We start from the raw sequence: 70,368 nt of genomic DNA, 5'->3' as shown, positions 1-70,368 counted from the left end.
TGCTCAAAGGTCTTTTTTGGTTTTGCTTACTTCCTGGATTTCAGCTATGTTCCAGGGAGACAGGTGAGGCCTGAAGACAGCAGCCAAAGGTGTGGTGTTCCTTGACAGGTGAAAATATTTAGAAATCAGTCACGTAAATGGAATCTCTGCCACCCAGGTCCTTTGGGACCCCATCTTTTACTGTCTCTGCAAAAATTAAGCTCTTTAATTCATCAAACGTTATTATACTAAGGCCATGGCATCAAAAATATGTTTAAGGAAGACGCTGTAATTTTAAGAAATCATTTAAAATTCGCCATTCTTAAGCTTTTAGGGTCAATGAAATGCAAAACCCCGCAACTACTAGCCGGTAAAGATTTGTCTCACTGCCTCCCAGCAGTGTGAGCATGAAATGTGTACTCCAGAGGAGCGAGCCGCCAACTCACGGGTGACGTGGAGTGACGAATTACAGGAGACCACACGAGACCTCGGCGGTACCCGGCGCCGCGCCGCAGGTTGAAGAGAACCCATTATTAGATGAAGGCACTCGGAGTGTGACAAACTAGATCGTCCCTCAAAGCAGCATTAACTGCCCCAAGAAATTCGCTTAGAGACCTCCCCATACCCCCTCCCGTGGCAGGCGTGATCCTGGACCCGAGAGCTGGCGTGTTAGAGCAGGACTCTAAGGACAGGCCTGCCCGGACACCCTAACGTAAAGGCCAGTCCTCGAAGGGGCAGGGTGGGGAGCAGGGTGACCTCTCCCCACACCAGCCCCACCTACCGGGCTGGGTAGTCTGCCACGTCAGGCCGAGCCGCCGCCGTCCTGCCCATCCTCCTCCCGCGCGTCCCATTGATTCGCGGGCTCTCCGCACCTCGGGACCCCCAGAACAGGCGCTCGGAGAAGCGCCCACTAAAGCCGCGGGCGGAGGCCGCGCCTGCCGGACCCCCGCCCCCCCATCCAAACTTTTCAGAGATAACAAGGCCCCGCGCTGTCCAGTTGGCGCCTCCCCCGCTCCGACGGCTCAAGTTCGCGAGCCGACCAAGTGCAGAGCTGGGCCCAGCACCGCGACACCTCACCCCGGCCTGAGCTTCCACCCCGAGGGGCCGCAGGCTCCCCCCGGGCCCCGCCGCCCGCCAGGCCGGCCGAGGGGGTGTGTCGGGCCGGCGCAGGCCCGCGGGCCGTGGGGCAGCCGAGGTCGCCTGGTCCTCCCAGAGACCCGGCCCTATGCCCAAGCCTCTCCTGGGCCTCGTCCGCCGCTTACCGGCGCAGGAGCGCGTCTTCCAGATCTTCAGCAGCAGGATGACGATGGCCGCCAGGTGGGACAGGTCCCCGGTCAGCCGGAAGATGTTCATGGCGGCGGTGGTCTGCGCGGCGGCCCCAGGCTCCGCGGCTCAGGCAGCGGCGGCGGCGGCCACAGACAGGAAGCTGCGAAGATGGCGAAAGCGAGCGCGACGTGGCCAGGGACGTGGCCGAACTGCCGGCGCACGCGCGGGGCAGCTTGGGAGAGCGGACGGCCGCCAGGCCCCGCCCCTTCCCCGCCCCTTAAAGGGGACGCTTCGGGAGCAGACCGGGAGGGCGGGCAGGCTCCGGGGCCCCCTACCCAGGACCCCGACTGCTTGCGAACTTCCCCCTGCCGGGTTTCCGGCTTCCCCTCGGGTGCCCACGATTTCCTTTAATTTTTGAAATGACATTCTCTTGTGGGGGATTTTTTTTCCCCTCCCACTGATCTTAAGAGCTCTATAGGCTTACTGTATGAAAAAGTATGAGGGGGGAAAAATTAATGTGATTGCATCACTCAAGATAAGGTGGATATTGGGGTTTCGGGGAGGGTGCGGCTTATGCCGGGATCTGAAGATTTTACCATTCTGGGGACTCTCTTTGACAAAGAGTGTGCAAAATTAGGTAGAAAACGAACATTTCTGTAGGATGTGAAAATAAATCACAAGAAATTACTAACGGAACGAAGCGGACGAACAGGATACGCTGCATAATTTGCGGGGCCCAGTGCAAAATGAAAACGGGGGTTCCCTGATTGTTTAAATGCAGGAAAAAAAAAACCTGCTGCTAAAGGTTCTAAAATGTAAACCTTTTCCCTTTATTTTGCAGTCTCTCTCGACTTCATGTCATTCTAAGTAAAGAAAAAAGAAAATGTTAAACTATGATCATGAATTTTACCGTTTGTCTTTATATAGAGCCATGTCAGTTTTGAGTGCAAATATCAGAGCATTTAACACGGGTGCGGAATCGCGGAAAGTGTAATTTGTATTTTATGGCTTGTGCATGGAGGGCGCCTGGAGTTGGCCAGAAGAGATGAACACAGGCCAGAGCCAGGAAGGTTGGAAGGAGGAAAAAGGGGTCCCCAGGGACAGTGGAGGCCAAAGGAGCACATCTTTGGGCGTGGGATAATGGATGGGCCAGTGCCACTGCTCCAGTGAGCCAGGGTCTTGCCCTGGACTTGGCTGGAGGACCAACATGGGCCTGATGGCTGCTGGTTCCCTCTCCCTCCAGCTGAGCTTGCTGGGGCAGCGAGGTGAAACCAGGCACCTCCCCTTACCATCCTCTACCACCTCAACGCATGGCAGAGGGCAACATCAAGCGTATTGCAACCTCGGTGCCAGGATACATGAGGTACCTGGATCAGGGGTGGGCACGAGGCTTGCGCCTGCCAGGTTGGCCGCTAAAAGGTGGGACAGCCATCACCATGTCCCGCTCAGAGAAGCCGCAGGGCACACGAGCTCAACCCCACCCACTCTGACCCACATTGCGCCTGCACCCTGGCCCCCACGTAAGCAGAAGATGCAGCGGTCACTGGGCAGGAGAGAGAGGAGGAGGCCGGGCTCCCAGGGCACAGGGGAGCAGGCACGCTGAGGGACAAACGACCAGGAGCCAAGACTCCAAGTCTCCGTTGCATGTGCCATTGTCTCATGGGACCTCACTTGCAAAACATAAATCCAAAGGTAAAATTATTAAGACTTTGAAGAAGATGAGGGTAGAGCATTATGCCTTGATTATGGGACCTTCTGTCCCTGTGAAAATGCATGAAGTCAGCCCTTCCAACAGATACCACAAACAACACTAAATCCTGAAAATGAAACATGTTTTTATTAATTAACTCACTGGCGCACTTCTGTAATGCTCATTTTTCCTACATTTTTTTCATTGTACACTCTTCAGCCACCTCTTCATAGGACGATGATTTTTTTGTATGTCTGTGTGTTGGGATTAACAACCTTAATAATGCAGAACATTGCCATTTTTTTCTATTTTTTATTGAGATATAATTGACATAAAACATTCGTTTCAGGTGTACGATGTAATGATTCAATATTTGTATATATTGCAAACGATCACCGCAATAAATCTAGTTAACATCCATCACCATGCATAGTTACACAATTTTTTTCTTGTGATGAGAACTTTTAAGATCTACTCTCTCAGCAACTTTCAAATATACGACTCTATTATTATAAACGATAGTCACCATGATGTACATTACATCTTCAGGACTTATTTTATAACTGGAAATTTGACCTTTTGACCACCTTTATCCATTTTGCCTAGTCTCACCCCAACAATGATTTGGAAAATTTTTCTATAGAGAGAATAGAAAAATTATGTTTTCTCCATCATGGTTAATTGAAAAATGCTTTTGATAGTTTGGAAACATTTCTTTCATCTTCTCAACTTGTTATTGGTAATATCATGGACATTATTAGGACAGTTGTCACATTCAGAAAACCTCAATCAAGTTATTTCATATAAAAGCTGCAAGTTTGGGACTTCCCTGGTGGCTCAGTGGTTAAGAATCCACCTGCCAATGCAGGGAACACGGGTTCGAGCCCTGGTCCCAGAAGATCCCACATACACAGGAGCAACTAAGCTCATGCGCCCCAACTACTGAGCCTGAGCTCTAGAGCCCGTGAGCCACAACTACTGATGCCCACGAACCAAGAGCCCGTGCTCCACAACAAGAGAAGCCACCGCAATGAGAAGCCCGTGCGCCACAACGAAGAGTAACCCCTGCTCGCCGCTCGCCGCAACTAGAGAAACCCCACGCGCAGCAAGGAAGACCCAATGCAGCCAAAAATAAATAAATAAATTTATTAAAAAAGAAAAAAGCTCCAAGTTTTCAGGGCGTTTTCTTGTGCAAGGACTAATGTAATACTTTTTGGATTGATGACACTAATTAACTAGCTTGTTGGCACTTCTTGTTGTATTTCATGGTTTTCATACACAAATTCATTGACACTTCCCTTAAGAGGGAAGCTTAATCCCTTCCCCCAACCTTGAATGTGAGCTGGATTTAGAGACTCACTTCTAACAAATAGAATACGACAGAGGTGATGTCATAGCACTTCCGAAAGTAGGTCATAAAAGTTGTTCTTGCTTCCTCCTTTCTCTCTCATCAGTCACTCTGAGAGAAGCCAGCTATAGGCCAGGAGGACACACAAGCAACCGTGCGGAGAGGATCACATGGTAAGAAACTGAGTCTTCTTGTAAACAGCCAGCAAGGAACTGGGGCACGTTGCCAAAAGCCATGTGAGTGAACTATCCTGGAAGCAGTATCCCAGCCCCAGTCAAGCCTTTGGATGAATGCAACCTCGACTGATGTCTTAAATGCAACTATTGGGGAAATGTAATTAAAAATATAATCTCCGGCCAACCCAGTAAAACCTCTGCTCAAAATATAGCAAAGAATACAATAGTTTTGCTATTGAATAAGGATCAAACCAAACTGTGATGTGCATCACAGACAATCCACTAAAGAGATTTCGGACAGAAAGAAATCTCACCCTTTTATTAATATATAGCCAGGCAGACACAACTCGTTACATATATATGAATTGTCTTTGTCCAAAAGAAAAGAGAAAACTTATCTTTTCAACAAGCAAGAAGTTATGACTGTGAGCCAGGCACAGTGGCTAAACTCCCACACAGACAGGAAGCCTTGGTGTTTGCATTTCAAAGAGACAGCTCCAATACCCCCCAAGGACAGTCCTAGGATGCAAAACTGGCAAGAGGCTTATTTAGTTTTTAAAAAGATTTACGTGCCTGAAAGAGACAGAGAAAGGAGTTAAGATGACAAGTTTTCTAAAGGAAATGCTGAAAGAAAAGGTGTGTTGGGGGGGAGGGTGTTTTTCCCTTTTGGCACCAGGAAAATTGTAAACTTTTTAGATTTTTATTTACCTAATCTCATGATATTTCCTGGGCCTGAGGCACCCAGCTGAGCCGCTCCCAAATTCCTGGCCTTCCAAAATACATATTCATTCCAAAATGAATATTTGCTGTTTTAAGATGCTAAGTTTTGGGGTAATTTGTTACCCAGTCACAGAAAACCAGTGCTGGAGTGATACGTAAGGCCTGCAACTTCATCCAAAGACCCACGCGATGTTTGAGCTCCACCAGGGTTTGTGCTTCACACAGAGGTACAGAGGCACTGTGATCATTCTACTTCACTGGAGTTCCATGAACGCAAAAATGAATCCTGTGTCCATAACTGTGTACACTGGGTTTTTGAATCTATTGACACAGGAGAGATTTTCCATTTTTATGGAGCATCACTGAGAACCCAATCGTCCACCTACCATTTTACCCTCTTACTGGTTGGAAGAACTTTTTGCACACTAGCTTCTGGCCCTCTGTACTGCACACACTGTCTGTGCCCCACTAGACACAGAGATGCATCCCCAGCTGCAGAAGTGTGGTCAGGATCCAGCTGGCAGCTACAGAGATACTCCTCATCCAACGTCACACCTCACCCAAGCCCATACCTGCTGCCGGAGAGTGAGATGGGGTGTCAAGGCCTGGCCATGTCACCTTGAAGAGGGACATGCTAGTGGACCACACTCAGTCTCAAACTCCGCATCATGTGGCCGTGACTTTCTTGGGCCTGTGTAACCACTGACTTCTCCATCTTCCCAATCCTGCTTCCTCTTCTGCCCTCCACAGGTTCAGATTCCTAATAAACATCTCATACCCCAAACCATCTTGGTAGCATCTGCTTCTGGAGAACCCATCCCGTGACAGTTGGAGGTGGGGGTCCAAGAAAGCAGGTGATTAGATCCTGATTGGAAAACTAAGATCCCACAAGCTGCGCAGCACGGCACAGCCAAAAAAAAAAAACAAAACACACATACACACACAAACCCCCCCCCAAAAAAAACAAAAACCAAAACAAATGTGGTGTTCCAAGGGGCCAAAGGATTGGGCCTCTAACAAGTTGCCAATCAGCTTACACCTGCCTTTCCTGCATGCAGAGCTCTGTTGACACCACACGCTGAGAGCTTACTGAGTGCTTGGTCTACCAGCACGGGATCCCCCATAATACTACAACCCACCGGAGGATCCACTCCTCAGCAAAGGAAGTAGGAAGCGGGCCCATGACCCCTGGAACCGCTGGCGATGTCACACGCCACACCACCCAGAAGCTGCCATCTAGGGGTGACGTGAGGGCACCGCCTGTGGATGGTGCAGCTGAAATGCCAGCTCAAAGGCAGTGCTCGGCAAGATGGGGTACCATCCCCCAGGATGGTGTGTGCCCTAAACCTCTGCCTGGCACTGTGTCCTCACAAGGAAGAATGCATGGACCTGGACACCAAGGGGTGGAAGCAGGAGTGGTCCCATGTATCATATCTGTTGCTGGGTAACGCATCACCCCCAAACTTAGCAGCCGAAAACAATGCACATTCATTACCTCGCTGTTTCCGTGGGTCAGGGATCTGGTTGCAGCTTGCCTGGGGGCCTCTGATTCAGGAGCTCTGAAATCAAGGCATTGACCATCTGTGGTCATCTCAAGGCTTGAGTGGAGGATGATTGGGGCCGATCGGCTTTCAGGCTCACTGGTATGGCTGTTGGTAGGCCTTGGGCCTTCTCTGGCTGCTGGCACGAGACATCTGTCCTTTGCCACGTGGGCCTCACCCTACTGCAGCTATACCATGGCAGCTGGCTTCCCTTAGAGCAAGTGGGCAAGAAAGCAAGAGAAGATGCTCAAGGCGGAAGCCACAGTCTTTTTATAACCTGATCTTGGAAGGGATATCCCATCACTTCTGCTGCCGCAACTCTGGGCTCTGCGGGGCTAGAGTCCTGGTCCCCAAAGGGGGACTCTTCCACCAAAGGACACAAAAGAGTCCGATGGGATGGTAAGCCACAGATGCTGCCTGGGCACTTTGGGCTTCTTATGGGCAGACACCAACTGGCAAGAAAAGCCCCCACTTTGACAGGGAAATTGACCCTAATACCAAGAGGAGGTAGCGCTGCTGCTACTCCATAAAATTCGGGTGATCTGCTCAGAGCCCCCTGGTAGCCCCTTGCACAATTATGACCATAAATGAATGGGTACAGCAACCCCAGCCTGAGAAGGGCATGTCCCTGGGAGATGAAGGTCTGGGTCATGCCCCCAGGTAAGCCATCAAAGCCAGCAGAGGTAGTAACTAAAGGTGAGGGGAGTCTAGAATGGAGGAGGGAGAGGATGGGTATCCCTTGCAGCTTTGAGGCTGCCTACAGTGACAATGGCTACAGTTCATCCTACTAACTTCCCTCTTCTAAGGAAAGCAAGAAGAAAGGCCGACTGAAATCCTGCAGGATCAGAACCCTCAAAATATGAGAGAGAGGGAGAGAGGTGTGTGCGTACGAAGAGCATGGGCTATGAAACCCAACCATGCACCACCAGGATCCCCTTGGAGGAGGAACTTCCCGTGTAGCTGTGGAGACCTTGGTCAGCCGAGCAGAGGGAGGTCAGGGTACAGCATCTGTAACTTCAGTCTGTCCATGCACTGGGAGCTGCTTCTTCCCAGGTCATGCCCTTCCCAGGGCAGCCATACCCAGCCACTGAGCATAAAGGCCCTGCCCCTCAGCTCACAGGACACCCCCGTGGACAAACCTCGCTCCAGAGCTTCCACCTGGTCGGCTAAGGCTGTGTCAGCCCTGTGTTGCAGTTCACGTTCTCACTCCTTCCCCTCCCAGGCTTCGATCCTCAGTAAACTTCTTGCACCACGGGCTCTATCTCAATATCTGCCTCCAAAGAGCCCAACCTTTGACACGTGCTACGGGACGTGTCTGTATGATGATCTGACCTCCGGCCTTACAACTGCCCCAGGTGAATTGGCACAGGTATTCCCGGAAGCCATTCAGACACCGGGACAGCTAGCAGTCACATAACTGGATGTGTACAGGATTGTGGGTCCTCTAGATGTGTCCCACTAAACCTAAACTGAATATGTCCCCTATGCAACTTCCCCTTCGCCAGACCACAAAAATGCCTGGGGTCTCTCCATGAACCCTTAGAAGGTGCGGGGGCGGGTAGAGTGGAGTCAGTGATCTTAACCAATTGTTCAAATATCTCACTTTTGACCCTGGGAATGCATAGTTAGAGCCCCTCCCAGGGTCTTCAAAGTAGCCTGTGCAAGTGAGGGGCCCTGGAGCTTAAGCTTCATTCACTTCATGGTAAGTAGCCTGTCAACGTGTATTTTGTCCTGTCACTTAAAAAATATGTACTAGGGGCTGCCCTGGTGGCGCAGTGGTTAAGAATCTGCCTGCCAATGCAGGGGACACAGGTTTGAGCTCTGGTCCGGGAAGATCCCATGTGCCGCGGAGCAACTGGGCATGTGCGCCACAACTACTGAGCCTGTGCTCTAGAGCCCGCAAGCCGCAACTACTGAAGCCCACGGGCCTAGAGCTCGTGCTCCGCAACAAGAGAAGCCAGCGCAATGAGAAGTCCACCGCAATGAAGAGCAGCCCCACTTGACGCAACTAGAGAAAGCCCGCGTGCAGCAACAAAGACCCAACACAGCCAAAAATAAATAAATAAATTTATTTTTTAAAATGTACTATATATATGTATATATAGTAAAATGTAAAATTGCACCTTGTTTTTGAATAATTAAAAACTATAACCATTCTTCCACATCATTAACTCTTCCTGAACATCATCTTTCCATGGTACTTCTTAAACTTGTTTTCTTTTATTTTATTTGGCCGTGTCACAAGGCTTGTGGGATCCTAGTTCCCTGACCAGGGACCAAACCCGTGCCCTCGGCAGTCCCAACCAGTGGACCCCCAGGGAATTCTCTTCTTAAATGTTTTTTAATATCCTTTTTGTAGTAAAAAGGAGTCCATGCTCATTATAGGAAATTTGAAAATATAAAAAGATAAAAATAAGGGGGGGAAGTCACCTATAAGTCCAAACTCTACAGCTGAAGCTCAGAGCAGATGTGGTATCGAGTAGGGGGGCCTCCCCACAATGATTCCCCAATTCCCAGGGGAGATTTGGAGTTGCAGAGTCTTGCTGATTATGGGGCAAGATGCGGGAGGATTTGAACAATGTCTGAATTGCGGTGTCAGTAAATATAGACTTGTCTGGGAAGTCTGGAGGGGAAGCAATGGAAGTCCAGCTCCAGACAATCCTGTGAGCCCATGAGGGGACTCCCTGTATGTGAAGAGTGAGTGGGACTTGACTGGTACTGGAACAGCCTTGTCATCATGTTGGAAGGTCTAGGTTGAGGGCCTGGGACAGCTGGACCACTGGAGTCTGTAATTGGGGTTCTAGACATTTTGCTCTGAGGTTGCATTGAAGGAGCAAAATCTGGGGAAGGGGTAGAGAAAGAGGCTCTCCACCTCTTTGCTTCACAATAGCCTGCCAAGGATGGTGTCCATGTGTGGTAACCCCCATGAGCCATGCCACCTGGTATGCATGCGCATGTGTAGTCTCTCCCACCCAGAGTCTGGGCTGGGGCTGTGACTCACCTTAACCCATAGAATGAAGCAGAGTGATGCTGTGCTGGCTTCACACTATACTATAAAGCTACAGTAATCAAAACAGTATGGTAGTGGCACAAAAATAGAAAAATAGATCAACGGAACAGGATGGAGAGCCCAGAAATAAACCCACCACATATGGCCAATTAATCTATGACAAAGGAGGCAAGAATATACAATGGAGAAAAGACAGTCTCTTCAGTAAGTAGTGCTGGGAAAATCGGACAGCTACATGTGAAAGAAGTAAATTAGAATATTCTCTAACACCATATACAAAACTAAACTCAAAATGTATTAAAGACCTAAATGTAAGACTGGATAGTATAAAACTCCTAGAGGAAAATATAGGCAGAACATTCTTCAACACAAATCACAGCAATATTTTTCCAGATCCATCTCCAAAAGAAAAGGAAATAAAATAAAAAATAAGCAAGTGGGACCTAATTAAACTTAAAATCTTTTCCACAGCAAATGAAACCATTGACAAAACAAAAAAAACAACCTACTGAATGGGAGAAAATATTTGCAAATGATATGACTGATAAGGGATTAATATCCAACATACATAAACAGCTCATACAACTCAACATCAAAAAAACAAGCAACCAGGAACTTCCCTGGTGGTCCAGTGGTTAAGACGTTGCCTTCTAACGCAGGGAGTGTGGGTTTGATTCCTGGTCGGGGAGCTAAGATCCCACATGTCTCATGGCCAGAAAACCCAAAAAATGTGAAATAGAAGCAATACTGTAACAAGTTCAATAAAGACTTTAAAAATGGTCCACATCAAAAAAATCTTAAAAACAAACAAACAAAACAAGCAACCCAATTTAAAAATAGGCAGAAGAACTGAACAGACATTTTCCCAAAGAGGAAATGCAGATGGCCAACAGTCACATGAAAAGATGTTCAACATTGTTAATCATCAGGGAAATACAAATCAAAACCACAGTTAGATATCACCTCACACATATCAGAATGGCTATCATCAAACAAAACACAAATAACAAATGTTGGAGAGGAAGGGGAGAAATGGGAACCCCCTAACACTGTGAGTATGTAAATTGCTGCAGCCACTGTGGAAAACAATATGGAGGTTTCTCAAAAAACTAAAAATAGAACTACCATATGACCCAGCAATTCCACTCCTGGGCATATATCAGAAAAAAAAAACCACTAATTCAAAAAGACACATGCACCCCAGTGTTCACAGAAGCATTATTTACAATTGCCAAGATATGGAAGCAACCTAAGTGTCCATCAACAGATGAATGAACAAAGAAGATATGTCATATATACACAATGGAATACTACTCATCCATGAAAAAAGAATGAAATTTTGCCATTTGCAGCAACATGGATGGACTTGGAGGACATTATGCTAAGTGAAATAAGTCAGACAGGGAATTCCCTGGTGGTCCAGTGGTTAGGACTCAGCACTTTCACTGCCAGCGTCCAGGTTCAATCCCTGGTCGAGGAACTAAGACCCCACAAACTGTGTGGCATGGCAAAAAAAAAAAAAAAAAAAAAAAAGCCAGACAGGTAAAGACAAATACTGTATGATATCACTTATATAAGGAATCTAAAAACCCCAGCAAACTAGTGAATATAACAAAAAAAGAAGCAGACTCACAGATATAGAGAACAAACTAGTGGTTACCAGTGGGGAGAGGAGGTGAGGGACAATATAGAGGTAGGGGAGTGGGAGGTGCAAACTATTGGGTGTAAGATAGGCTCAGGGATCTATTGAACAACATGGGGAATATAGCCAATATTTTGTAATAACTGTAAATGGAAAGTAAACTTTAAACACTGTATAAAAATGTTTAGATTAAAAACAAATAAATAAAAGAGAATGAAATATCTTTCTAGACACAGAAGAATGTCAAGAGCAATGAGAAAGCTTTGAAATCAAGCACAGAGCCTTTTCTGTGTATCTGATATATTTATGGTGGAGACATAACCTACTGTACTGGGTCAAATAATGCTCCCTCCCCTACTGCAAATTCTTGTCCACCTGGAACCACAGAGTGTGACATTATTTGGAAATAAGATCTTTGCAGATGTAATTAGTTAAGGTGAGGTCCTGTTGGATTAGGGTGGGTCCTAATGCAATGACTGGTGTTCTTATAAGAGAACACAGAGATGCAGACACACACACACACACACACACACACACACACATACCCTATCATGTGAAGACACTGACAGGCAGGGAAAACACCACATGATGGTGGAGGATAGAGTGGGGCATCTATAAGCCAGGGAATGCCAAGGATTGCTGGTAACCTAATGACCACCAGAGGCTAGAAGGGAGGCAATGCTGCTGACGTGAGTTTGGACCTCTGGTCTTCCAAACTGTGAGAGAGTACACTTCTGTTATTTTAAGGCACCCAGTTTGTGGTAGTTTGTTACAGCAGTCCTAGTAAATGAATACACCTACCTTTTACAACAGAATGCTTATTAGACTTACTGCTGACTTCTCAATATAAAAAATGGAAGTCAGAAACCAGTGGAATTCAAATTGATGAGAAAATATAACTGTCAACCCGGAACTGTATATCCACTAAAACTGTCTTTCAAGAACGTGAGTAGTTACAAAGATATTTTCAGATGCAAAAACTGAAAGAATTTACTACCAACAGACCCTCACTACAAACAAAATTCTAAAGTAAAAAATGTACTTGAGGAAGAATGAAAATGATCCCAGAAAAAAAGCGCAAGAAGCAAGACAGGATCACAATTCAGGATGTGAAGATAAGAATTCTGCAGGGGTGGAAACTTTGGGAGCCCCAGGGAAACACAAGAACTCAGCTGCCAGCCTTTCTGTAGGCAGAAGCTCTACAGCTAGAGGACAATGGGCCTGATTATTTCCCAGGATGGAGTTTTCCACCAAGCAGGAAAAGAAGCTGACAAAAAAATGTCTCCTATACCGGCGATCCCTTCCGACTCAGTAATTCAGCTCCTGAACCAGCGTTATGAGTGTCCATTTACACAGCATTTTCCAGAAATATCATTTGGTGCTTAGTGTAAGGAAAGGCTAATCAAGATTTTGTGATGAATTTCTTTTTTTTTGCGATGAATTTCTTGAGCAAATGAGAAACGGCTCTATATTCTTGATACAGGTGTAAATCTTCTAATTTATTTTTGGGGTTCTTAGATGGTTTGGGGTAACTAATATGTAACTTATGAAAACTGCAAGTATTTTGTATTTCAAATACTTCTACCTACTGATGAGTGTAAAAATATCAGACTACTTAATATCTGGGACCACTTATTGGCAACCGTCGCAAAACAAATTGATTTGTGTAGTGAGATGTTGCCAAATTGTGTAAATGTTTACATACAGCATATACCCGTGTATTTTAGCAATGACTGGGGTCCTGTCACTTCCTTTTTTTCTTTCATAAGTGAAAAAGGTTCAGAGCACACAACCACTTTTCATTCTTAGAAACAAATGCATAAAACGATCTTTTATCAGAGCAGTAGAAAGTTAAACACTGGAAGTACCCAAATACTTTGAAAAAGCTGTCTTCTTTTCATCTCTCCCTCCATTTTGGATATAGTATGTGTGTATCTTTATTGGTACACACAGACTAGGCTTTGTGAACTACTTTTTTTGGCTAAAAAATCATGGCTTGTTGGCTCATAATGACAGAGTCATACCTAAGAGATTTGTAATTTATTTTCACTCTTTTCTTGAGCTTATGAGATAGAGTTTCAGTTCTAAGCAAGCGTCATCCAAACTTTCTGTACACATTTCAGTTTGCTGTGTAACATAATGACATGAAATCGTATTCCTTTTTCTCTTCTTGTTTCTTTTAGCATGTAAGTTTGTTGTGAAAATGTAAATCTCTGAATGGGTATGAGGTTAGATCTGAGATTTATTTCTGCGCATTATGTCTGAGTCTATGATTTCTCAGAAGGACTATGCGTGTATAGACACACACATGCACATAAACGCTTATGAATAATATGAAATTATTTGAAGAGAAAAACTTTCTGCAGGTGCCTTCACCAATCAGGATTAATGATTGCTTAAAGACCCTGACGACCTGAGGATAACTTTCTCAGGAAGTAGATTCAATGGCTGATAACAGACGCTTAGAAAGGGCAAAACAGATGAAATGGCTCAAACCAGCAGGAAGTCTGGTCTTTCTCCTGGGGTTCCCCTCCTCAAGGAGCTTCTGGGGGAATCCCTGAAGGATCTGTTCTGGAAATCTGTTCTGGTAGCGGCCTGACACCTCGGCCCAGCTTTTGCACTCAGAGCTACTACTTCTGCCCAAGCTATTTGTGTTTCCTGAATCAATTCCCTCCTAACACATACAAGTCCTGCTAACACAAATAAGGTCACATGACGGTGTCTGCCTAAAGCTCAGAGGGGGAGGGCAGTGCTTCCAGGTTGATGCTCTAATCCCGCATCAGGACCTCTCCCCCCAGGGCCCAGCTTACCTCCCGCTAGTGCGGGAGCTCCCAGCTCCTCCCTCGAGGACTCTCCTCTTCCGCAACCTCCAGTCCTTCCAGCTCCTAGATGTTGGACATTGGGGTCATCCATTTCCTTCTGCGGAAACCCCCCACTGACCCCACATGGTCCAAGAACACACCATCAGTGCTTTTATTCAGTGCCGGGGACATCAGGAATCCAGTGAACATCTCTTTAGAGAATATTTTCCCTCCCTTTTAGGGCACTATCAAGAGAAAGATTTTGCTAATTTGCACAGCCAACAGACCCTTAAGCCAGTGGTCTATGCCTAGCACTCGGTTTCCTGGTGACGTCATGGTTTCCCCGCAGAACCCTGCGTGGGTCCTGCCTGCCTGCGACTCACCATCGTCTGGGTGAATTTCCTAAAACAAAGAGCATCTTCAAAATAAGGTAATCAGCATCTTTCCATCCAGAAACCAGAACGGCCAACTAGCTTCAAACACAGCTCCCTTGCTAACATCTAAAAGTGAACCGAATCCCTTTTTAGGGGGTACACCACTATACCCCCAGGATAGCCCGAATGAGTCAACTGGCAGACATGCTTCATTTCAGGGGCTGCAAACTCACAGCTGGGCTCCATCTGGCTCACAGAAACGTTTTCTTTGGCTCATAATTGATCATCTTCCTTAAAGTTTTGAATTCGTTGCCAACATTTCGTTAGGACATTTGAAATAGAAATCTGGATTTCTAGCTTCCTTTGCGAAAGCCTGAGGTCAGGCATCCCAGGGTGTGCCTTCTCACATGGAGGCCCACTGACCTGAGGGTGCAGCGGGGCCCCCGCAGACGGGGCATCCGCTCTCCAGCCCTCCCTACTGTCTCTCCCTGTCCCTCCGTGTCAGTTACCTGTCATCCTTGGTCCTGTGTAGCTGTCTTCTTACACCACCCTCTTCACAAGCCTGCATTCCTCGTCCAGCCTCCGTGGGCATTCCGTCTGCAACCCTTGCATTAGGGCTTTGGATACATGTGGCCAAACTGTTTCATAGAAAGGAGCCATTCATTTTCTTGAGCAGCTTGGTCACCTTCACCTTTGTGTTGTTTGATTTAATAGGCAATTACGGAACCTTGCTGTATGCAAAGGCTAGAAGCAGATGGGCCAATGGGAAATCAGGCTGATGAATGGGTTATCAGTGAGTAGACATCTACTAGCTGAAGCCTGGGTGTGTGAGAATTTGCGGAGGGATGGCAAACGGTGCCCAGCGCTGCTTAAATAAAGGTCAATGAAGATAAGGACAACTAGAGCTTCCTGTGGTTTCCTGTCGGGACGACAGCAGGTTCAGGGGAGTGACAGGAGAGGAAGCCAGGCTGCTGTGTGCTGAGAGGTGAGTGGATGGTGAGGAGGCAGAGGCAGCGAGTGTAGACAACAGCTCTGAAAAATTTGGTCTAAGGGAGGGAGGGAGAGGGCATGAGCCACTGGGGTCTAGACTGTTCTTTGAGGGTTGCAGGAAGAGGGATGTTTATTGGTGAAGGGGAAAGAGCTAGTGGAAAATGACTTGTGGTCACAGGTGCGTTGGGACCCCTGGGAGCTTGGGGAGGCGGAGACATGGGACAAAGAATTAGCTCCGAATTGGAGTTGAGAGCAATGCCTGAACATCATGGGATGAAGATGAGGGCAAGTACATAGAAGTTTGCAGATGGTGGGGGGAGAAGGGGAGTAAATCCCGCTTGATTGAAGCCTTTCTCTTTGGAACATCAGCTGAATCCAGAGATCTCTGAGGCCTCTTTGGAACTAGCACTATTATATCCTTGGCACCTGGTAAGAAGGTGGTATGAGCTGAATTGTGTCCCCCTCCCCAAATTCATATGCACAAATCCTAGCCCCCAGTACCTCAGAAGGTGACTGCATTTGGAGATGGGGTCTTTGAGGAGGTATTTAAGGTTAAATGATATCATAAGGATGGGGCTCTAAGCCAATAGGACTGGTGTCATTACGAGAAGAGACGCCAGTGATGCACAGAGAAAAGGCCACGTGAGGACACAGCAAGAAGCGGCCGTCTGTAAGCCAAGGAGAGCAGCCTCAGGAGGAACCCAACCTGCTGACACATGGATCTTGGACTTCCAGCCTCCAGGGCTGTGAGGGAATAAATTCCTGTTGTTTAAGCCACTTAGTCTATGGTATTTTGTTATGGTAGCCTAAGCAGATTAACACAGGGCGGAATAGAAGGGGGTGAGAAAAGAGGTAAAGGCTTTCTTTATGTCGAAGTCACCAGAATCTGTGGCCCCTGGAATGCTGATAGATGTTTTTAAAAGTCATGTTAAGCAAAACAAAGAAGATATTTCCACTAAGAGGATGGGCTTTGGATTTAGACAGACTTGATTTTCCATCAAGCAAGTCACATAACCCTCCGAGTTTTAGACTTTTTATTTGTAAAAAGGAGATAACAAAACCCACCTGAGAGGGTTACTGTGAAAGTAAAATGAAATATGTAAAAACGTGGAGCACACTACCTAGTAAACATTAACGGATTGTTAGGAAAGGCGGTGTGTAATTGGGCTAGGCTATTTTATTAGTATCATTGAGAGAGAAATACATTCCTGCTTGTCACACCCTGTCATTTGGTGAGGAATGGGGCGGAGGGCATGGCGCACATATTGGCTCACATATAGGGTTTCGAACTGACTTGGGTGTAGATCACCATGAAATAGAACCCTGGGAAACGCAACTCAGAGAGGCTGATCCATAAGGTTATCTGCACCCAGCATTGTGGCTGGCACATGGTAGGCAGTCAAATAGTATTGGCGATTGCATTTATGAATGAAGAGAATGCACTGAGAATGTTAAAAGACTGAACGTCTATAACGATCTGTTGATGAGTATGTTAGTCAACCCCCTTAACATTGCAAGTGACAGAAACCCATTCAAACCAGCCTAAGCCAAAAAATTAAAAGAAATTAAAAAAATTCACACGTGGTGGCAGAATTTGTTGGCTTGGAAACTGAAAAGTTGGGATGTCTGCTTCAGGCACAGCTGGATCCAGGGACAAGAGATGGATGGAGTGGTCTTCTCTCCTTTTCTTCTGTATTGGTTTTACGCCCAGGCAGGTGCCCTCCACGTGGTAGTCCTGGCAGCTCCTTCCAGGATTCCACCCTCGTTACACCCAACAATTCATCCAGAAGTAAGGAGCCTCCTTTTCCAAACACTTCAAACTTGAGTCTTGAATTGACTCTGAGCCACCCAACCAGAGTCACAAGATCATCCTTAATCCAATCAGCAACACTCCAAGGCCTGGGAGCAGAGGAGGGATAATTTCCCAAAGGAAAAACAGGGAGCTTTCCCCAGCAGAAGGGAGACTGGTTGCTAGGCAGGTGCAGGCACAGACACAGACCACTGTGCCCCTGGACTTAGTGTATCTGGAGAGAACTCAGGTAACTCATGGGTGCCTAAGTAAGAGAGAATGAAAAGCATGGCACCTGCAGGACACATGAAGATGAGTAATCAGCGCGGTGCTGGGTCCAGCGAGGACCGGGGCCACTGAGGATTTGAAGGAGGTTGGGATGTGCACCAGGGTGCCTGGCCATGGAGGTACGTGGTACACTGATGGCAACGATGGCCCTGACTCTACCTGACCCTGAATCCACACCCTCTGCCATGTAGTTCTGCAGCATCTCTCATCAAGAGGGGAGCCTAGTTCCCCTCTCCTAGAATCTGGGCTGGACTTGTCACTTGCTTTGACAATATACTGTGGCGGAAGGGATGGTGTGACAGTTCTGAGGTTAGGCTTCCAGGGGTCTTCTGTGTCTCTGCTTGTTCTCTTAGGCCCCTGACCTTACCACGTGAACTGTCCTGGCTATTTGGCTGGAGGATGAGAGACCACATGAAGCCATCTCAACTGTCCCAACCAAGGCCCCAGACATGGCAAGAGCCCTGCATGACTAGCAAAGCTGCCCAGCTGACCCACAGAAGACTATAGACACCCAGGTGAGTCCACTGAGCCCAGTTCGGATCAGAACTGCCCAGCAGGACCCATGGACTCAAGAGCAGTAGTGGCTGCCGTTCTAAGTCACTGAGTTTTGGGACAGTTTGTTACACAGCATTGTGTGGGAAATAGGTAACAGTTACAAGGCGTTATAGGGAGGAAACCCAGCTAGCGATTGGCTTGCCAACCTGAGTCCCCTGGCGCGGGGCTGGAGCTACCTGAAGAGGGTGTGTGTTTCTAATTTGCAGGAAAATGCCATACAGGACACCTGGGCCTGGAGGGTCATGCCTATTCATGGCCTGGTGGAGCCTACAGTCTCTACGGATCTCATACTAGGATTTTAATGGACCTTTTGACATGTTTCTCAGAGACGAAGGCTTTGGGAAGTTATGGAAATTATCCGGCTTGAGCTGCTGGGGAGAAATGCCCTCCACTAGCCAAATCTGGGTTCATTTCCCCCACCTGAATTACACAATTTGGTTTAGATATTTTTATATGGTGGCTGTGAGCGGGGAACAAAGGAAGAACATACATGGCCTCCACAAGGGGCCTGTGGGAGACCGGGTAGAACTGGATGGGTCCCGAATACTGTCCAGGGGCAACCCCAGCTATTCAATCATAGTGGAGGGGAAAAAAAGCCAGAAGATGGTTTCTAAAGTCCATTTCAGACTTCTGTGGAAGAAAGTTAAGGGAAGAGGTAACAGGAAGCTGCCTGATCCAGGATTTGTCGATTGGAGAATGGAAAGGATGAAACAAAGAAAGGAAAGGATGCCCCCAGCATCCCTCTGCTCCCAGCGTCCAGGTATCTCCCTCCTCTCTCCCCAATCCTCACCAGGGGCTCCAGACACACATGTAAAACAGACTCTGAGATCCCAAATATGTCCCAGGTGGTGTTACTGCCTCTAAGCCTGCTCTGCTCACATGGCCTGTTCCAGGGAACATCATCATCGCCACCCACCCAGGCGAGAAACCTGGCAGCCGGCCACCAAGTCCTGCTCACCCGTCACCTGAGCATCTCTCTGCTCTCTCTGCCCTACCGCGACACCCCCCTCCCACTCCCAGACTCCCCACTTCCAAGGGACCACTTCTAAACTGGATTTCAGTTTGTCTGCTGGGTGAAAACTTCAATTCTGCAGTCTGATATAGTCTTCCTAATGCTTTCCTGTTTCTCTGCCCAGCTTCTCTCCTGCCTTCTCCAATCCAGCCTTCTCTCCTCTGCAGCCAGCTGAGGTTTCTTCTGGCTTCCGAGACCCAGGCTAAGTGCGCACCCACCCCCTCCCCCAGGTCCCTGTACTTGGGGCTCTCCTTCCATCCTGCCTGCCTTCGTCCAAGCAGCCCAGGAGGCCCTGGGCTGGGTGAGAGACCTCCAGGCCTTATCGTGCGCACTGGTGTGGCATGTTCAAGGGCGTCTGCCTCCTTCTCCACAGTCTAAGGTCTGCGGGGTCCGTGCTCCGCGAGGGCGTCCCCTGGGCACACTCGGAGCAGGCTCAGGAGAGGTTCAGACGGCCTTCCTTGGGGCCGGGCACCCTCTGGCCAAGACGCCGCCCTAGTGCCGCAGCCATCTCGGAATCCACCGGCTGGTGGCAGCGGCCCCTCCCCGGGACCCCCGAGGTCCTGAGGGCGTGCACAGCCAGCCCTTGCTGGAAGGCCCGGGAGCGGGGAGGGGGCGGGGGTGGGGCGGAGAAGGGGGAATGGACAAGGCGCGGGAAGCCGGCGGGACCTGGCGGCGGGTGGTTCACGCGTCCCGGGGAGTCGGCGTGCCGGCTCCATCCCCGCGCTCCCAACCCTCGGAGCCCCGGGATCGGCCCCAAGAAGGGGTCTCCGCACCTTCGAGGGCGGCCGGAGCTCGACGGCTGAGCTAGCTGGAGATGCGCGCGTGGCTGGGCCCCACTCCCGCACCCGGGACGCTCCGAGCCACGCGGGCGGCGTCCGCTCCGCGCTCGGGCCGCCGAGGACGCGAGGCCGCCGCCGTCACCAGGAGAGGGGCGAAATCATCCCAGAGCTGCGTGTGCCCTCCCCAGCCTGCAGGTCGCCGAGCGCTCGCTGGGGAGGGAGGAGCACGTGGGGACGGGGGTTGGTCAGTGGTCCCGGGACCGCCCCCTCCCTGCGTCGTCTCCCCCCACCCCCTCCCTCGCCGGGGCAGAGACCTACTGGCTCCGCCCCACTGGGGGAGCGTGTCACTCACTAGGGGCCCTTTCCCACCCAGGGCTTCACAGAGGAACCCCCTCGTTGGACTATGGCCCTTCTCTCTCCTCAGGGCCTCCCACCGTGGCTCACCTCGAACTTGCTCATGAACTCCGCAAAGATGCCGAAAAAGGCCTCGGAAGTGGTGGCTTTGGAATCCTCGCCGAAGAAAGCCAGCGCCTTGCCCAGCTGCTCCATGGCCTCCCGCTGCAGCCCGTCCAGCGCCCGCAGCATCGGCTGGGCTGTCTCCAGGAAGGACTGATGGGCCTCTGTTAAGGAAACTGCCCCAGCTCCCTGGGGCAGGTCCCCGGGCAGTGACCCAAACAGCGACCACTCCAGTCTACCCCAGGCCCTTTGCTCACCTGGGCACCATGCCCTGGTCAGAGGCTCCAGTCCCTTTGCCCACTGCCCCCCAACCTCGTCCTGACACCTGCCACGTCCAGTCCAGCCTTAGGCCTTTCACTTGCTCCTCTCTCTGTGGGGCAGCTCTCTCTTCCCTCCTGGCTCTGCTCAGATGCTACCACCTCTCTTCCCCAACCATCCACTTAGAGTGGCCCCCTCTCTGTCTCTCTCTCTTTCTATAGCATTTGTCACTGTCTGTGCTCAGTCGGAATAGTCCCCTCTCCTGACTGCCTTTGGCTGGCCAGGCCTGCCAAGTCTGACAAGCCTCTCCCTGTATCTTGTGACTTAAGCCTGGACTCTGCCACCCCCGAGGACAGAGGGGGCGATGCAGCCAATCAGAAGAGCTCCTTGGGCTTCCCTGGTGGCGCAGTGGTTGAGAGTCCGCCTGCCGATGCAGGGCACGCGGGTTCGGGCCCCGGTCCGGCAAGATCCCACCTGCCGCAGAGCGGCTGGGCCCGTGGGCCATGGCCGCTGAGCCTGCGCGTCCGGAGCCTGTGCTCCGCGACGGGAGAGGCCACAACAGGGAGAGGCCCGCGTACCGCAAAAAAAAAAAAGAGCTCCTTCTCAGTTACACACAGACTTGACATAAGCACTTAGATTCTAAATGACCTAAGGCGGACCCCCTTCCAGAGCCCCTGGACCCAGAGCAGCCTCTGCCCAGAATCTCTGCTGGCCACTGGAGCTACAGCCAGCTCTACCTGGCCCCCCCCCCCCCCGCCTAGGGTCCACTGCGGCACTGGGACAGGATACCGCCATGACCACGGCAAACTTGTCCTCGCTGGTGGGGGACATGCTCTGGCAGGCGGCCTGTATCTCACTGATGGTGCCGTGGAGGTCAGCCAGGTCACTGGTCAGGGCCCGTTGGTTCACTGTAGGGTAGGCAACAGAGCCTCGTGGGGCTGCCCTCTCAGCCCAGGACAGCGGTGCCTCTGCCTCCCTACCCATCCACCCAGCCTACCTTTGGCAGCCAGGGGCACGGTGGGCAGGTCCTGAGCAAAGCCCAGGAGTTCCGGGAAGTGCTGGCTCAGCGATTTGGCAAGGATATGCAGGAAGGTGGACTTCCCATCCACCGTCTTGGTGGAGTTCAGCTGCAAGTGACCCCAACATATATCTTCCTCAAGGACCCCATCAGATTCCTGATCACACGGGCTCAAGTGCTCTCCTCCCTGCTTCCCCTGGGCTGTGGCGTCAGTTCCTGGACCCCGACACTCTCAAACTCCAAAGCTCATAAGCTGATGGCTAGTAATACTTAACTCTGAAGCTCTCATCTGCTGGGATGCCACAGGCCTGTTTCCTGGCCCAGATCTTTGAGACCCTCAGGAACCAGGCCCCCAGCCCCCAGCTAGGGAAGGACCCTAGGTTTTTCTGTCCTTGTGAGTTTGCCCTTGTCAAAAGATAGAGCCCAAGATTCTCTAACCCCAGGGAAAGCGGGGAGCATCACTCACAGTTCTTCCCTTTTGTGGTTTTCTGAACCATCTGTGGCCCATCTGAGCCTCAGACACCCTAAACCATTCATATCTATAAAGGGAGTTTTTCTTTCTCTTTTTGAAAACAACCAAAGGCGTCATGGGGGAAAGTCCCAGAAACACAGGGGAAAGGTTGGATATTTGAGCTGTCCCTTCTCTGATCCTAGATCTTTCTGGGGTAGGACTGGCCTGATGGTGGTGGTGGTGTTGAGGGCACAGAATCCACCAGGTGGGACTCGCCCCTTCCTCCTGGAGCCTTCCCTCCCTGCCCTTCTCTTCTCCCACCACTCCATTTTTCCAGATCTTGAGGATTGGCTTGGAGACACCACCTTGTTCCCCCAACCCCTCAACCCCCAAACTTTGCTTCTGTTACATCCTGGCCTGCGGGCAGCCAGCTCTTCCTCCGGGGGGGATGGGGGTGGGGAAGGGCCTCAATGGTAGAGCAAACAAATCAGTGACTGTCTGACAGGCCCCCTCACCTCCGTCAGGAAGTTGATCTTGAAGCCCGTGGTCTTGTTGGTTTGGGGCTGTCCGTCGTTGAGATAGTTGCCCATAGCCAACACAAACTGTGGAGAGAAAGGTGGGCAGGTCCTGCCCCACGCCCTGGCCCCTCTCTGGATGAACCTCCAGGCTGGAAGCCCCAGGGGACAGAGGGGCAGGTAGAGTGATCTGAGAAGGGGCGGTTCTGACCTCCAGGATCTTGGCGAGCTTCCGGCTGTTCTTGAGCTCGAGGGAGGCCTGGCGCAAGCACTCCAGGCTGCCCCGGATCTCTTCTGTCTTCTCCTGTAGGGTGGCCTGGAAGTGGAGGCTACGCAGGCGGGTCTTGTACTCGGGAACCGACAGCATCTGACGGGAAGGCAGGGCCAGGATTCATCCATCCCGCCGGGAGACCCGCTGCCCCGGGGCAGCCGGGCGTGGGGGTCAGCGGGCTGCCCGGTATTCCCTTAGGAAAACAAGCACAACCTCTAGGGGGCACCCTCATCCCATCTACCTTGGACCCTGAGTGAGAACTGGCTGTTACAGGTGTAAAACCGGGACTCAGGCGTGAACGCGGTGGCGGGAGGGGAGCGAGACCCACGCACAAAGGCACAAAGCGAAAGCCGCGACAGAGGAGGCCGAGGCCGCTGGGCAGCCGCCCCTGATCCCGGGCGGGGGTCACGGCCGCAGCACCTGCAGGACGAACTGGTCGGGCTCGCTGAGGCGGCCGGGCGCCTCGCGGAAGGCCTGGTAGCGCTGCTCCTCGTCGGCGTCTGGCGCGAAGAGCAGCAGTTGCGCCAGGTGCGCGGGCTCCAGGCGCCGGGGCTCCATGCTCATTAGCACCTGCCGCAGCTCGGCCGGGCTCAGCTTCAGGTGCGCCAGCAGGATGGCTGCGGGCGGGGCCGCGAGGGTGAGCCGGGGCAGGGCCCGGGCGGGGAGTGGGCGGGGCTTCAAGATCCACCCTGGCTCCTGGGTGTGTCGGGGGACGGGGGGCCAGGAACCGGGGCGGAGCAGGAGCCTGCCCAGGGGAGGGGAGGGTCCTTCCCGCGACCTATTGAGGGGCGAGGGCGGGGTTCTCAAAGAGACAGACGTGGAATTGAGCGGGGCCTGCGGAGTTGGGGCCAGGGAACTAGGGAGTGTCCTGAGACGGGAAGAGTAGGGTATGCGGTTGGAGGCGGGGCCGGAACTGGGGAGCCGATTACAGGATGAGGGCGGGGCCTATGGGGGTGGAGCCAAGGCCGGCACCTGCGCCCGGTGGGATCGGGCTGGCCGTGGGACCTGGGAGAGGGTCTTCACCGCGCGGGAGGCAGGTGTTGGGGCCCCCACGGCCTAATCTCGATCATCCACCGGGGTGGATCAAAGGCTCGGTGGCCCGGTGGGGGGTCGCGTCGTGCCCCCCACACCACCCGGCACCCCCAGCCCCTCACAGGTGTTGTAGGCCTTCTTGTGGGACAGGATCTCCACCACCTCCTTCTTCCTGAAGGGCTCAGGCCCGGGCACCGGCTCTGGAAGGGAAACTGATGGTTTAATGAGGGGACGCCAGGCTGAGGCTGCTGTGCGAGGGCCCATGAGGGGTGTGGCCACACCCCACAGCCCAGACGCCCCCGACCATGGACTTGACTGAATCAGCTCCATGTGTCCACACTCCCCTCACTCGTGGACTCTGGGGTCCAGTCTAACACAGTGTGCGTGATGTGGCGTGTGTCCGCTCCCCGCCCCCCATCCTCTCTCTCCTGGGCCCTTGGGACTGAGCTGGCCCCATAAGGAGAACCAATCACCTCTCGACCTCGCGGATGCTTCCTGGACGGACAACGGCCTTTCTCTTCAATCCCGGGACCACTTTCCACACACAGTATCCCTGGCTGCCTGGAGCCCCACCCAACAACTACAGGGAGATACCCTGAGAGGGGTAATGGGAGAGAGAGCCTTGGAAGGGATATCTGTCTACCTTATTGTGGCTGTGTGACTTGGAGCAAATTACCTAGCCCCTTTGTGCTTCCTCATCAGGAGGTTGGGGGGATCACAGTCCCTACCTCACAGAATTGTCACAGGATTAATTTAGAAACAAGGGTGTCTGACATTTGGTAAGCATGCAACACATGTCAGCTCTTATTATCTCCATTTTGAGGTAGGAAACCTGAGGCTCTGAGAAGTTCAATAACTCAGGGACACAGTAAATAAATGGCGGTCCGTGCAGACCGTGGGGACTCTAAGCCCTGGGACGCCACAGAAGGTAGTGGGTGGGCTGCCACAGAGGACCTGGTATCTGGGTTCCCCTAGCACCCTCAGGCCACTCACTAGCAGGTTTCTGGGTGCCAAAGTGGAGCTCCAGGTCGAGGTACTTCACCATGTCGCTCAGCTTATCATAGTCAGAGTCCTCCCCGAGCTGCGAGGGAGGGGGAGGTTCAGAGCGAGGAAGAACTGCCGCCCTCCACCGCCCCCACCCTCTAAGGGCTGCCTTGTGAGCTCCAGGAGGGAGAGCCTTCATCACGCCCTGGGATAAACCCGGCGGCAGGAGGAGGCTGCAGGAGAAGCTAAATCATCCAAGTTATCAGGCGGTGAGCCGGCCCCTCCTGTGGTCAACAACACTCACACCTGCAGCACTCTCCACGCAGAAGCCAGCAAGTTGCGCTGGAGCAGGGGGTAGAGGGGCTCTAAAGGGGCTGGAGCCGACCAAGGAGGCTTAAGGGGTCTGGGTCTGTTTTGAGTGAGTTCACCAGAGCTGCTGTGGGTTCCCGATTCTGGGGAAACTAAAGCAGGGAAATGCCAGGAGCTAGGAACTGGACACGTGGTTTTAACAAATGACCTGGGTGAGAGGTGACAGTCTAGAAGGGCCATGGCTGCAGGCCAGGGACACCTGGCGTGGATTTGGACTTGGCCATGTGCATGACCTCTGTCCCTGTGTCCACCTTCAGAATCCAGTGGAAAGACCACTCTTCAGAGCAAGGCTTCAAGGACCATCTGAGGCTGGTAGGAGTGAGGTCTCCAGGGGACCCAGTAGGTCCCAGTTTGTGACTTTGTCCTGCCGAGCATCCTTACCAGCAACATGGAAAGCTTCCCTTGGAGGTGTGGGCTGAGGCCAACTTGGCTGGGAAGGCAGGAGACAGAACTGGGACCCAGGACGTGGCAATGGGAAAAAATGACAAGCATGCCCCAGCGGAGGGTGGCTGCATGTAAGGACATGCTGTTGGTCCCAAGAAGAGGAAGGGACTAGGCTTGAGGATGACGGAGGGAATGAGCACTGCGATGGGGCAGCCCCAGAAGCTGGAGGGTTCCCAGGCCATGTTAAAAGGAGTATGATGTCCAGGTCAAAGGAGATGAGAGCACTGTTTTCTCCTCTGAACTGGTGAAGCCCCATTAGGAGTTCCATTTGGGACCTGCCCTTTGACAGACTATGGGGCTAGAAACCACATTCTAGGGGAATGACCTAAAGAACAGGGATGGGGTGAACCTTGCTCATGGGACAGGCTGGTTGGTCTGTGGATAAGGAAATATACTTGATCTGCCTGATTTCAAAGGGCAGGACAGAAAGCAGGACATGGGAATCTTGGTGAGACAAAATTTCAGAGCAATACAAGGATGGATGGTGAAAACTGTCCAGTGAGGAAAGGGATGCCTTGACGGGTAGTGAGCTCCCCATCACTAAAGGGGTTCAAGTATATATTGGCAGTGTTGTTTGGGAGGAAGTTCAAGCATCAGAGTGAAAGGGTGGAGGCTGGTGTGCAGGGGTTCGGAACAGCTGCCCTTTTAAGAATCCTTCAGTCTTGGCTCCTGTGAATAAACTACTGATCGTAGACTGGCGGACAGTTCGAAGGTCTGTGACTCTCTAACCAGATGTCCTTCTCTTGGCTCTAAGAGCCTAAGGGAACTGTCCAAATCTCAAGTGATAGGTTTCAAAGGTGAGTGTGGTGCTGTTTCTGGATGTCCCCAGTGTGTCATTGGCTTAGGGACACAGATTGAGCTTCGGTGCCTGTGTCAGCCACCAAGGGTGGGCGTGTTCATGGGCTGGGCCTTCATTCATCCTCTGCTCAGCATGGGGACGACCAGAGGATGTTCAGCTGACGCTGGAAGAGGCCTGGAGAAGGGTCTTGCCTTCACTGCTGCTGTCCAGACCACCTCCCCCGGCGCAGAGCACTCCTGGCCCCCGGGTCACCTACCTGTCCCCAGATGGTGCCTTCCGAGTTCTCCACCTGCTCCCACCGCAGGCGCTTGACGCTCATGTGGCTGGTCTCACTGCGGCGGTGGCCCAGGCCCCGGGACAGCATGGGGGGCGCACAGGGGACAGGTGGGGGCAGGGGTGGCGGGGGTGGTGGAGGGACTGGGTGGCTGAGTTGGGTGAGGGGCTTGGCCAGCGTCGGAGCGGGGCCCCAGGGGCCATCAGGGGTGCGGGAACTGGGCTTGGGGTCATGGAAGGGCAGGGGTGGCGGTGGCGGGGGGCTGAGTGGGGGCGGGGGGATGTGGTCGGAGATGGAGGAGTAGGTCAGGGAGCTGCCCTCCTCACTGCTGCTGATGCACTCACTGGCACTGCTCCTCTCATTGGTGACAAAGCTGCCCTGGTCGTCGTGGAAGCTCATCTGGGGGGACAGAGCAAGGCAAGGGGAGGGTCAGGCTGGGCCCAGGGAGACTGGAGCCTGGGCCAAGGTGAGGGAGAGTGGAGTAGTCTGGGGCAGGGGGTGGCATGGCCCGGGGATGGGACAGGAGAGGCTGGGGGCTTAGCCTGAGGCTGTGGTGGGACAGCCCGACAAGAGTGTAGGGAACCTGAGACAGGGCATATGGGGCGGCCTTGGACAAACAGGGTCCTAGCTTGAGCCCAGGGTGGGATAGCTCCAGCCAGGGAGCGGGGTGTCCTGGGACAGATTCTAGGATGGACTGGGGCAGGGAGAGGGGGAGCCTGGGGCACATCCCCAGGGCAGCAGGCCTCCTGCAGGAGCCTGTGGACACTGTCCCCATATAGGCCCCCGTACCCTGCACGTCTGCCCGCGTGCTCACCTCTTCGTAGTCATTCTCAGGGCTCAGGAAATCATCCACGATGGTGACCCGGGGCCCCAGCTGCTCACTCAGCGCATCCAGGAAGCGGTCAGTATCCCGGCTTGGCACAGGGTGGGCGAAGGTGAACAGCTTCCTGCGGCTGGGCGGGCGGCCGGGGTCCGGGCTGGGGGTGCTGCTGGAGCGGAGGGGCCCAGGGCCCAGCTGTGGGGAGGGCGCCCTGCTACTGTCCAAGCTGGCGTAGGGGTGGGACTCGCAGCTGCTGGGGGAGGCCAGGCCCTCTGAGCACAGCGGGTAGTAGCAGGGGGAGGGCAGGAGCCGCTCGCTGGTCCACGAGACGCTGGACAGGGTCCTGGGTCCTAGGGTGGGGGATGGAACGTGAGGACCCCTCTTGGGTCAGTACCTGGGTTCCAGGTGCGGGCTGGAGGGGAGGGGCCCCAGGGCAGGTTGGCTCTGTGTCCCTGGACACCTTCCTTTCCTCCTCTGGACACAGTGCAGGAAGACCCTGGATGGCGTTGCATCCCCAGGCTTCCCTTAGGGTGATCAAAGGCCGGAGTGGGCAGGGGGAGTACTGCTTGGCCCCAGGACAGGCAGACCCCAGCTCATCTTGCACAGGATCCCACGGTCCCACCTGGAACCCACTGAACACAAGTCAAGGGTGAGGGGGTCTCCAGACCAAAGGTCGTGGGGCACCTCCCACACCCAGCAAGCCCTTGGCTCACAGAAACATCACCCCGGGGTCCTGCCTTCTGAACTGCCGAGAAACCATCATGTGTGTCTGTGAACAACCATCTTCCCAGCCGTGCCACTCACAGAGCAAAATGCATGCACTTCCTAGTCTATCGGACAGTCACATGTGAACCTGGGGACTCCTGTGGGGGCGGCCCTGTGCTTTTCTAGATCCGTAGCAGAGGTGAGGATCAGAGGGGACATGGGAGGGGCCAGGACAACCCGGACCTTGATGGCCCCTAGCTATGGGGGTTGCCAGGGCTCCCCAGCATTCAGTCCCATAGCCACGGAGCGAAGAGGGAGGTCCAGGGATATGCCTGGAGGTGGTGGTCACACCCAGCCAGCCAGCCGGGAGGCCGGAGGCCAGAGCTGCCCTCGGGAGCCGGGGCTGGCGAGCCCCTACCTTCCGTGCCTGCCATGCTGGGCACTGGTGGGGAGGCACGGGATCTGGAGGTGGTCCCCATCTTCCCTTTGAAGCTGCTGCTCAACCGGGACTCAAGCTCTGCGTAGACAGCCGACATCTTTGGGGAGAGGAGGTGGGGATGGGTCCAGCCTGCCCTTACCTCCCCCACGTGGCCCTCACATGGCCTCAGAGGCCAGGCCTGGGTGGCCTGGGAGGCCAGGGTCTGCCCCAGCTCCCTGGGCCACCCATTCCCAGCTCCCCACTGACACCAAAAGCAGGGCAGAGAGAAGGTCTCACCATCTTGGGGTTGGGGGTCTCGGGGAGGGATGTACCATCGCCCGCCTGGCGCTCGCCTGGGATCAGAGGACGAGGCATCTCCACGCAGTCGCTGGGCCCTGCCGGGGAATGAGGAGGGCCAAGTCCACAACACGGGGGTCTAGTGACCACCCCTGAGCTCTAAGACTCAGGCCCCAGCCCAGACCCAGCAAGGGCCTCTGGAGAAAGAACCGCCAAGCCCTGTGGGCCCAGAGGGGCCACTGCTCAGCCCATTCCCAGGGATGTCTCATCTCGCCAAGCCCATTTCGCAGGTGGGAAAACCGAGCCCTGTGGCGCCCTCTCACCCACTCCAGCCTTTTGGTCCGGGGCCTCACCACAGCTGAGGCTGGCCTCCAGGCCCTGGGACCGGAGGCTGCGGCGGCACATGGACGAGGCCCTCAGGGAGCTTCGTGGTTGGGGCTCGGGCTCTGGCTCCGGCTCCGGCTCCGGCTCCGGCTCGGGTTCCAGGTCCAGTGTGGGCTCTGGCTCTGCTGTGGGACCAAAGGGGAGACAGGCCCCTTGTCCTCTCAGCCTGACAAGGAGCCTCCAAACACAGGGAGGAGCCTGCTCGGCTCCAGGACAGCTGGGAACCCTAGGGTGAGAGGCGGGGCGCTGGGGTGCCAGCCTGAGGACAGACGCTGGGCGGAGGTGGCCACAACCCACCCTCAGGGGCCCTTCTCGTGCCGAGAGCCTAGGACCCCCTGATTCCCAGGTCTCAACACGCAGGCGCTGCTGCCCCTAGGGGCCTGCAGAGTGAAATGGAAGGTTCCAGGTCAGGGCAGATGTGTGGGACATCTGCTGCCCAGCCTGCACCTGAGCTCAAACCCTCAACCCCCCAACAAACTCTGGGTCCCGAGGACTAGGGTTGGTGGGCGCACAAGGGCCAGCACAGAGGAGACGGGCAGGCGAACGGCAGGTGCCCAGGGTTTAGCCCACTTTCGATGCTCACAGCCGAGTGATGAAGCGCGTGCGTGGTGTGGGCACGGGGGCACCCAGTGACGGGCAGCCGCGGGGAGCTGAGGCTGCACGGGGCCCCGTAGGCCCTTGTGTGAGTCTGTGGGCTCCAGAGCCCACTAGGCAGGTGTGACCTGGCCGTGCGCTCACAATCCAGGTCTGTAAACAGTGTCCACGTGAACTTCTTGATCTGTGCCAACTTCCCAGGGTGCAAAGCACAGCCACTGTGGTCACCCTCATTTTGTGGGTGAGAAACCTGAGACCCTGGGCGTTCGGTGGGGTGTCTAAAGTCTAAGGTTATGCTGCCTTAAGGGTCAAGTTGGCAAAGCACATCCGTGGGGCAAAGCGTGGGACCAGCCCCGGTGTGCTGGGTGTGCATCTCCAGGACAAGTGGGTGCATCTGTGTGTGGGAGGAGCCTGGGTTGGCTGTAATACCTCACAGGTGAGAACAGCAGGTATCTGGCCTTTACCTGGCGGGCTGGGCAGGGGGAGGGGCTGCTTACCTGTCATGGCTGTGTAGCCCAGGAAGCATGCGATTTTCTCCTGGCAGAGTTCCTGCTCCTCGTAAGTCAGCAGCTGGTAGATGAATTGCCAGAGAACCTGCTTGGCGGGCGTGTCCAGCACCGGGTAGACATCGACGATCAGGGTGTCGATGTTCCTGGGGGTGGCGTGCAGGAGCAAGGGGTTCATGACTCAGGGGCTCAACAGAGGGGGCAGGGTGGTGGACAAGGGGGCACTTCCAGGCCACAGAATTCAGCCTCATGACCTTCCCTTCCTCCCCAAGACAGAGAAGTGGGCAGGAAGGTAGGCTCTGCGGACAGGCTGCCCAGATTCAAATCCCAGCTCTGCCACTTACTAGCCAAGTGACCTTTCTTGCTACTAATTTCTCTGTCTCAGTTTCCTCCTCTGTAAAATGGGAGATAAAAATAGCATCTACTGGGGAGTTCCCTGGTGGCCTAATGGTTAGGATTCTGGACTCACTGCTGTGGCCTGAGTTCAGTCCCTGGTCGGGGAATGGAGATCCCACAAGTTGTGCTGCACGGCCAAAAAAAAAAAAAAAAAATGAAAGCATCTACCACACAGAGCTGTTGTGAAGATTAAAACGTATAGAAAGTATTAGGAAAGCTGACTCACTATATCAGGGACTGGCAAACGATGGCCCAAGGCCCAAAATTTGGCCTGCCACCTGTTTTTGTAAAGCAAGTTTTATCGGAACATGGTTTACATAAGCCTATGGTTTATATTTTGTCTATGGCTGTTCTCAAGTTACAACAGAAGAGATGAATGGTTTCAATGGAGACTATATGGCCTGCAAAGCCTAAAATATTTGCTATCTGGACCTTTCTAGAAATAGTTTGCTGATCGCTGCATTGTATGGAAGAAATAAAACTGATCCTCATGTAACACCACACATAAAGGTGAACTCCGGGTGGATAAAAGACCAAAGTGTGGAAGGTATAATTATAAAATTAATAGGAGATATCTTTTGACCAAGGGGCAGGGAAGGACTTCTTAAACAAAAATTCAAAAGCCAAAGCCATAGGCCCCAAATGTATTGAATGTGATGATACAAAATCAAGAATACTTGTTCAAAGAAGCACAACTTGGAGCTGTTAATATTAGATATAATGGGGCTTCCCTGGTGGCGCAGTGGTTGAGAGTCCGCCTGCTGATGCAGGGGACACGGGTTCGTGCCCCGGTCCGGGAAGATCCCACATGCCGCGGAGCGGCTGGGCCTGTGAGCCATGGCCGCTGGGCCTGCGTGTCCGGAGCCTGTGCTCCACAACAGAAGAGGCCACAACAGTGAGAGGCCCACGTACCGCAAACACACACACACACACACACACGCCCACGTACCACAAACACACGCACACACACACACACACAAAATATTAGATATAATGGAAGTAACAATAGAGTAACAAATGGGAGAAGATATTTACAATGTCTAAAATCAACAAGGAATTGGAACCTAAGCCTCACAGAGAGGAACTTCCCTGGTGGCTCAGTGGTTAAGAATCCGCCTGCCAATGCAAGGGACACGGGTTCGAGCCCTGGTCCAGGAAGATCCCATATGCCGCGGAGCAACTAAGCCCGTGCGCCACAACTACTGAACCTGCGCTCTGGAGCCCGTGAGCTGCAACTACTGAGCCCATGCGCCACAACTACTGAGCCCGTGTGCCACAACTACTGAGCCCGTATGCCACAACTACTGTAGCCCGCGTGCCTAGAGCCTGTGCTCGGCAACAAGAGAAGCCACCGCAATGAGAAGCCCGCGCACCGCAATGAAAAGTAGCCTTCGCTTGCCACAACTAGAGAAAGCCCACGTGCAGCAACGAAGACCCAATGCAGCCAAAAATAAATAAGTAAAATAAATAAATTTATAAAAAAATAAATAAAACATAAAACAAACAGGGAACTCTGGCAAATTTAAGTTTTGCCGTTTGGAACTTTCTGGAATTTTTTCCAAATATATTTGTTCAGTGGTTGGTTGAATCTATGGATGCAGAACCCATGGATATAAGGACCGACTGGGGGTGTTAGAACTTGGATGAATGCTGAAAACATGCTAAATGAAAGAAGCCAGACATGAAAGTCCACATATTGTATGATTCCATCATATGAAATGTCCAGAACAGGGAAGTCTACAGAGACAGAAAGTAGATTAGTGGTTATTTAAGGTGAAGGAAGAGCGGCAGGGGGCGAGAGCAATAGTGAAAGGGTTGGGCTTTCTTTTTGATGAAAGTGTTCTAAAATTGAGTATGATGATGGTTACACATATTTGTGAATATACTAAGAACCAGTGCATTGTACATTCAAATGGGTGAATTGCATGATATGTGGATTATATTTCAACAAATATACATTTTTGTTTAAACAAAAAAAGGGAATGAACAAGTGATGGGCTTTGCAGGGACGTGTGATAAACACTCCTGCTGCTGCTGAGGTGCAAAAAGAAAGGCGCTAACCCAAGCCTCACAGGGCGGGGCTGGTGGCAAGTGCCCGCGGTGGGGGTGTTGTGAGGGTCCCGCCAACAACCCTGCAGGGGGCGCTGCCTGCCTCCCTTTACGGAGAAGGCTGTGACTCGCCCAGGGCACTTGGCTAGGAGGTTTCAGAGTCAGGGTTTGTTCTAGGGCAGCCCCGATGGTCCCCACCCCAACTCAGGTCCTCTGAGCTTCCCTCAGGAGAAGGGGGCTTAGGAAGCTCAGGCAGGGAGACCCCGATGGTGAGACCGGGCAGGAATCGGGGTCTACCCCGGGCAGGTCCCCACCACCACCCTGGCCCAGCCACCTGTGCTGGAAGAAGCTCTCGAGGGCCCGGCAGACCCCGTAGCGCTCGGGGGGCGTGAGCAGGTGCTCCAGCTGCTGGCTGAAGGTCCTGCCCTGCACCCGGATGCTGGACGGCAGGATCTCCGCCACCCACTGCAGGGAGGTGAGCGCCGACGACGGGTTGGGAGAATCCATCGAGTCGGAGTCTGCAGGGGCCACGGGAAGGAGAGGCCCGGGTGACCCAGCGTCCCCAGGCCAGGCGCGGTTTTCCTGGCAGCTGGGGCCAGGGGACCTCCCGAACTTGGGTGAGCGCCATGCACTGGGAGGCACACCTGGGGATGTGCCCCATTAGGGGAGGGAGGCCACCCCACTGGGTTTTGCAGCACCACCTGGAGAGGGAAGCTGCAGAGATGGGGGACAAGCAGAGTCCTCTGTAGAATCATAAATCCCACCCATGGTGACCCCAGCAGGGTATGTGGGCCAAGGCGGCCAAGGGCCAGTGGGGGTCTCACCGCTGGCGAATGGGACGAGCCCCTCCTCCACCACCAGCGTGGGCATTGCACCACTGCCCTGCAGCATGGACACCACCTTGTCGTGGGAGCAGTTCCTGCCGAGCAGAGATGGCCCAGGAGGGCCTGCCCAGGATGAGCCCTGCCCAAAGCCACCCGCCAGACCTCCCTGTCCTGCCGGTGGAGGCCACACAGCAAGCCCACGGCTGGGCCAGGACCAGAAGCCAGGGCCCTGCCTCTCCTGCTTGTTAATCTCCTCTGCAGGAGAAGCTCCAGGCCCAGGGCCAGCTGGACACTTCTGGGTACAGAAGGGGTCATGACCACGCCACCCCTGGGCAGGGTCCCCTCTTAAGGGTAAGACACACACGATCCATTCAACTCTGTGCCCCCTGCATGGAGCTGGGGTGTTTCCTGGTTGGAAGGACGATATGACATCCTGGAGAGGGTGGGAGGGTGGATTCAAGACTTCCTGTGAGAAGAGGGACACACTGGGGACCAACTGGTCAGAGGCCCATGGCCGGGGTATCCCAAGAGTCAGGAGTCCTGGGGACTGTTTGCCACCAAGCTCCAGTGACCCCAATAGCCTCTGACCTCATGTCTAGTCCATTGAGGAAGAGGATCCGGTCACCCGATTTGAGGGAAGCATTGTCAGCCGGGCTCCCTGGAAGCAAGGAGACAGGGTGCGGTCAGCTGAGCGGTGACCCACTCAGGGATCCCTGTGTCGTCCTCCTGTTTTACAGGCGAGAAGTGGGATGGGTGGCAGAGGAGAGCCAAATTCAGGCCAGCAGTCCCACATTAGAGCCAGCGCCCCTCTGCTCCCAGCTGCTCGAAGCAGGGAGCTGCTCGAAGCCTGGCGAGGGTGGGAGTGCTCGGGACCCGGCGTGGACCACCGGTCAGCCCTGAGCTGGGGGAGGAGAGCAGAAAAGGAAGGTGTGCACACCGCAGAGGACCCTACTCTACACTCTATTCTCGACCCCTCGTACGAAGGTCCACATCATAAATTCCTCTGTGTCTTTGTCACTAGGAGAAAATGTGTCTAGAGGGAAGCTCCTCCCTCAGGCTGGGAAACATGAAGAGTTAATCATGTTTCGACATCTTGGGACCTTGCTGACGCTGGAGGGACTGTCCCTCTAGAGGGCTAGCCAATCCCTAGAGATGGTACGTGACTGGTCTGCAAGTGCACCTTTCCCGTGCCAGCCAACCAATCCCAAGCCCATCCCGCTGCCCTTCGTCTATGGGGCTCGCACAGTCCAGGTAAACCCGCTTAGCTGGCTTACCCTGCCTCACCCATTTCTTCACAAAAAAAAAAAAAAAAAGGACTCTTGCGCACGTTTTCTCTTGCTCCCTCTGCCTCGTGACCAATCCTGGTGCTTCCCTGTGTGGCCCTTTGTGGCATGGTGCGCCGTGCCCCTTCCTCTTGGGAGCTGTAACACACCATCCTTTTAATGGCAGTCATCTCCTGACCTGTTGGCCTCACCATGTCTGAATAATAAAACCTACATTTTCAGCACATGGGAGCAGCTAATTCTCACTCTGCCTTAATGGCCCTGCAGGTCAGCCCTAACCCAGTACCTGATACCTGGAGAAGGGGGAGCTGCTAAGTTTGCTCCTGTGGATACAGACTTTTTTTTCTTTCTGCCTCTTTCATTATTCATCACTCTAAATATGATTTGGAAGCAAGTGGGGGGAAATGATAGATGCCTAAATATACTCTCAGACTGTGAGCAATTGGTTTTCTCTTGAGGTGGGATTCGTCAGGAGAGGAAGGGGAATGATCAGGGAAGACTTCCTGACAGAGGGGGCCAGGGGTTTCTTTTTTCCTGGGACTGAAAAAGGGGCGAGGGCGATGGTGACAAATCCAACATGGCCTGCCTGGAAGCGTGGGCCAGGCTGGGGTGGAAAGGCCAGAGAGGTAGTAGCAAGGGATGAAAGAGCACTGGATCAGGAGTCAGGAGACCCCGGGTTCTAGTCTTTGATTTGCCAGAGTCCCTCAAGCCTGTATCCCCATCTGTAAAAGCTGCCATCGAAGCACCCGTTTGGCTTCCTGTGACGAGGAAGGCATGGCGTTACCAGCCTGGAGGTTGGGTTGGGGAGAACAGCACCCCTGGATTTTAACATGGCCCCAGGCCAAGTATCTCTGGCTACACATGTGGGAGAGGCAGGGAGGTGGGGGTGGGGGTGATGGCAAAGTTGGAAGAGACATATCCAAAGAGGAGAAATTAATCATGTCTAGAGGAAGCTCCCCAGAGAGCAGCCTTGGGCCTTTTCTCTACAACAGTGTGTCAATGACTTAGTGATGTACAAATCCAAGATGGACTGGGTCTCAGAATGATCCGAAGGCCGGAACAGTGATGCAAAGGCACTGAGGCACCTTCCCAGCGATCAGAAGAGCCCTTCTCACAAATCCATGCACTGGAGATGTGAGATGCAGAAGGGTAGAAAGAACTCAGCATCAGCAGGGGCACCGATGGGGCTGGTTCACTAGCACATCATGTTCAGGTGCTGGGAGGGGATGGGGACAGGACAGAGCAGGTGACCCAGCCCTGTGGGCTGCTTACAGGGAGGGAGAGATCAATTCGGTACCAGGAGACATGTCTGTCCACGGAGACCTTCCACAAGGGAATGGGCTGCCTCCACAATAAATGGGTTTTTTTCCCTCCCTCCCCTCAACGCTCCACTGGAAGGGTAGGAAGAAGGAATTCCTTCACTGAGGAGACTGCCTTTTTCAAGATGCACCATTCCAGGAGCAAGAAGGGGCTGGCCAGGTGGGAGGAGGAGGGGAGTCCAGATTTGGGGGGCTGGGGGGCTGGATAGTGGGAAGAGGCCCTGAAGCCCTGCTGCCCGCCCAGCCAGTGCGCAGTTCCCAGGGAATGGGAATGTTGTCTGGGGCTCAGCCTGGGCGGGCATCAGCTCTGTCCCGGCTGACCCCGTGTCTCAGGCAGTGCCCCTTGCCCTCCCTGTGGACATAGGAAAGATCTGGACGGAGAACTTGGCTCACGTGGCGCAGGGGTGACCCTGAACTTGGAGGGGGTTCGCCCTGACTGGGGAAGGTGGATGATTTGGATCTGCTGCTCTGGGACACTCAGAGGACACAGGCTACTTGAGGTTGGTACCTGAAAGGGGGAGGGGCTGCTGAGCATCGGCCTAACAGACTCCCTCACCCCATCCTGAACAACCCACCCACACCTCACCAGGCACGACAGACTCGATCCAGACAGGTCCGTGGCCGCGAAGCGTGAAGCCGAAGCTCTTGTTGCCCTTGTAGACTCGGACCGTCCTGGGGAGAAAGAAGGGGCGGGTGGGGGGCGGGCAGCACGCCTTCCCCTGGGGAGAGGAGCCTGGGGGGTGCAGGAGATGGCGACGTCCAGCGTCCCGCTCTCCTTCACCTCTCCTGGACCCCAACCCCCAGCTGTCCTCGCTTCGCCCCCGCGCCCTCCGCCCGGGTCTCCGTGCCGAGCCCACCGACCGAGAGGCGTCCGCAGCCCGCGCCCACGCGTCTCGGGTACCTGCGCGCGCCCCCGGGGCCGGCGCGGCTGCCGAGCAGAGAGGCGGCCTTGCGCTGGGGAGGCTCGTCGGGGCGGCGCGGGGCGGCGCTGGCGCGCGTGGACACCAGGAGGCGCTCCGGCCGTTCCTCGCTGCGGCTCCGGCGCAGCCGCTGCGCGCCCTGCGCCCGCCGGGCGCGGCATAGCTTGCCCAGCAGACCCTGAGACACCACCTCGTCGAAGCGCGCCCGGTGCTTCTTGGGGATGAAGATCCTGCGGGCGAGGACAGCAGAGTCGGGGCGCGCCCCCTGATCGCGCCCTGAACTCGGCAAACCTCGGCCCAAAAACTTCTCTTCGTGGGCGCTGCCCTCGGCTCTCCCCTCCACCCAAAGGTGGCGGGGGAATCAGCAGCCCACACCCCAAGTGTCCCCCTCAGTGCCCGGACTTGCGCCCCAACGGGCCCGGCCACACGAAGGCCACGGCGCCCTACCTGCTGCACTTCGGGGAAAGTCTCGTTCCCACTGTCCCCATTACTCTGGCCTCGGGGCCTTCAGTGCCCTCAAAGCCCATCCGTGGACCCGTTCCTCCTCTTGCCTCTGTCTTCCCACTTCTGGCCTCTCCCAGACTCCCTCATCTCATGCCCTCGCACCAGGCCAAACAGCAGATAGGGGTCCCCACCACCCACCGTCTCCCTGCCTGATTCCAGGCAGCTCTGCTGGAGAAAACTGAAGCCACAATCCGCTCCGGAGTCAGACTTCGCCCAGACACTCATCAGACTCCCCAGCTCCCAGCTTGCTTCTCCCAGCAGCCCTCTCTACCGCTGCCGCCTCAGAAAGCGCCAGGACCACCACATCCAGTCCTGTCTTGTACACTTTTGCCCGGGCTGTGGCCCGCACCTAGCACACACTCTCTGCTCTTCTAGCTAAACCGGGCTCGCCCTTCAACACCCAACACTGGCCTTCCTCGTTTTGTCCAACATGTTTTAGGAAGTCTCTGCTCTCTGTGCCAGCCAGGCGCTCGGCTTCAAAGCTGAAGGCACTGTGGACCCTGCTCTAAAAGGAGTCACCCTGGAAGTGATGAGAGGCAGCGGGGAGGCTCACACAGTCCCTTGTTGGGGTCCACACCCTGGAATGTTTCCTTGGTGCCCATAGGTCTCCTCGGCAAGGCTGGAAGCTCTCTGAGGGCTGGATCTGAAGCTTGGGTGTGACCGACAGTGACCAGCGAGGGCTCGGCACATGGTTGGGACTCAGAGACTCAGTAAACGGGGGTCTACCAGTGGCCCACCCATACTTCTGAGTAATGGCAGCAGTTAACATCCTGGTGGACTCCCTGGCCCATGGAAGAGGATTCTGAGGCTCAGAGAGGATCCCTAACTTTCCAGGGTTACTCGGCTGCCCTCGGCACAGCTGAGATGGAAGCCCAGCCTCTGGACCTCCGCACTGTGGCAGGGCTCTGTCGAGGGCCCCTGAAGGTCTGGTTGCTATCGAGGCCTCCCTGGCTGCATCCCAAGGCTCCCTTTCCTGTTCTTTCGACCAGGAGCCAGTGCCAAGGGCATGGGAGGAGGGGAGGGAGCAGAGGCCTTGCAGCCACAGCTGAAATACAACGCCTCTGATGTCGCACGGTGGCCCCCGCTAAGTTCCCCCGATCTTTGTGGGTAGTTTAATAAGGTCAGTGGACACACTAAGCTACCTGGTGGGAGGGAAGGGATGTGGATCCTCGGGGAGGAGGGTGCATCAGGGCCTGCCCCCCACCCCCCAGTGAGCTCTGCTTCAGATCTGGATGTCCCAGGCAACCAGGAGGTTAGAATGATGGCCTGCTCAGCTCTGCCAGGAGAGTCATCGCCTGGTACACGCATCCTTGCCCACCCCCAGTGGTTCCCGAAAATCTAGAGCCTCAGTCGCATTCCCCACATGGTCAGTCAAGGTCCCCAGAGCCTGACTTCTCCTTCCGCCTGGCCTGCACCTTCCCCACATGCCTCATGCTCAGGCAAAGCAGAGATGACAAGCCGGAAACTGTCTACCTTACACTTTGGCTCCGGCCCCAGGCTCCAGAAGGTATCAGCCCAACACCCCCAGCCCCTAGGTCCAACCTGCCACCCTCTAGCAGCAAGAGGGTGGCGGCCACCACCCTGCCCCTGCAGTGGAAACCAGGTGAGTCACCAACTGCATAGGTAGGAGAAAGTTGGGTGGCCCATTCCCTCCTTGGTGTTCTTGGGGCTGAGAAGGAAGCCAAGGCTGCCTGGTGTGCCAGACGCCCTTTCTGGCTGGTGTGGGCCCTCCATGCGGCTCAGTCTGGCCCAGGCACCCCAACCCTGGGTCTGCTCTGAACTGACTGGCCCAGCAGATCCAGATGCAGTGGGGTCTCATGGACCACTGTGGCTGATGGATTTGATGCCCCTTTGACCTGACAGCCTGGCTACGGCTGCCTCAGGACTCCCAGGTCCCTGCTATGCCAAGAAGCTTCTCTGTGGCCACAGGGCTCTTCTGGGTGCCACACAATGACCTTGCACTCAGAGTCAGTTCTCTTCTCTCTGGGGGATCAGGTCTAAATCCAACTCCAGATTCCTACCCGGGGCTCCCATAGGGTCCTCTCTCTCCACCACGTTCCCCGCCTTGTTCTCTGCCCAGTTCCCTCAATCAGTCCAGTCGTAGGAAGGAAAAAGGGCTTTTCAATCCCAGCCCTTCATCCCCGACCTGGATCCCGACCCCTAGGGCCTCGGACGGGTTCCGGGTGCCTAGCGCGGGGAACTCGCCCCTTTAATAACCTTCCGCTTTATGCCTGCCCTCCCAAGCCCCCGCCCCCAGCCAGGCTCGGTGGGTGCCCACCCAGAACAGCGAAGCCCCTCAGTGCCCCAGCCCCACCCCTTTTCAGGTCAGCCGGAGGCGGGTCCGTCGCACCAGGGTGCGCGGTTCCCGGGGGCTCCGGGCGCAGTGGGGAAACTACCGAAAGTGCCGAGAGAAGCCCTGGTCCTTCCCCATCTGAAGCCGGCGACGGCGGCGCGGCAGGTGCCGATGGGCAGGGGGTGGCGGAGCCCGCGAGCAGAGCGAGGTCGCCGAGACTCCACGCGCCTCTGCTGGGCGAGCGCGCTCGGCCCCTCCCGAGCCGGCTGGGCCCGAGGCCCCGCGCCCGCCCCCTCTCGGGTGGCCCCGCCCCGCCCGGCCCCGCCCCTTCGGGGGACCCTTCAGTCAGCTCCCCGCGAGCTGGGCTGGTCGAGGCCGTCACGCCGCCTCCTCTGGCCCCCTCCACGAGCACCTCCCCAGGCGCCTCGCCTCCGACCCCTCGGGCCGCGGCGCTCCGGAGAGTCCCCAACATCCGAAAGCTGCGAGGCCGAACCCGACCGTTCAGAGGAAGCTCCGACTGCCTTGTGCAGAGCCTGGGAAGGCTTTCTGGAGGAGGTGGCCTTTGCGCTGGGACTCGAGGACTCAGCAGGTGTCGCCCAGAGAGACCCTCCCTTCCCACCCAGGGGGAAGCTCCAGAGGAGAAGGGGCTAGAGAAGGAGGCCTTGAATGCCATTGTCAGCCGCTCAAGCTGCACTCCGAACAGTGAGGAGCCGCGGGAGGGTATAAGGATTTAAGGGGAGGTGGAGGGACCCCGAAGGTTTGGTACACCAGGGGAGGGGTGATGCTGGGAGGGGCACAGCAAAGGATGTTGGGATGGGACAAGTGGCCAGATTCTAAAACACAGGAAGTCAAGTTAATGAAACTTGGTGAGCGGGTGGAAATGAGGAGGGGGTGGCCAGGTTGGGGCAAGTCCCAGGTGAGGGCAGTGGGGGGAACAGAGGGCCTCCCTGGGATGGGCGTGTCCTACTGGGAGAGGGGAGGGGAGGACCAGCTAAGGGGAAGAGATGGAGATAAGGGGAAAGGGGGTTCGGACCCCTCCCCCAGCTCTGGGCCTGCCACAAAGCAGGAGCAGGCCCCAGGGCCCCCACTGCATTGTCATTTCTTGCTGATCCGAGTCCTAGCTTCAGGCTGGAAAGGGTGAGAATCTGAGTTCTGAGGACCAAAGGATAGATGCCGGGGAGCCAGCCCAGGGCATCCTGGGAGGGGTTTCTCAGGGACAGCCTCAAAGTGGCAGGGCGCTGGGGGAAGGGGGGTCAGCACAAGGAGGCGGTCACCACCCAGACAGGCTGGAACCGCAGAGGCAGGAAACCCTGGGGACTTTGGCTCCGCCTCAGTCTTTGCGGGGAACATCCTCCATGATCCTGCCTGCGGGTTTCCTGCAGCTCGTCACAGGGAGGCCCCTGCAGACCTGACGGTCAGTCTCTGTCCTCTATCCAGGCCATGCTGCCCAACACACTTCAGCCCTGCATGCCTGGCCCCAGGGAGGCCACCACTCTGGGGTGACCTCTCACGGCTTTATGTCTCCCCTGCAGCAGCAGGAAGCCTGAGCCGGTGCTCATTCGGTGTCCTCCCCGTGCCTGACCTCAGCCCTGCCGGGGGGAGAAGTGTCTGAAAATCCTCACGGTGAGCACAGCTCCCTGTCATCCACAGGGCCACAGCCGTCCCATCATGATCGAGCCATTTCTGGTTGTTTGGTACCAGCTGTGATGGCCCTGAGGCTGTGAAGACCGTCCACGTTGCCGTGTGCACTGGAGACGCGACCACGGAGCAGATGCTGCTGCTCGAATCCAGACACAGCCAGCAGTGCACTCGCTGCCTTGGGGCCAGGTTCCCCCCCGCCCCCGCCACCCCAGCACAGTGAAGGCACCGAAGGGGCCAGCAGCTGGTGCATCTGGCCAGATGACCCATGGCAGCATAGGGTGGGCCAGGCTGGTCCTGCTGAAATGTCTGCCCCGGCAAGAGGGTACTACCAAAGGCAGGTCACACCAGGGCAGTGTTTCCCCCCCACAGAGGACATTTGGCATTGTCTGGAGACAGTTTTGGTTGTCACAAAATGACAAGTGGCAGGAGGGCGTGCTACTGGCATCTAGTGAGCAGAGGCCAGGGATGCGGCTAAGCGTCCTACAACATGCAGGACAGCCCCCAGCAACAGAGAAACATGGGGCCCCAAACGTCGATAGTGCCATGGTCAAGGAACCTCTCTAGGGAGAAAGAGACCTTCCCTAGGGGAACCAATTTAACGGAGCACATACTGGATGCCTGGCGCTTCCCCTACAGTGTCATAGAATTTTCCAAGGAGCTTTGTATGATGGTGTCGCTGACACTTGTCATTAAAGCAGAGGAGGGTGAAGGAGGTGCTCACACCCTATCCCCCAGATTCTCAACTAATCTTTTCTCTGCTTTGCCACTGGCAGAGTCCACTTACATGCTTTCCTACCAAGAACCCCACGGGGAACACGTAGAAATGACCAACCCCATCTTTATGAATGAAGTGTAGAGGTTAGTGAAACTGCTCAAGGTCACACAGCCAGTGAGTGGACTGGGGGTTCGCTAGGTCTGCTGGGATTCAAAACACAGCTTCTTCCACTACCTCAGCTGTTTCCTCTCCCGACCCCTACCCCTGACCCTTTCCTTCTTTGCATTTTTTCCTGAAACACTAGCAGAGCACAAAGCTGACTTTGCTTTCCTCTTCCCTCCTATCCACGTCACGCTTTCCAAACTACCTGGCCTGTCCTAATTAGAAAGTCATTTTATCACTTCATCAGACTGGAATCCCTTTGGGGATAGACCCAAATTAGGCTCTGAGCCACAGGAGTAACTGCTGTCGTAAAGAAAGATAAGACCCTTTACTTACAACATCGCCACTGACCCAAATCTCACCCTCACAGCCATGCTAAGATGATGAGGCCACGCTGAATATTAAGTCGTATTTGATATCCATTAAATTCAATGTTAAAGAGTGACATGTGGCTAGTGGCTACTGCACTGGATGGCCCACCTTCATGGTCTCACTGCTCCTTCTCCTTTCTCCCCAAGTCTTCCAGTTGGGCCACTGGCACCACCCCTCAGAGGCCACACGGTGATTTGGGTGGGTTCCGGCCTCTGTCGAGTGTGCACACACATGAGCACAACACACGCGCACACGTGCATCTTTACCTACCCTTTGCTGCTGCACCTCTCGTTCAAGCCTTGTCTCTCCTCAGTTGGGGGGTCCCAAGGCCAGAGCCCTTCATGGCCCTCTACCAAGGTAGGGTGGGTCACAGCTGGGCACAGTTGGGCACCCAGAGCCCTTCATGGCCCTCTACCAAGGCAGGGTGGGTCACAGCTGGGCACAGCTGGGTACCCAGGGTTGGGTTGTGTGTGGTACCACCCTCGCCTTGGCTCTCCGGGCTCCACCTCTGTGGCTAGACGCCTGGCCCTGATGAACTGTCTTCCCACCTCCACAGGGCACAGGCCACACCCCCCCGGCCACTGTCTAAGCTCCAGCTCCGGAACTTGCTGCCTGCTCCAGGCAGCCTGCCCTGACTGCCCTGTGCTGAGTCCATTCTCAGCTGCCCCTCAGCTGATGCTCAGCTCTCAGAATCACAGAAAACTGTCTGATTCCTCCCTGCCTCCTCTGAGCTCTCTCGGGAAGGAGCTGCGTGGGGATCATCACTTCATCCCTGGAACCCAGTACATGGGCACCAGAGTACACCAGTACACCAGAGGGGTGGTGGAGGGGGGGTGGGGAGGTAGGGGGATGGGTGGCTGAAGCCAGGCTGCCAGGGCACCCCTCTCCCTGCAGAGCCCAGCTGGGCACCGCCCCCCCCTCCAGCAGCCTCCCCAATTTTCCTGTCGCCCTTGACGCTCGGACAAGAGGCTGCTGTTTCATCCTCCCCAGCAGTGCCCCGGGGACGGGGACGCTGCGGGGACTGGGCATCCCAGGTGTCCAGGGTTCCCGGTTCCCAGGCTCTAAATCGGGCATGCCCAAGGGGGTGCCTCTCCACCCCGACTCTTCCTGACCCTCTGCCGGCCGCTCGGGGGACGAGCCGCGGACAGGAAAGGCGGGCGTAGGGGCTGTCCCGGGAGGCAGACCGGATGACCCGGCAGAGGCGGCAGGGACGGAAGCCTGGGCAGCGCCGGAGGGAGATGAGGGACCGAGGGGGCCTCCAGCTGAGTCTGGCGGCTAACAGCCTTAAGACACGCATGCCAACTTCCCAGGCACAGCCTGGCCACCCGGCCCCTGGCCCAGCACTGGTGCGGAGGGGCGGGGTGGGGGGCTGCCCATCCATCACCTCCCCAGGGAGCCCTCAGCGCCAGCGCATCATCTGCTCTGCAAATTTGGCTCTAGAAATAACTTTTTTTCTCTCCGGATTTTCCCAGCAAGGGGCAGGCCCCTAACTCACCCCAGGCAGCTCATGGTGGCCTCTTTTGGTGGCCTTCTGTGCTCTGCTGCAGAGCGGAGACGCTGCGCCCGGGCTTGGGGAGTGGGGGTGGCCAGCCCGGTCCCTGACATTGGCCAGGCCCAGAGGGAGGGGCAGGCTGCGGGGTGAATGGCAGCGAGGGGAGGGGGCGGGCTGAGCCCAGGAAGGGGGAGGGGCGGGGGTGGGGGAGCGTCACAGGCCCTGGAGGCAGGGGGTGGAGAGCCAGCCCCGCAGGACCCGTGCAGGGAACACATCATTCAGGCCCACGGGGGCCTGATCAAAGCTGTGCGGTGCAGGGCAGGATGGGGGTGGAGGTGGGGGGCCGGTTTCGGGAGATTCCCAGGCCACTCCAGGTGTGGACCTACCAGGAGATTTTTTTTTTTTTTTCCTGAAGGAGGAATTTAGAAGGTCCAAAGCTGAGCAGAAAGTGCACAGCTGACTGGTTCATGTTCTGGTGACTGCTATTCATTTGCTGTGTGACTTTGGGCCAGTCCCTTAACCTCTCTGAGCCTCAGTCTACCTCTGTGGAATGGGGACAATAACAGTGCTGGTGGGATTCAGCGAGAGAGTGTTCGTCTAGGGACCTGGCGAGGTTCTTGGCATGCAGCTGTCATCATCAAAGGGCAGAGAGAACACACTGTTTATAGGCTGGGGAGGGGGGCGGTGCCCGGGATGGACACAGCACAGCTCCAGGCTTCCTTGCCTTGACACTGCGCCATTACTCCCGCTCAGTGAAGAACTAGGAGTGTCTCGGTGTCGCACTGGAGATTTCTGCGATCTGGGTTTGGGGACAGAGCAGGGCAGACTGTGACTTGAGCTCAGGGGGTGGGTCTTCTCTGCAGCCCGTCCCAGCCCAGCAGCTAGTAGCCCTTTCCTTCTCACTCAAAGTGATGCCCTGGCGGCCAGCAAAGCCAACAGCTGCCCTTCCCAGCAGCCTTCGGGGTCACTGGCCCACCCATATCCTGGAGCTGAGGGGGTGTTGGGGTCCAGCTCAGGGGCGGGCCACGCAGCACCAGCAGCAGCGGAGCCCGGGGTGGTGGTGGGAGAGTGGGCACCCCTGCTTGCCCATCCTGCCCCCCAGTTGAGGTACCTGAGGTTCTCCAGGAGGGGCCCGCGGGCCTCGAGGGGCAGCACCAGGGTGAGCGCCCACACCAGCTCATCCACCCGCTGCTCAGCCGCGAACTGCTTCAGAGCAGCGGACATCCGCTCCTTGGTCATCGGCTGGTCCCCCAAGATTTCATCCACCTGCGGGGAAGGGTCTGATGAGTGGCCACCGGGGTCCCAGGGCAGAACACCAGGGAATCAGTCACCTCCCTCCCTTTCTCCCCCAGGACAGCTGACATGGCAGCCCCCTCTGGGCCCCCGTGAGAGCTCCTTACCCAGACCATGCCATTTCAGAGCTCACAGTAGCCCAACGAGGTGGGCGGGGCCAGTATCTTTGTTCTGTATCTAAGGAAACTGAGGCTGCTAGGGGTGGGGTGACTTACTCAAGGCCATGGAGTCAGGATTCAAACCCAGAGACAGACCTACTGAATATCGTAAGGATTAAAGGACTCCATGTAAGAGCTTAAAACACGTGCCAAGCGCTCTGTAATTGCTAGTTACTATCATCATAACACTGTATTCCCTTCCACCATACTCTTCCGCCGAGAGATCCCACAGAGAACATTCCGGCTCCTCAAAAATGCCCTGGAGTGCACGCGTCACCCCCAATTCTGGTTTCCTCAATGCTCCCTCTGGACTTTTGTTTTCTTCACCTTAGTGTGCAAACCAGCTGAGGCCAGACAGAGCACATCTACTCAGAGGAGCCTACTGGACACGGGCAGTAAGAGTGTCCAAAGCCTAAAAACGCGCTTGTCATTTTACCCAATGATCGTGCGTCGACGAATGTATCCTTGACGTGTCCTGACAAGTGCACGACGATATACGAGTGAAGAGGTTCACCTCTGCATTGTTTATGATACTGAGACATTGGAAGCAGTATAAATATCTGACATTACAGGCTAAATAATTGTAGCACATCCGTTTGGGGGATATTTCCTTGGCTATGCAGCCAAGATGGGAGGAAATCCCCAACCAGGTGAGAGGCGAGGTCCTGGGCCTGATGTTGCAGCCTCGGGCAATCGGAGGCTCTGGCCCAGGGCTTTTGCTCTTGAAGGAATGATGCAGAGATGTGGGGACACGGAGCTTGTTCAGGGCAGTGGCAGAGCCCTGTAGCGCGCCCTGAGCAGACTCATCCTGAAGGGTGTTTAGGACAGCTGTGCTCCAGGTGGCCCATCCCTTCTTGGTCCTAAGCCTAGGTCTCCAGCACTGATTCTATGAACTCTTCCTCCCACAAATTCCTTTTCTGCCTCAGTTAGCGGAGTCAACTTCTGTTGTTTCACAGCCAAGTTCACTCCATGCTCTGCAATATTGGATATCGTTGATTCTAGGGTGAGCACTTTTTAAAAAAAAATTTTAACATCTCTGAAATCAGGTTGTGTCCTACGGCTAGTTGTCATTCCTGTGCATGTATGAATTTGGTCATAGGTTTCATATTGTTACTTCCATTGAGTTGTATACATTGCGAGTACTAAATATGTCCAAATAAGTCTAAAAGCCCTCTTCCACTAACTACAAATTAAGTGACAAGAAGATAAGGAAGCATGTGTCATGGGTCAGTTGGCAGGGATTTTTCTTTCTTGGTGGTAAATAAAACAAGTGCATCTTGCGATCGACAGTGTTTAAGGTTTGATGCAATGTGGTACCATTTGGCCAGAGAGAATGATGCTGTAGGTCTTTATTTAAAAACCATGAAATGGGGAGTGATGGCTAATGGGTGCAGGGCTTCTTTCTGGGGTGATTAAAAAGTTCTAAAATTGTGGTGGTGGTTGCACAGCTCTGTGAATATACTAAAAACCATTGAAGTGTACACTTTAAATGAATAAATTGTATGGTATATGAATACATCTCAATAAAGCTGTTATAAAATACATAGAAAATGTTTGTGATAAACAGGTAAGTGAAAAAAACAGGTTATCAAATGGAACACACGGTGTTACATTTTTATCATAGATAATTACACATATGTCTGCACAGGGAATATGCACTAAGGTTTATAGTGATTTTGATTTTTTGTTTGTTTGTTTGTTTTTTGCGGTACGCAGGCCTCTCACTGTTGTGGCCTCTCCTGTTGTGGAGCACAGGCTCCGGACGCATAGGCTCAGCAGCCATGGCTCACGGGCCCAGCCACTCCACGGCATGTAGGGATTTTCCCAGACCGGGGCACGAACCCGTGTCCCCTGCATCGGCAGGCGGACTCTCAACCACTGCGCCACCAGGGAAGCCCTGATTTTGATTATTTTTATGTCAATGGTTTCCATTTTTTAAACAGTGAGCTTATATGACTTATACAGTCAGGAAAAGGCATACATGTTGTCATTGCTTCTTTTTTTCCCTTTATTTTTTACTGTGGTAAAAATGCACATAACATAAAATTTACCACTGTAACCATTTTCATATGTACAATTCAGTGGCATTAAGTACATTCACAATGTGGTGTAACCATCACCACCTTCTAGTTCCAGGACATTCTCATCACCCCAAATGGAAACGCTGTACCCATTAAGCGGTCACTCCCCATTCCCTACTTCCCCAGCCCCGGGCAGCCACTAATCTATTTTTCTGTTCTACGGATGCTCATACTGAATATTTCTTATGACTGGAATCATATACTATGTGGGCTTTTGTGCCTGGCGCCAATACTTTTTTTTTTTTTTTTTTTTTTTGCCTCACCGCATGTGGGATCTTAGTTCCCCGACTAGGGATCGAACCTGTGCCCCCTGCAGTGGAAGCACAGCGTCCTAACCACTGGACTGTCAGGGAATTCCCACTTATACTTTTAAAAATGCAGCAGTTAACCATTGTCTGTCCATACTTCAGGAGATCCCTGCCTTGTTAGTCCAGGGTCTGGGGGTGCCTCTGGGTACTGACATCCTGAGCTAACCCTGAAGCAGGGGTGGGAGGCTGGGCCACTTGGTGAGCCTGGGAGTTTGCCATGCATCTCTCTCAGGACTGTGCAGGTGCAATTTCAGCCAGAAGTGGGCTGTTCAGTACTCCCTTCCATCCACCCTCCAAACTTCTCAACAGACCCAGCATCCCTCCCCTCCACCCTCCACTCTCCTGGGCAAGGCCAACCCACAAGGCCACAGACATTCCACTGCGCACACACACACACACACACACACACACACACACCAGAGTCCCCACCCTCTCTTCCTGCCACCTACTTGTCACTCAGCTATCAGCTTGAAAGTCCCCTCCTCAGGGAGCCTTTCCTGACCACTCCGTTCAAGGGGCCCCCATCACTCTCTCATCTCCCTGCTTATTTCCTCCCTTAATTGATCATCATCTGAAATAACTGTTTGTTGATTTGGCCACTTGCTCATTGTTTCTTTCCCCACAGGCATGTCAGCAGCTATGAGAGCAGGCTCCCCTCCAGTCCTGTTCACAGCTGTTTCCCCAGCCCTTGCTCATCAGACGGCTGTAATCAACCGCGGCAAAATGCATGGATTTCAGTGTCTCCACAGCCTCCTTCCCTTCAGCTCATACAAATGTTCACATCTTTCCCAGTAAATCAAGTCCTCCCTGATCCCACAACCCCACCATCCTCTTCTTTTTCCTGCTCAGAACTGTCTATACTTGCTCTTTCCATATGACTGTCCTTACCCGCCACAGTCCACCCCTTGACTTGCCACAAGTGCTCCCTGACACCGCTCTGGACAAGGACCCCAAATGGTGATGCCTAGATCTTGATCTTCAGCCCAGAGCTTGCTCCTGAACTTCAGAACTGTACATCCAGTTGCTTTCTACGTGGTAGCACAAGGGGATTAAGGAAGGCTTTCCAGAGGTGGTGACACCATAGAGGATGAGCAGGTATTAGCAGGTGGCTTCCAGGGCATCCAGCCAGAGGCCACATTCTGTGCATGCCTGAGTCCCGGCACCTGCACACCGGGTCTCCCTCACCAGGTGTGATGGCCCGAGACATAGACCTGACATCTTACTCCTATCCAGACCCGAGCACAGGGCTTGGTGCATTCATTCAGTGAGCATTTACAGAACTGAACCAAAGAGCTGGCAAGTGGCCAGCCATTCTCGAGGTGCATTTCCCGCAGCTTCCCCGCCGACCTTTCTTTCCCTCTCGGTGCGTGGGGCAGGCTGCAGTACCAGGCATCCCTCCTCGAGAACCCGCCAGACCGAGGAAGGTTAGTGGCTTTGAAATCAAAGTCAGCTGCAGCCTCGATTCAAAGGAGAACATGGCTAGGGGGAAAGATGTTTTATGTAAGAAAGAGGAAAAAATAGTTCCTCCCTCCTGGGGCCCCTGCCACAGTGCGGTTTTGGTGTCAGCTATTACCGAGATGCTCTCAACCTACATCTAAGCATGATGCGCCATCACGGGACACTAATGGATTTTCTATTAAATATCAGACTCTTCAAGGAGGACAATCTGGGGCAGGAAGAGTGCTGGCGAGAATCTGGGAGCTGATTGTTCAAAACCAATGGCGGATGGTGGGGGGAGGCGCTCCACAGACACTGTTGATCTTCCTGAGGCAGTCTTTTTTGGGGATTTGTGGAGCTGCTTGGGGAGCTCTAACCAGAATCTACCACTCTCCATTCCCTCTTGCCAGAAAATGCACCACAGCTGACCTGGGCAGCTGGTCAGATTCCTCCCTCGGTCATGACCCCTGGCCCTGCTTCCTGGCCAAGTCTGCATGTCCACCCTGCCCTTCTGGGGCCTCTGATGGGCCCCCTTCCGACTCTCCAGGGATTGCATGGAGTCTGGGACAGACCTTTGGTTCTACAGCAGGTCATCTGGCATTACAGCAGACTTTACTAGTTGCGATGGTCTGAATGTTTGTGTCCCCCCAAAATTTGTACGTTGAAAACCTAATGCCCCAGGCGATGGTATTAGGAGGTGGGGCCTTTGGGATGTGATGAGGTCATGAGGGTGGAGGTCTCATGAATGGAATTAGTGCCCTTATAAAAGAGCCCCAAAGAGCTCCCTCGCCCCTTTCACCATGTGAGGACAAAACCAGAAATCTGCAATCCAAAGAGGGCCCTCGCTCAGCCATGCTGGCACCCTGTTCTCAAACTTCCAGACTCCAGAGCTGTGAGAGATAGATTCCTGTTTATGAGTCACCCAATCTGTGGTAGTTTTTTACAACAGCTGGAATGGATTCAGGTGCTAGCGCTCACCAATATCTCTAGGTCTCCCCTCCTTCCTGGACACACAGAGGACTACACTTCCCAGCATCCTTTGGAAGCAGCAGTGTGACTGGTTCTAGCCAATGAGCATTGACGGGAGGTGCAGTGGGTGGATTCCTCCCTTAAGAGTTGAGGCCCAATCTTCTTTTCTTTTTTAATGAATATTTTCTTAATTTTTTTAGTAGTTACCATTAAATTATTAACACATGTATTTAACTAAACAACAACAACAACAAAATGACCCGAAGTCTGACATTAATCTCTGGCCCCTTCCTAGATAAGAAAAGAAATTTACGACACTTTACTATGGAACACAGCTCGCCTCCGCTTATCACCCTATCACATTCCTTGTTAGTATTGCTTAGAATTTTAATTTTGTGAGGCACAATCTTCTATGCTCTCTTCCTCTTCTATGGGAATCTTTGAGCTTCATGTTGAGATGGAGGAGTCTGGAATGCTGGGACCTCATGTAGAGGTCAGCCCTCTGGACACTTAGAGGACTAAAAGTGGGGGTAAAAATAAGCTGTGGTGGGTGCAAAGGCATCCATAGCTTTGATGTTTGTTGTTACGGGCGAGCTTATTATGGAGACAGGAAAAAGTCACATCTTTTGAGGAGCTGGACTCTGGTGACCTAGGAAGGCCAGAGCTGAGTCCTGTGTGTATGTGTGAGTGACTGCCTGGACCTGGCTAGAGGCTGGCCTGCTTGGGGGAATGGGGCTGAAAGGCTCAGCTGAGGTCCTGCCCAGACAAGGGGTTATGCTGGGGCACATGGTAGAGGTGAGGCTCCTGAGGGGGGTCAGTGTAGAAGGAGGACTGGGCCAAGCTTAGGTGCCGGAAGAGGCCAGGTGGGTGGGGATCTGATACCTGGGCAGTGAGCTGGGAGCCACTTGGGCAATGGCCAAACTCCAGCATGGCTTCCTGGCCCCTTCGCCCCCAAACCCCATGGCCAAACCCTGCCAAGGGCAGGACTGAGCAAATCCACTTCCATGGAGGACAAGGAATGGTATCTGAACTCAAGTGTCCCAAGTACCAAGCAGGTACTAAGTTTCCAGGACATTGGGCTTGGCATCCACATGGGGCCTGAACCCTAGGCAGGGTGAGGGGAGTGTCTAGGCTCCAGACTCCTTCCCGGCTCACTTGTTGTTCAGTTGGAGTTTCAGTCAAATGAGGGCCTTTGGACCACATCTGAAGGCCCTGGAGCATAGGTATATGAGGGCGGATGGCCTGAGGTAGTTGCTGCCCTGAGACCTTCCCGGTAGACATGATCGTACTGGGCAGCCTCTTCCTCATATATGTGTCACATCCCAGGTTTCTTGGGATTCTGGCCTGAGGCCAACACCATCCTCAGTCTTTCCTTCCCAGCCCCGGGTCCCCACCTCTCCTGGTGGCTACCCCTCACTTCCTGAAGGTGACTCAGGCCTTGGGCTCCTCTTTCGGCTGGAGGCCTTGGCCATTTCAGGCTCCTAACTCTCAGTCCTCAGGGAAGTCCTAACTTTCCACCTGAGAACACTCAGAGCCTGTGTGTGCCAAAGTCTGACAGGCGATGCCTTTGGAGGTTTGGGGGACCCAAACCTGGGCCTCCTGTGGCCAACCTGCCATCCAGACTGCTGTGCAGGGCCAGATCCCGGTTTTGTGGGGGCTTGAAATAGGTGTGGTTCTTTTATTTATTTATTTATGTTTGGCTGCGTTGGGTCTTCGTTGCTGCGTACGGGCTTTTCTCTAGTTGCGGTGAGTGGGGGCTACTCTTCGTTGCGGTGCGCAGGCTTCTCATGTGGTGGCTTCTCTTCTTGCAGAGCACGGGCTCTAGGCACACGGGCTTCAGTAGTTGTGGCACAGGGGCTCAGTAGTTGTGTCTCACGGGCTTAGTTGCTCCGCGGCATGTGGGATCTTCCCGGACCAGGGTTGGAACCCGTGTCTCCTGCATTGGCAGGCGGATTCTTAACCACTGTGCCACCAGGGAAGCCCAGGTGTGGCTCTTTTGAAAATAACACTATGAACTATGGTCTGAGTGTTTGTGTCCCCCTCCCCAATTTATATATTGAAATTTTAACCCCCAAAGATGGGGCCTTTGGGAGATGTTTAGGTAATGAGGGTAGAGCCCTCATTAAGGGATTAATGTTCTTAGGAAAGAGACCCAGCAGAGATCCCTAGCCCCTTCCACTCTGTGAGGACACAGCAAGAAGGCCACTGTCTGTGACCCAGGAGGTGGGTCGTCACCAGACACTGATCTGCTGGCACTGTGATCTTGCACTTCCCAGCCTCCAGAACTGTGAGAAATAAACTCCTGTTGCTTATAAGCCACTCACACTCTTGACAGTTCATTAGAGCAGCCGCAGTCGACTAAGGCAGTGTGTTACTAATACGGGCAACAGAAAGAATGATCCATTACCACGCACAACAGGGATGAAAGTCACAGATATAACATGACCATAAGAAGCCCAGCACCAAAGAGTACATGTTATATAATTCCATTTATATGACGTTCACAAACAGGCAAAAGTCATCTAGAACGATGGAAGACAGAATAGTAGCTACCTCTGGTTGGGGCAGATAGACAGGGAAAGGATCACACGAGAACCTTCTCATGAAGGAGAGGGTGAAGGAATCATTCTGTGTTCTGCATTCTATTACTGTCTTTATGCTATGAATCTACAGGTTGATCAGGGTGGTAGTTATAAGGGTGTATGCCTAGGTAAGATTTACTGAGCTGTGCATCCGTATTACCTCAATAAATAAAGAAAAGCCACTCCCACAAATCAAGCCCCTGACGTGCCCCGCCCACAGTGCCCGCCCCCCAGAACAATAGCCCCTAGAGCCCCACCCCCAGACCACCCCGCCTCCTAGGGCCCCGCCCCGTCCTGCCCTGGGCGTCCTACCTTGCGGCTGAACTCCTGGGCTTTGCGCCTGCGCTCTCGGTGCACGGCGTCAGGGCGTTTGCGGCCGGCCAGGCGTAGCAGCTCGCGGCCCACAGAGAGGCCGCGGCCGGAGCGAGGGGCCCGCGAGGCTGTGGTCAGGGGTGCACAGCCGGATCCCGCGCTGGGGCCGCCGTCGGGGCCGGGGAGCACGCCCAGGCTGGGCGGCACGCGCGGGCAGCGCCGGGCCAGGCGCACGAGGCGCTCGCGGCTCAGGCCGCCCACGGCCAGCCCCTCCACCTCCAGGATCTGGTCCCCAGGCCGCAGACCCCCGGTGTGTGCGCTGCTCCCTTCGGCCACCTCCAGGACGAAGCAGGGACCCGAGCCGCCCAGCCGGAAGCCGAAGTCCTCAGGCCAGCCCTGGTTGGTGGCTGGCATGGCAGTGGTGTCCGAGCAGCTGGAGAGGGAGAGAGACTGCACACTGGGTTGCGTGCCGCTCAAAGACTCAAAGCCTGTGCTAGTCCGAGTCTCTACTTCTTCCTCTCTGCCTCCGTGTGGAGGATGAGTTCTTAGGATATTGTCTGAACCCTTGGATCCAGTTGTGCCCGATTCACCCACCAACTTCCATGGGACAACGGGACTTCCCAGTGGTATGAGCTCACAAATTCCTACTGACTTTGGGGGTTATTTGCCCTTTGAATTGCCCTCCTTGAGGAAGCGTGATATGGCTGATTTGGGGGCTCTGGGCTCCTGGCCTTACGACAGGCTTGGGGTAGGGGAGGTGACTCTGTCCTCCAAAAGCAGATGATTGTGTGGGCTGGAGACGCAAACACATCATGGGGAGGTGAGGGTGACACGTCATAGGTGAGGCTTAGTGTTCTGGGTGAGAGTCCATAGTTCTGAGATCTTCTTGATGCTGGCTTAGAAGAACCTCTGAGGGCTGGATTTTGAAGGCCCTGGTCTCGGTACCCCTCGGCCCTCCGAAGGTGTTTGGAGAGCCCTCCACCCACACTATGGGTGTCATCCTCCCACTGGCTCCCTCTCCCAGGAGCTGGCCTCTCCCAGGACACCTGGGGAACACTTCTTAGAACCGTTGGGGGGCAGGGAGGAGGTCCAGGCTTCCAAGAGCATCAGGGACTCTGGGAGGAAATGTCCCTGAGTGACATTCACTGAGAACCTGTGTCACCTGCCACCAGAGTGCATGGTGTGAGAACTCCTCACACTTGGTGGGGTGGAAGCTGCCATTCCCCGAGGCCGGCAGGCTCACTCCCGAGCCCACCCCAGGGGACCTGGTCCTCTTCCGCCAGGCAGTGGTGCTACCATGGGGCCTCAGGGACACTTACACTGTCACACGGTGGTCTCACTGGACTACTGGGTCCACCGGGCCCAGGCGGGGTGGGGGCATCCCCGTGTCTTGGAGGGGCCTGAGCTCAGTTCTTGTACCACGAGAGAAGCAGTCAGCTCCTCCACGATCAAAGAGGGGCTGGCTGGAGACTGTGCGCACCTATTCTGACCAGCGACCTCTGGCAGGGCTGCCTATTAGAGGCCAGAGCAGGCAACTCCTAACACATCTACACCCAACCTGGGGAGCCTGCACAACCAAAGAGGCTGCCAGCAAGCGAACCCTGCTGGGCATTTGAGCTGTGTCCAGCCCTCCAGTGCGTCCGCAGAGCTGCAGGTTGACCAAAGCCCTCTCTCACCCATGCAGAGCTCCCCGTCTTGGTCACTCTCCTCTCTCATCTTCCCCTGGAAACAGGACTCCAGGCTCCCAACAGGGCTTACGAGAGGCAGGCATCCCAGGGCTGCCCATCCCAGAATATTGGGTCCCTCACCTCCCTCCAGGTTTGCTCACCTTCCTCCCTGGTGACGGCAGTGGCTGCAGTGACAGAGCACAGCGCTCGCGGGACACCTGGGGACACTTGCTTGTTGCCGGCCCTCCGCTGCTCAGGGCCTTAGCATCGGTTACTGATGCGTCCGAGGTGACAGCTGGAGTTTCTAAGGCAAAGTGATCCTCTCAGTAACCCGAGAAGGCCCCGGTTACCAGGTGGACCAGCAGGATGGTTGGACAGCTTGGCCAGGGCCCAGAGTGGCCGGCCCCTGCTGTAGGGTCCTGGGGGATGCGCAGTGGTCCTCAGGCAGGAGTGAAGACTGACTGGAGCTGGGCCTGGGGCCAGGTCCACCCCTGAGGTCACAGAGCTTGGCAGGTGGGTCAAGAGGATTCAACTGGGCTGTTTGGGGGTGGGGGTGACGGCACAGGGGACTGATGAGACTCACTGGGGCATGGAGATCCAGTCCCCACAGAGGACACCACCTCCGGAGCCCCACAGGCCAGGTTTATTGGCAGGAGAAGGGGAGACCCAGTCCAGAAAAAGATGTTTGGATGGGAGAAAAGATGCTGACCTAAGTAATTTTGGAAACGAGCAGGGTCTGTAAAACGAAAGGCAAAAGGAACTGTGCATAACACTGTGCTCTAGTCGGGAAAGTTGTTCCCTACAGGGGTGCAGGTTGACAATTCTGAAATCACACTGTACGTGCACACTGGCACTGAACAGTTAAGTCAGTGGATCGTGGGAGCCAGGATTCTCCCTGTTGGAGTGGGAGATTACAGATGAGCAAAGGGGAAAAGCTGGAATGACCCGCGAGGCACTGGATTAGTCAGGAACAGCAGTATGAACTCATGCTTAGCCTACTATTGCAGCAGATAGATATACAGAGAAATCTTTACAGATACGCGCATATGCATAGGTTAGTACCTGCACGTCAGTTTGCTTGCTCTGTCAGCTGAGAAGGCTTAGAAGCAAGGACATCCCAGCAGCAATGAGCACATCCAGTGCCAGATCTTGATTTCTAATATCGTTGCCCAGTAAAAGGAGCCCGGGCTCCCTGGAGAAATGACCGATTCGAGGGCTGGGGCAGGAAATATACAAGGTGAGCCTGGAGCATCTTCTAGTGCTGGAGAGTAAGGAAGTGCTAAACACACACACACACACACACACACACACACACACACACGATGGGGTTTGTCAAAGGGACACAGGAGCTGAAGGAAACGGTTCCCTGTGGCCAAAACTGGAACGATTTGAGCAAAAAAGTAAATAACATAGTGTTGGGTTACAACCCAAAGTATAAATATCTGCAAGTTTACACTGATGTAAACAATTGATTAAATAAATGAGGAAAAGAGACATATCTCCTGTGCAGAAGAATTCCAGATAATTTAGACGGCTATTTCTCCTTATGGAGGTGGAACGGAACTCCCCACCCCTAAATGTGGGCTTAGCGTAGTGACTTCTTTCCAAAGAGGACAGATGCGAGGGTGGGGAGAGAGTATTTTGCAGTGGAGAAACCCGACGAACATGACCTCATTCAGGTGATCAAGGTCACCACCAGCAGGGAAAAATCAGGTTGGTAGCACGGACCCTTTATCTGCTGTGATGGGAATGGCACTTTGCCTCTGTGGACTTCTCTGCAAAACCCGTAATCAGTCTGACTACGAGAAAAACTTCAGGCAAACCCAAATTGGGAGACATTCTGAAAATACGTAGCTCTTCAAAATGGTCAAGGTCATCAAAAACGAGAAAAGTATGAGAAACTGTCACAGACTGGAGGAGGCTAAGGAGACCTGATGACTAGATGCAACATGGGATCCTGGGACGGAGAAAGCACGTTAGGTGAAAAGTTAAGGAAATCTGAATTAGCTAATAATAATGGGTCAGTATCAGTTCATTAGGGGTGACAAATCGACCATAGTAATGTAAGATGACAGCAATAGGGGACATTGGGTACGGGGTAAGATGGAACTCTGTACTGTCTTCCCAACTTTCTGCAAACCTAAAACTGTTCTAAAATTAAAAGTTTATTTTTAAATCCTTTTCTCAGGATGTGGGGAATGGGGATCAGACAGATCAGAAGGTACTCTTAATAGGTCACCATGATTGAATTGGATGCTTTCCAGAGTTTGCTTTAACCATAGGTGCTCCAAGTTACTGTGTGTGTGTGTGTGTGTGTGTGTGTGAGTGTGTGTGAGAGAGAGAGAGAGAGAGAAGTGTGTATATGTGTGCTCTAGTCTCATGTACGTTATAAATTCTGCTAGGAAGCTTACAGTATATATTCATTGGAAAAAAAAAAAAAACTGTGAGTGAACAAGAGTGTCCCCAGAGCCTGGTGGAAGAGTGACTGATGCTGTAATTGAGTACGTCTTCAAGCACAACTCTGAGGGCCTGTTAGGCTGCAGAACTGTTGTGCTGCATGGTAATTGGACACAAACCAGGGCAGTCACATGGCTGATTCACTTGGGTTGCTCTTTTGTCCTCCCGACTAACAAAGTCTATATGGTACAAAATTAAGTTACCTAACAGCACTGATGGGAATGTAAAATGGTACAACCATTATGGAATACTGTTTCTTAAAAAGCTAAACATACTAAACATTTTTCAAATGACCCACCCATCCCACTCCTGGGTATGGATTTATCCAAGGGAAATGAAAGCATATGCCCACGCAAAGACTTGGACATGAATCCATCGACAGATGAATGGATAAGGAAGATGTGGTACATACATGCGATGGAATACTACTCGGCCATAAAAAAGAATGAAATAATGCCATTTGCAGCAACATGGATGGACCTAGGGATTATCATACTAAGTGAAGGAAGTCAGAAACAGAAAGACAAATACCTATGATATCACTTCTATGTGATCTAAGTATATCAAAATATGAATCTAAAATATGACACAAATGAACTTGTCTAAGAGACAGAAACAGACAGACATAGCAAATTGGTAGTTGTCAAGGGGGAGTGTGTGTGGGGGGGATGGAGTGGGAGTTTGGGATGAGCAGATGCAAACTATTACATATAGAATGAATAAACAACAAGGTCCTACTGTATAGCACAGGGAACTGTATTCAATATCCTGTGATAAACCATAATGGAAAAGAATATGAAAAAGAGTGTGTGTATGTATGTGTGTGTGTATATATATATATATATATGTTTATATATATATTCTGCTATACAGTAAACTGAATCACTTTGCTGTACAGCAGAAATTAACACAACATTGTAAATCAACTCTACTTCAATAAAATAAATTTTTTAAAAAAGACTTGTACATGAATGTTTATAGCAGCACTATTCACACAGCCAAAAACTGGAAACAATCTTAATACCTATGTACTGGCGAGTAGAGACACAGATTGTGGTCTATCTCTACAATGGAATGCTACTCAGTAATAAAAAGAAATGACTATTGATACAATCAACAACAAGGATGAACCTCAAAAGCTCCATGGTGAAAGAAGCTGGTAATGAAAGGCTCTATGATTCCATTTATATTAAAATCTATAACATACAAGCTGACCTATAACATTGGAAAGCAGATGAGTGATTTCTGGGGCCGAGGTAGAGGCAAGGATGAACTGCAAAGGGGTGTGAGAAAACTTCTGGACAAGATGGAAATGTTCTGTATTTTGATTGTGGTGGTAATTTGGCAGGGATGTGCCTGTCAAAACTCACTGAACTGTATACTTTAAATGTATGCAATTTCTTATATATAAATTACACCTCGATAAAGGTGACGTTTAGAAACTTGAATTACTTGAGGGGTACGCTCCTAAACCCTGTAACTTATGTAGGCTGGGAAAGTAACACACACCGAGCCAGACCCCATCATGCGCCAGCAATTGTCATGTATTTGTTATCTCATGTGATGGTCACGACTCTCCCAACGAAGTCAGAATTGTTAGCCCCAGTTCAGAGAGGAGAAAACAGAGCTTCAGAGAGTTAAGTGACTCGTCCAGGGCCACACAAGCTCATGAGTGGCTGAGATGGTGTTTGACCATCTCTGCCTTCCTCCACCTGAGCCCTCAGGGAGACTCATGGTCCTGTAGAACTGGCCGCAGATGAATGCACATCTCTGCCCCCCAAGCCTAGATACTTTCATGCTCCTCCGGGTTCCACCTTCTTTTGCCTAGCATGTCCCAGTAGGCTCACAATGTGTCCTGGGCATTTCCCACCCCAATCTCAGAAGGTCCAGCCAAGCTGTGGACATGCCAGCAGGTGCGGGGTGGGGGGAGGCCAGACCCAGGTTTCCAGGGTTTCGTGGGAGTCAGGGTGGGGGATGTCTGTAGGTGTGGAAGAAGGAACCTCTGGAGACCCTTGGCGGGTGCTGCTGAAAAGAGCAGGCACCCTCGACTCCTCTCTCTATTTTACATCCCAAATTCAAACATCATCGAATCCTCCGGACTGTATCTTGGACTTTAAAATGATAACCAGAACCTACCTGCTTCTCTCCACTTCCCCTGCTGCCATCCTGGTCCAAGCCGCCATCATCCCTCTCCTGGACTGGTTCCTCAGCCTCCTCACTGGGCTTCCCTTGCCCCCGGCACTCTATGGTCAATGTAACAGCCAGAATGATCTGTTGAATTGAAGTTAGATCGCGTCACTCTTCTGCTCAAAACCCAGCCCAGCACTAATTCCTCACAGTGGCCTGTAGGACCCCACCCAGTCAGGCCCCTTGCAAATCCCTGGCTTTCCCGCTGCTACACTACGCTTTGCTTTCTCCCTCTGTGCAAGGGCCAGGCATGTTCCCACCTCAGGGCCTTTGCACTAGCTCTTCCCTCTGCCTAGATTGTTTTCCTTCATATGTCTGCACGTGCCCCTCCCCCTCCCCCTTAGAATCTGTTCCGGTGTCTCCTGTTCTGTGAATGGTTCCCTAGCACTCCTTCTGTCCGCTGCTTTCTGTTTTCCCTCCCCCATAGCACTCTCACCAATTGACCTGCCGTGTGGCCTATTGATTTAACTTTTTTATTGTCTGTTTCTCCCCATTAACGTGCAAGCCCCAGGAGAGCAGGGATTTCCATCACTTTTGTTCATTGCTGTACCTGTAGTACCTAAAACAGTGCTCGGCTGCGTAGCAGGTGCTCAATAAATATTTGTAAAATGAATGAATACATGAATAAAACCTTGGGCTTCCCTGGTGGCACAGGGGGTAAGAATCCGCCTGCCAGTGCCGGGGACATGGGTTCGAGCCCTGGTCCGGGAGGATCCCACATACCGCGGAGCAGCTAATCCCCTGCACCACAACTACTGAGCCTGCGCTCTAGAGCCCACGAGCCACAACTACTGAGCCCGCGTGCCACAAGTATTGAACCCTGCGCGCCTAGAGCCTGTGCTCCGCAACATGAGAAGCCACCGCAATGAGAAGCCCGCACACCGCAACAAAGAGTAGCCCCCGCCTGCGGCAACTAGAGAAAGCCCGTGCGCTGCAATGAAGACCCAATGCAGCCATAAATAAATAAATAAAGCCACGCTGTATGCCTCAAACAGAAGGAAGTGCATTCTCTCCCCAAGGCTGCCGTTAGTAATCTTTTTTTTAAAAAATTAATTTATCTTATTTATTTATTTTTTGCTCTGTTGGGTCTTCATTGCTGCGCGTTGTCTTTCTCTGGTTGCGGCGACTGGGGGCTACTTTTCGTTGCGGCGCATGGGCTTCTCTATGCGGTGGCTTCTCCTGTTGTGGAGCACGGCCTCTAGGCACACGGGCTTCAGTAGCTGTGGCACACGGGCTTAGTTGCTCTGGGGAATTGTTGGATCTTCCCGGATCAGGGATCAAACCCATGTCCTCTGCTTTGGCAAGCGGATTCTCAACCACTGCGCCACCAGGGAAGCCCCTGCCCTTAGTAACCTTAAGAGAATCTCCAGGATGGGCCCCAGTATCGCACATGGTAAGTACTGTGATCATTATTATATCCAGCATTATTAGGTTCTTCTGACAATTCAGTTGTGTTCCCCAAAGTCACAAACCACTTAAAATAGAAACTTTATATTTTAGAGTAGTTTTATTTAGAGTAGTTTTAGATTCACAGACAAATTTCAAAAATAGTACAGTGCCCGTATACCCCATATTCAATGTCCCCTATCGCTGACATCTTACATTAGTTACATGTTACATTTGTCAAAACCGATGAACTAAAATTGATCCACTATTATCGGCTAATTCAGATTTCCTTAGTTTTCATCTAAGGTGCTTTATCCGTCCCAGGATCCCATGCAAGATGCCGCATTTAGTTGTCATGTCTCTTTGGGTCCCTCCAATCTGTGGCAGTTTCCTTTGTTTTGATGACCTTGACAGGTTTTTGTTTGTTTGTTTTTGGAAATAGCTCATAAGAGATCCATTAAATATGTTCTTTAGTACTTTTTTTTTTTAACCTTGACAGTTTTGAAGAGGATTGGTCAGCTGTTCCACAGAATGTTTTTCTCTTGGGTATGCCTGATATTTTCTCATAGTTAGACTGGTTGTGGGTTTTGGGGAGGAAGACCAGAGAAGCAAACTGCGATTCTCATCACGTCGTATCAAGGGAACATGCTATCAACGTGATTTACATGCTGTTAACCTTGATCACCTGACTGAGGTTCCGTTTGTCAGGTTTCTCCCCTGTACAGCTCTCCCTCCCCCACCCCTGCGTACTGCCTTCTTTGGAAGTCACTTAAAGTTGGGGAGTCATGCTCTACATAAATTATTTGGGATCCTTCTGCATAGGAGACATGTCTCTTCTCCTCTATTGATTTATTCAATCATTTGTATCTGTATAGACTCATGGATATTTATTTTATACTTTGTTTCATAATCCAGTCCTACATTATTTATTTTGTTGCTCAAATCATGTGTGTTTTACACTGTCTTATTTTCTGCTGCTACAACGCAGGCCAGGCTCATCCCACCCCTAGAATCAGCCATTTCTCCGAGGAGCTCTGGTTTCTTTTCTCGAAGAATGGTATTAGAAACTAAGATTTGGCACTGGATGGGCTCATTCCTACTGGGGTGTCCTTGCTTCTGCACCTTTAGTCATATAGTCTCCACTCAGTTCCCAAGTTAGGTCAGCATCTTTTCCCCTCATTCCCTTCATTGAGTTTATTTCATACATTTGTAATACAGTTTGATTTGGGGGGGTCGCATTCTGTATTTCATCTTGGGATGCCCTAACTTCCCAAATGATTTTTTAAATTTGCATACATTAAGGTTCACTCTTTGTGCTATAAATTTCCACGGATTTTGACACATTATTAATGTCATGTGTCCACCATTACTATAGCCTATAGGAGTTTCACTGCCCTAAAATACCCCCTGTGCTTGATCAATCCTGCTCCCTCAGTCCACTGGCAACCACTGATCTCTTTACTGTCTCTTTAGTTCTGCCTTTTTCAGATTGTCATATAAATGGAATCAAACAGCCTTTTTAGACTGGCTTTTTTCATTTAGTAATATGCATTTAAGATTCATCCCTGTTTTTGTGTCTTTACTTTTGTACATCATTTCATTGTTTGCATGGGTCACCATCCATTCACCTATGAAGGGCATCTTGGTTGCCTCCAGTTTGGGGCTATTATTAGTAAATCTACTATAAACATTCACATACAGGCTTTTGTGTAGACATAAACCAGTTGGGTAAATATCTAGGAGTTGTACATAAATACAAACGATTGCTGTATCATATGGTAAGACAGACTTTAGCTTTGTCAAACTGTCTCCAAAGTGACTGTATCATGTTGCATTCCACCATCAGTGAATGAGAGTTCCTGTTGTTTCACATCCTTATAGGCAATGGGTATTGTAAAGGTTATTTTGGGTTTTAGCCCTAGTAGGTATATAGTGGTATCTCATTGATATTTTAATTTGCTTCTTCCTAATGTCAAATGATGTTGAACATCTTTTCATGTGCTTATCTGCCAACTATGTATCTTCTGTGGTGAGGTGTCTGTTCAGATACTTTGTCTGTTTAAAATTTTTGTTGAGTTTTAAGAGTTTTTTGGTGTGTGTTTTGGATACAAGTCCTTCACCTGTTATGTGATTTACAAATATTTTCTCCAGTGGGTAATTTGTATTTTAATTCTCTTAACAGTGTTATTCACAGAGCCAAATTTTAAATTTGAATAAAGTCCAGTTTATTAAATTCGCAGGGGGAAGATTATGCTTTTGGTGCTGTACCTAGAAACCCATCACCAAACCCAAGGTTGTGCAGATTTTCTCCTAATTTTTTTCTTCCAGCAAACTTTGGAAACATCCAGCCCAGCCCTGGCGCCCTGTTAAGAGTATATTGTAGTTGATCTGACTTCCCCCATAAGAAGATGCTTTTTTCTCCTTAAATAATCCACAGGAATATGACCGCGAACACCACAAAATGGATCTTGTTCGTTATGGCTGAATTGTGTCCCCTCAAGTTCATATGTCGAATTCCTAACCCCTGTACCCCCAAATGCGACTGCATTTGGAGATAAATCTTTAAAGAAGTGATTAAATTAAAATAAGGCTGTTAAGGTGGCCCCTAACCCAATCTGACTGGTGTCCCTATGAGAAGTGGACATTTGGACACAAAGAGACAACGAGGGATTCATGTGCACAGAGGAAAGACCATGTGAGGACACAGCACCAAGGACAGAGGCTTCAGGAGAAACCAACCCTACCAACACCTTGATCTCAGATCTTGAAATCTGTGTGAAAATTAATCCCTATTGTTTGAGCCACCCAGTCTGTGGTATTTTTAAGGCAGCCCTAGCAAACTTGTGCATTGCTGTAGTGAAGTTTCATCAGAATATGGTTAAAAGGCTCTTCACTCAGGATGTGTTAAGAGCTAGGTAAGTGGCCTTGGCCAAGGAGAGCAAATGTGGGCAGACAGGGATTGAGTGGGAAGACCCAGACATCAGTTTAAAATTGGCTCGTGTCTTCCTCTCTCCATGCCAAGTTTACCCTGACACATCTAGCCACTCAGGACTGAGGACTGGGCACTGATATCTTGCAGTCACATCATGTACTCCTACCCAAAGCCTCTGAGTATATCTGCACTGTATCCTTAGGACCTTGGGTAACAAAGGCAGGGGAATAGGCAACAGCCTACTGAGGGGATGGAGGGGTTGGTCCAGATGATTGTCCATCCCAGTGACATGAGAGCTGAAGTTGACCAGAGTCATAATGGAATTTTGATGACTGGCCTCAACTTGGCTAGTGTATTAGTCAGGGTGATGCATGCTGGCTGTGGTACCAAACGACCCGCAGTCTCAGTGGCTTAACATAATAAAGTTTTATTTATTGCCTACATCACAGTCTGGCATGGGTTGGGTGGCTTTCCTGGGTCGGGGGTGGGGGCTACCTCCAGGAAAAGACGCAGGGTTCTAGATCCTTCTATCTTGTGATGCCAACATTGTAAACATGTGGTCACTTCTGTAGAAGTCATTATAGAAAGGGAAGAGATTGCCAGAGGGTTGTGCGGGAATGTTTTAAGGGCATGGTCTAGAAGTGACCTACATTTCTTCTGCCTGCTTTTCAATGCCCAGAACAAACTTCAAAGGAGCCTGGGAGATGTCACCTTCCCTTGTGCCCAGGAAGAGGAAGCCGGGTGGTAAGCACCTGGCATTGTCCCTACCACAGATAAAGACACTCATCTTCCCACCCAGCCTGCAAATGTTGGGATGCTGGGGAAGATGATGGGTGGGGACTCAGCCTCCAGAGTCAGGGATGCTGGTTGCCACAATCGTTTCAGTCCAACAAGATAGTAGGAGAGTTGGCTTAGCGGTAAACAGGGTAAAAGTTGGGGGCTTACTTGACCACGGATCTGGTGTGAATTAAGGATGGGAGTTGTTGGGGGTGCTCTTTGGAGAGGAGTGTGGTGTGATGAGCAGCATTTGGGACTGTAAATCCCACCACCATGTCACAGGAAGCGTTAGCAAAACAACAGTGAAGAACAAAGTAGCTGTCACGTCCGGGTCCAGGCAGGATTGACTCTGCTCAGCCCCTGGCACAAGCCTTGGCCTGAGCTACATATAGAGCTGGTCTGTGAGCCAAGCGCCGGTAGGAGCCTCTCCTGGCACCCCTGCTTCCACGATGGAAGTGAGATCCCCCCCTGGTGCACCTTGTCTTTCTTATGCTCATTTCCCCTTTGTCTTGTTTCCCCTCTACTCACTTGAAAGTTATTTTATCTTGTTTTGTATGTCTATGTAAACCATCTCCAGTCCTGCCAGGAATAAGACAGCACCTGTCCTTGAATAAATGTGGTGGAGAATAGTTTGAGATTTGGAGAAGTCTCCCTGCCTATCCCTTATACCTGTTGCTCTTCCCCCAGTCGTCAAGGTAGCTTTAGATGGGAACTTGGGGGGTGTGTGTGATGGGGAGATTTAGCCTTAAAAGAGCACCTTTTGGTCTTTCACCCTCTTTAGTGGACTTCAGTGTGTCTGGTGAAAGATCAAGTTCTGAAATACAAACTGTTTTCTTTTTTTTTGGTGTCAAGTTGGGGATTTTGGAAGGGGAAAAAAATTATTGCAAAAACCTATGGTTTACACCATAAACCATAGAGTGAGACTGCTTTCACTGGGACTAAGCCTCTTTCACACCCAAAAGAAGTAAGAATTGGAGCAGTGGGCAAGGAGGGAGGCTCAGGAGAAGGCTTGGAGGAGCAGACTCACCGCCCCACTAGAACCCAGGTCATGGGAGCCAAGCTCGGTCCAGTTATGGGGAAACGAAGGAGGTTGCGTTTGGCACAGCTGACTTTGGGGGCAGTTTGAGCTCATCTCAGCTGCACACACTCCCTCGGCGCCCCGCTCCACTCCTGGGAGCGCCATCAGAGTGGGACGGTCAGGGTGATGCACAACCTCACTGTGTTGTGTGTGTGACAAACTACACACTCTGTGTATCCCAGGAGCCCCTCCCTCCGGTCCCCTGGCTTCGGGCTAATGTTCAGGACTGCTTCCCAACACGGCAGGATCCGGATCGGCCTTCTCCAGGCTGCAGTTTGTAAGCTGTTAATCCTGCGGATTCTGGAGCTCCTAGCCCTCAACGTGCCATCTGTAGCAAGAGGAGTTGCTGTGGTAGCTCAGGGGACCGGAGGGGCCGCCAAAGCCTGTGCCAGGATAGGGAGCACCTCGCTTCCCCAGGGACATTTCTTCATGTCTGTGGGACGCTCATTCCAGGGCCTCCCATTTGCCTCCCCTGTTGGAGCGCCCCTGGAGAGATTAGAGAACACTTCCTCCTTTGGCTTCCATGGCGGCCCTCTTGGTGGACCCCCCTAACTTGGCTGTCTTTGCCAGCCCCTCTTTTCCTGCCACCCCGTGATGCTGGAGAGCCTCTGCCTCTTCTCTCTTTATGCCTCTTGCTCTTCCTAAGGAATTGCATCCGTTCTGGGTGACCTTGCAGAACTGTGAGATTGCAGCTTTGTGGCTAGAATCTCCTCCCTCTTCCTTTGAATACACATTTTCTCGAACTTACACCAGGGGACGGCTTGCCAGGAAGGAATTTTATTAATATATTTGCCTTTGAGTCTGGGAGACGAAGGGCGTCCACCACGAGCTCCTGCTACGCCCCACTCATCCCACGTTTTCACTGTGGCAACTTATTTCATCCTGGGCTCACTCTTAACTGGGGGAACGTTTTTTACTTATTGTGCCCATCATCCCAGATACAACTTATTAGATACCCACTTATTGAGTGCCTACCCAGCATCCATGCCCTTTCTAGTATTACCCAGGTCTCTGTCTGGAATCTTCCTCTCCCCTGAGCAGCTCACGTGATTTGCCAGAAATTGATCTCCCCTGCAGCTTCAGCAGGGGGCCTTGTTTAATTCACCAAAAGGCACAGTCCATTTTCCCAGCCCTTCAAGGTGCAGGAGTGAGCCTCTGCTTCAAGCCAGCCAGGGTGAATCTCAACACTCCTACTTGGAACACCAGGGTAAACATCTGGAAGTGAATGGGGAAGCACGAAGCCCCAGCTGTGGCTGGCAGCTATCCCACCACCAGAAGGAAAGCTGGTCTGAGGATGAAGCTGATACTTGGATGACAGAGTGAGGGACAAAAAGAACCTCTATCCTTGATGATGTCACTGAGCTGCTGATTCAAACCATTCCTGAAGCCTGCACCATCTCTTGATATTCCAGTGACAGAGGCCAAGGAATCTCCTTTGTTGTTTATTCCCATCTGAGTTGGGCTTACTGTTACTCGCAACATAAAGAACCCTGATACCCCAAACCTCTTCAGAGGTCAGAAGTACTTCCCACTTTGTTCTCCTGTATTGATCACAGTTGTTAACATCTGTAGCAGTGGCCAGTGTTGATTGAATGTGCTTTACGTGCATTATCTCATTTAAGCCTCCCAACAATGCTTTGAGGTAGAGTCTCTTATCCTTACTTGACTGATGAGGAAACAGACTCACAGTGGCTAAGTAAAAACCATACAGCTAGACAAGGTGGATCTTGGACTGGAGCCCAGGAAGCCTGATTCCTGAGCTCATCTTCTTTTTTTTTTTTTTTTAAATAAATTTATGTATTTATTTTTGGCTATGCTGGGTCTTCGTTTCTGTGCGAGGACTTTCTCCAGTTGCGGCGAGTGGGGGCCACTCTTCATCGTGGTGCGCGGGTCTCTCACTGTCACGGCCTCTCCCGTTGTGGAGCACAGGCTCCAGACACGCAGGCTCAGTAGTTGTGGCTTACAGGCTTAGTTGCTCCGCGGCATGTGGGATCTTCCCAGACCAGGGCTCGAACCCGTGTCCCCTGCATTGGCAGGCGGATTCTTAACCACTGCACCACCAGGGAAGCCCCTGCACTCATCTGCTTAACCCCTACATGACTTCCCACCGAATATTTTCATTCTGAATTTCCTCCTGGGATGACATTCATGCCTGCCCTTCACAGGGCCCAGTGTCAGTCCTGATTTGCTTGGTGTCGAGAGCATTAACAAGGAAGTCATGACTCTGGGACCCTGACCAAGAAGTGCTCCTCATTTCTTCCCCACTGCTCTGAGACAGTATTCACAACATCATCCCTTGTCTTTCTCCAGCCTCTTTCTGTGTAACATACAAACCAAACAAGTGAAGAACAAACTGTATACTTTATGTGAAGGGAGGGGCCATCCTCCATCAGTCAGCCTGGAATCTCTTGCTTGTCTGCCTTTTCTTTGGGCTGTCAGGTGGCTTCTCTTTTCTGAAAATGTCTCAGGGTCAGCCAGAGACAGCTCAGCCCCAGCTCAATGTCCAGGGCTGGACTCTCCTTTTGCTCAACACTGCTAACCAGGGGATGACCAGATTCCAACTGCAAAACTAATTCTTGGTCTCAACTGGGGTAGAAAACGAGAATTTCTGTTGAGAGGCATTAAGATAGGTAGCTAGAGATAGGCTCTCCAGATTTAGGAAATAAAAATACGAGACTCCCAGTTAATTTGAATTTCAGATAAACAAAGGATAATTTTTTAGTATAGCTATTCTTATTCCCTCTTTTGAGAGATACCACAGTTGACAGTGGACTGCAGTATTGGTGTCCGGAATGACAGAGCATGTGGGGTGAGGAGAGCTGAACAGGGCACAGGCTTAAGACAAGACCAGAAGTGATCAGGAAATAGAGATTCTGCTCGGACAATCCCTTTGAACTGAGAGCTGAAAACAGTTACCTGAAGGGGCAGCAGTCAAGGAAGCAAAGGCCCATTGGAAAGTATTAAGTTGGCCACACCTATGTAATGCTTCAAGCTGGTTAATGGTGACACTCTATGGCCCCACCTACTGGCCAGAAGAATTTTTGTTTTGGTTGCTATCCAGGATATAGATTTTCCTTTGGGTAGAATTCATCCTTTTTCTTTCATTCATTCAACACATTTTTACTGAGCATCTACTATGAACGAGGCACTAAAATAGCTGATATGGATACAATAGTAAGCAAATACAGACCCAATGCTTGTCATCCAAAAAAAATACTTTGGTCATGTTCCTTTATATATTTTTTCTCCATTGTAAAATTCCTCCTGACCAATAAATCACTGTTTGTAAGCAAGCATCATGTGCTATATTTGTCTCTGCAAGGGTAGCTATGAAGTCCCGTATCCCCTTTCCAAAGTATTGCTTCAGTCATTCCCTTGGGGACAAGAGATGGCGGTATAAAATGTGGTTGATCCTGTCAACCGATCTTGTAGCAGGTAAAAAACTGATACCACAGGTCCAGTTTCAGGGGTTGACAGGAGGGCCTAGGAATGCTCCAAAGAGGGATTCTTTGCTACATGTTTCATGGGTGATACAATCCTTCCTATCACACTTGAATTAAAATTTTGGATTTAGGCTTAAGTAGCATGTATTCTCCTCTGCTATTTATAAAAGTACAAGTGTCAAGGTTCATGCTTAGAGGTTTTGAAGAACAGAGGGAAAAAATAAAATGCCAGAAATACATGAGTTTCAGGAACTGACTGACCGCTGAGATATGTGTCCTGAGAAAGTAATTCAACTGAATAAAAATAAAAGCTATGAATATGAATACTGGCAAAACTATAATACTGAAAAGTAGGAGATAATACAAATGTCCAATGATAAGATTAAGTTCATTATGTTGTATCCCTGAATAATAATTAAAATTATCTAGATAGAGTAAAAGAATTTATGATAAACTAAATTTAAAAAGCAAAATTTAAAAATTGTCTAGACACTACAGTTACAGCTATGTAAACCTTTTAAACGCATATAAAGTTCACATTTTCATGTTTATAGAAACACACAATAATAAAGTAGCAGTTATGATAGTAAAATACAGTCTTTTTCTTTGCTGTTTATTTCTACATTTCTATAAAATTTTAAATGAGTTTAAAGAGAAAAATATGAGGTAGGGGAAAAAGAGCTGAGTGACTACCTGTTTCTTTTAGGATTAGGATGTCTTCAACTGCAAGTTACAGAAAATGTAACTCAACATAGTTTAAAAAAATAAAGGGGACA

The 70,368-nt window shown here is 52.4% G+C and overlaps 2 protein-coding genes across 12 annotated transcripts in view; both read right to left on the bottom strand.

The window, feature by feature from the left end:
- The window catches only part of LOC115846837 (ER lumen protein-retaining receptor 2), a 16,810-nt gene extending 15,364 nt beyond the window's left edge, over nt 1-1,446 (bottom strand). Inside the window, exon 1 of the mRNA XM_030846056.2 lies at nt 1,242-1,446. Coding sequence (XP_030701916.1) covers nt 1,242-1,332 — 91 coding nt within the window. The 5' untranslated portion in view covers nt 1,333-1,446. The remainder of the gene's footprint in view (nt 1-1,241) is intronic.
- Nucleotides 1,447-16,554: 15,108 nt separating this feature from the next.
- On the bottom strand, nt 16,555-44,618 carry GRID2IP (Grid2 interacting protein). Of its 11 annotated transcripts, none has more exons than XM_060285255.1 (21): nt 44,529-44,618; nt 37,328-37,576; nt 37,013-37,098; nt 34,413-34,482; nt 33,825-33,919; nt 33,335-33,518; nt 30,547-30,701; nt 29,395-29,580; nt 29,072-29,169; nt 28,775-28,892; nt 27,646-28,001; nt 26,814-27,230; nt 24,955-25,042; nt 24,084-24,173; nt 23,350-23,546; nt 22,870-23,025; nt 22,659-22,745; nt 21,672-21,801; nt 21,464-21,582; nt 20,405-20,569; nt 16,555-20,170 (listed from the first exon to the last, which is right to left on the bottom strand). In XM_060285255.1, exons 1-21 carry the CDS (start codon nt 44,540-44,542, stop codon nt 20,099-20,101), a joined length of 3,132 nt encoding a protein of 1,043 aa, XP_060141238.1. In that variant the 5' UTR covers nt 44,543-44,618; the 3' UTR covers nt 16,555-20,098. The 11 variants fall into 11 exon arrangements, with proteins under 11 accessions (XP_060141238.1, XP_060141241.1, XP_060141237.1 ...); XM_060285258.1 differs by having other exon boundaries at nt 24,084-24,161; nt 29,425-29,577; XM_060285254.1 differs by lacking the exon at nt 44,529-44,618 and adding an exon at nt 40,247-40,391.
- Nucleotides 44,619-70,368: the final 25,750 nt, after the last annotated feature.

The sequence above is a fragment of the Globicephala melas genome, chromosome 15, assembly GCF_963455315.2.
Source record: "Globicephala melas chromosome 15, mGloMel1.2, whole genome shotgun sequence".
Lineage (NCBI taxonomy): Eukaryota > Metazoa > Chordata > Mammalia > Artiodactyla > Delphinidae > Globicephala > Globicephala melas.
Note: the sequence above shows the minus strand (reverse complement) of the source record. Positions and strands in the feature narration are given on the sequence as shown.

Excerpts from the sequence above, each read along its gene's own strand:
- GRID2IP (XM_060285249.1), bottom strand. The coding sequence starts at position 38,540 with ATGTGCCGAGCCCTCGCTGGTCACTGTCGGTCACACCCAAGCTTCAGA. Across the intron at positions 37,577-38,403 it reads GGACCCCAACAAGGGACTGT|GATCTTCATCCCCAAGAAGC; the intron begins GTGAGCCTCCCC and ends CCTCGCCCGCAG. Across the intron at positions 27,231-27,645 it reads CTGAGAATGACTACGAAGAG|ATGAGCTTCCACGACGACCA; the intron begins GTGAGCACGCGG and ends CTGTCCCCCCAG.